The following is a 72,089-nucleotide window of genomic DNA, read 5'->3' on the forward strand; positions in this document are numbered from 1 at the left end:
TAATTGAATGCCCCCAAAAATTTTAAACATGCTTGTATAACGACAAATAATACAGATATAATAGTAGTTTGTTCATCCATCCCATCGCAGCACATAAATTTGCAGAACCTACTTCACTATGGTTGAATATTGAAGATATTCAAACTCCACTAATCATTAATAATTAATTTATAAGAGAAGTTACCTCAGATGTTACAATTAAGTGTTTAGGCCAAGGAAGGAACATGTTTGCTACGTCCCTAACATATCTGCACCCTTCAATTGAAATTGGGATTTCAACATCCTCTTGCAGCATTTCTGAAATCAGAATCCGGGCATGTGAATCATCGTAGTCCGTGCAGTGAACAGTGATTTTACCAACATTCTCGTACAAATACGCTCGGGTAACAATGTTGTCGATGTTGTCAGAGCAGAGATATACTTTCTGATCAAGAGCCGCATGGTCATCAAAATTGTACAGGAGAGCTGGCTCATTGAGGGAAACAAACTCCTCAACATAAGTTTGTGGTTCAACCTCATCCTCACGAGTGTATGGTTGTGGAACATACGCCTCACCAGCCACCGCTCCTTCTTCCTCTTGTTTGGCAGTGTTTCTCTTCTATTTAAGGGATTGGACTTTGGCTTTTAATTTTTCAATATCCTATTGCCGAGCCATAACATTAGACACTTCTCTTTTCTTCCTGCCGAACAGTTTAGATTCCATGGTCAGGAACCTACAAATCATAAAATGCAAATTAGCTACGATTTTATTTGTGTAACTAAATATATAACATTTCAAGCAATAGCATACCCAGTAGCCCTAACACGTCCAGGATGCTCTAGTGTCCTGAGCGCCTGCATCAAGATATCGTTTTGGCCCTGGACTTGAATTTGTCCCTGAGTAAGCTTCTCCTCTAATTGAGCCTAATGCACGCATATATTTAAGTAATTAGTATGTGAATTATATATACTAACTCATTAGTAGAACTCAATTAAGGATTAATATATACCTACTATCTTCTCGGCAATTTCCTTGTCGTAATCAGTGACAAGTTTTCGACTCTTAGTGCGAGATTTGATCTAAACACGGTGGCGGGGGGGGGGGGGATCTGCAACGTCGAGATCCTTTTGCTACATTATTTTATAACAATTAAATGAGTACAAATTAAATTTTATTGCACATTATTAGAATTTAAGCATTACTTACCACAGCTTCCCGTACGTTCACCATTCCACTCCGACCACTTCGATGTCTGGATTGGATTTTTGAGGAACATTCACGTTGCACCTTACTCAATTCGTACAATGCCAAAAAAATATATTAGATACATGTACTTGTATTTAAGAGTTTATCTTAGTACAAATATAATTAGCGTACCTAAAATTTAGGAGTTAGTCGACTTGCAACAAAAGTGCACCAATCAACATCGTCGATTTCGGGATGCTTTTCGGGGACTTGTGCTTGTCGTCCCACAGCCTTCTCTTCCACAACGAGCATTATGATGTCTTTTGTCATCCTATTCTTGAAGTCTTTCATTAACTTCCCAGCAAGGATGAGACAATCATGTTTGAAGGAATCCGGCACAATGAACCCCGTCTAGTTTGAAGGAAAACAAACACGGTTAGAGTGAACATTTGAATTAATAAAAAAAAAATTCTAACAAATAACTGCTTACTTGTATATCTTTCCAAACTTTATTTTTCAGAGTAGGGTTGACTTCTTTCTAATTTTTATAGGACAACCCTATCGTGTGACGACATCTGACTCCTAAAGTTGATACGAGCTTGGCATAGCTTTTGCCGCAGTATTTTCCTTTATCATTAACCTCAAGGGCCAATCTTTTGCCTTGATCCATTAGCTCGGATATTTCATTCATTTGCATACGCCCTCGTGTAGGTATTACTGTTGGACACTCTGCCTCTGGGTCTAAATAAGATCCTGAACCCGAGTTGGCCATATCTACACCATTAACAAACAAAATTTAAAGTTAGCTATATATATATATAACAAGTAATCTATACGAAATATTAAATGCATAAACAAATTGTTAAGTATTCAGCATAAACAAACACAATATAAAGTATGCTATATATCAAGTTACCAATTAGACACGTTTTCTTTTCTTTTTTTTTGTTTATGTTTGCCTGAATCACTATTGACCCATATTCCCTCATTGATATCGTTTCTAATGTATTCAGCGTCGTCTTCCTCAAGGTTACGATCAATTCTCATAACTTGCTCATGAATTGATTGTCCAACAATGAATTCATCATAACATAAGTCAGCATTCTCCTCATCCTCTTCAGTCTCTACGAACCTCCTCCCTAGTGTTGATAAAACAATAGACCATTTATCATTAGCCGGATCAAAAATGTAAAAAACTTGAACTGCTTGGCTAGCCATGATGAATGGATCATTCTTGCTTCCTCTCTTACTTAAATCAACCAAAGTAAAACCGAGCTCGTCAGTTTTTCCTCCAACATTGTTGTCAACCCAAGAACATTTAAAAAGTGGCATTCGAAACGCAAAATAATTGAGCTCCCATATTTCTTCAATGACCCCATAATACGTCATAGTACCTAAAACAGGGTTTCTATCTTTTGCACTTGCAAAGTGCGTAGTTTCTGTGACGATACGTATTCCACTATTTTGAACCTCTCGAGCATCATCTCTTGACTTTGTATGGAAACGTTTACCCCTTACAATGTATGCTTTATGCTTTGCTACCGCAAAAGTTGGTCCAAGGGCAATACGACTAAACACATCAGATACTCCATGATTCAGTTCGTTCAACTTTGCTATAACGTTAATCAAAGAAAAGCTACTTATGTTATATATGGTTGAACCTCTGCATTATTGTCCATCACGACTAATTGAGCTTGATCTAGTTCAAGCTTGGACACTGTCACCATTGTCCCTTTCCCCCTTAATCCTCTATCAACCTCATCTGGGTCAGTTCTTGGTTTGCGAATTCCTATTGCCTCAACTCCAGCTATGTACTCTGAACAAAATTCCACAGCCTCTTTAGATATGTAGCACTCAACCATACATGCTTCTGGGCAATAGTGGTTACGCACATAACTTTTAAGTACCTTCATATTTCTTTCAAATGGATACATCCATCTCGCCCATACCGGCCCACACAACCTTGCTTCTTTCACTAGATGAACCGTTAAATGTATCATGATGTCGAAAAAAGATGGCGAAAAAAACTTTTCCAGGTTGCACAATGTTTTGAGTACATGTTCATGTAATACATCTAACTTATCCAATTCTAATTCCTTCCCGCACAACTTATTAAAGAAATTGCAAACATGTGCCAAAGACTCTCGAACATTTTTTGGCATGACTGATCTAATGGATATTAGAAGCAGATGTTGCATTAACGCATGACAATCATGTGATTTCAGACCCATTAGTTTCAATTCAGTCTCATTTACCAAGTTTTTGATGTTAGACGAGTAACCATAGGGTACTTTCATATTTGCATGTGATTTGCAAACTATTTGTTTTTCTTTTTTGGACAAAGTGAAACAAGCAGGAGGCAAATATAATCGTTCACCTTTCTTCTCAGGTGCCAGAGATTGTCGTATACCCATTTCAACGAGATCTAAACGACTATTTAGACCGTCCTTAGTTTTTCCGGGAATATCAAGTAAGGTACCAATAATACTCTCACACACATTATTTTCAATATCCATGACATCCAAACTGTAACGCCCTAATGCTAAGGCACGCTACAGTGCTTTTTCAATTATTGTGCAATCTTTGCTAATCAAAGAAATTTCTCGAAAAACGTGTCAAATTAAAACTTTTGCATTAAATACTAAACTTTGTAATATAATAACATATTTACAAATTCCGGGATCCCGTTTTCTAACTTTGTAAAATTTACTTTTCAAAAATATACAATCCAAAATACACAATTTACTAGTCGCACAGCGACTTTCAAAATATAACTCCCAGATGTCCCAAGACCGAACACTCCAGGTCGCGCTGCTTGACATGTACAATCTCACCCGAGCTCAGGTTCACTCCTGTTCAGCCTTAGCCTTTCCTTTACCTACACATGGAAGCAGAAACTGTGAGTCAACAGACTCAGTAAGAAATGCATGTAATATATCATATAATTTCCGACCTGTAAATAGGCGCCCATACACCTATTTACAGAGCTTAGCAGATAAGTATGAACGTTCTAACTAGGATACGACCATGTACCATGTACCACATGCACTCAGTATACCTTCGTACTAGTGTAAGTAGGGTATGACCGCACCTTGAGTACTATCAAGTGTAGTACCACAAACACCTTGTACCTTCCCGTACAAGTGCTGGTAACACCATGACGTACTTCTAAACATCATACACCTTACCAATGCACTTCGTACCGCAACCGTACAAGTGTTGGTAGTGTATGAATCACAACAAATAAGCATGTATACATATTAACACATACATACATTCAGATAATCACATCATACATTATACAAAGTTCTTACCTGTTTTCCGAATTCAAGTGTGCTGGCCGACCTGAACAGAAATCTCGTGCTAGATGGATGCCATAATCACATTTTGAAACCGGGTAAGTCACACGATTAAAACCCTAATCCCGGGAAACCCAAAACCAAAACCCTAGGTTCTGCTATGCTCTTAAAGGGTTATTCTAACTTTTGAAATGGGGAAACACCCACCCGAGGCACTGAAATGGACAAAAATTAAGAAAACGAAGTGTTTGGGAATCCTGCCAAAACTGGCTAGCCGGTTTTTGTGGCACTGCAAACCGGCTAGCCGGTTTGCACCAGTAATCCCAAATCACTTCATCTCTTGCTCAATTTTCCACCAAATGTTACCAAACTTTCCAGAGCTCCTAAACAATGCATACCCAACATAAACCAACCAGTATTCCACAGAAAAACACACCAAATCAATTTATGCCATTAAAGCTCAAAGCTTTGAGCTCAAAGCTTAATATTGCATAAAACTAACAATCAATCTCTAAACCAGCTACCATGAACTAAAATTAAGCCAAACAAACCCTAAAATTCGAACTAAGCAAACCTCAAACCCTAACAGCCCCTATAACCCAAAATCACTTCTTAAAACCAAAATACAACTTCATAAAGTTAAAAAGGAAAGGAGCTAGGGTTACCTTAGTTATTTTTCCTTGAATCGATGGTTGAAAACACAGAAAATTATGAAGAAAAACTGAGTTTTCCTTCTTGTTTGTGAGGGCCGAACACCAAGAGAGAGAAAGGAGAAATGATTTTCTCTAATTTTAATTTCTTTTCAAAGTAAAACCCCTTTTCATTCAATTATGTTAAAATAGAATAGGTGTCATCACCCAAGGCTGCCACCTAACCCTCATTAACCAATTTACTAATTGACTAAAATGCCCTGAAGATTATAACTTAGGTATTTTTAAAGCTAGGGGTAAAATGGTCAAATTCCATAACCCCGCTCAATCCCGATAATTTATTTTCTCTAAAATATTTCCCACTATGAAATAAGGTTCTAAACTTACCCATGTGATCAATCTAGCCATCCATCGCATTTTCCGTTGTCGCCGAACAAAAATTACAAAAATAACATATTTCACATATAAGCTAAGTAATACCCCTAGAGTTTAATAAAATCTCCGGAATTGAGAAATTATAACTCTAATATTTATTTCTAAATATTGGGGGCCACAATTAAATTAATTCACATATAATAATAAAATAATAAAAATTAGTGCTAATTGCCCTTATTAATCCAAATTACTAGAGCGGTCATTACAATTATCCCCCCGTTAATAGGAATTGTCCACGAAATCTAACCTGAATAGCTCTGGATGTTGAGTCCTCATATCTAATTCCAGTTCCCAGGTGGCTTCTTCCACCCTACTGTTCCTCCAGAGCACCTTAACCAAAGCAATAGTTTTGCTCCGAAGAACCTTTTCCTTTCTATCCAAAATCTGAACAAGTTGTTCTTCATAGGTTAAGTCTGGCTGCAGTTCAAGGGCTTCATAACTCAAGACATGAGTCGGGTCTGACACGTATTTCCTTAACATGGAAATGTGAAATACGTCATGAACAGCCGATAATGCTGGTGGTAAGGCTAGCCGATATGCTACCTGCCCGACCTTTTCGAGTATCTGAAATGGCCCAATGAACCTAAGGCTTAACTTACCCTTCTTCCCGAAGCGTCTAATACCCTTCATTGGTGAAACCCGCAGGAAAACATGTTCCCCTGCCTGAAATGTAACATCTCTGCGCTTCAGATCAGCATAACTTTTCTGCCTGCTTTGAGCTGCAAGCATCCGAGCCTTGATCTTATCAATAGCGTCATTGGTCCTCTGCACTAATTCTGGACCCAAGTACTTCCTTTCTCCCGTCTCGTCCCAATGAATAGGAGAACGACATTTTCTACCATATAACATCTCATAGGGAGCCATCCCTATTGTACTCTGGTAGCTATTGTTGTAGGAGAATTCAATTAAAGGCAAGTACTTACTCCATGAACCCTCAAAGTCCATGACACAGGCTCCCAGTAAGTCTTCTAAAATCTGAATAGTTCTTTCTGACTGACCATTGGTCTGAGGGTGATAGGTTGTGCTAAACTTTAACTTGGTACCCATAGCCTTCTGAAGACTCATCCAAAACTTCGATGTAAACTTTGGATCCCTATCTGACACAATAGATTTAGGGGCTCCATGGAAAGGAACTATCTCCTTCACATACAATTCAGCATACTGATCCACTGAATATGTAACTTTCACTGGTAGAAAGTGAGCCGACTTTGTGAATCTGTCCACGATGACCCATATTGAATCATACATCCCCGTAGTTCTAGGCAAACCAGTTACAAAGTCCATTGCAATATCCTCCCACTTCCATTCTGGAAGGACTAAAGGTTGCAATAACCCTGCCGGCCTCTGATGTTCAACTTTAATTTGCTGGCAGGTTAAACACTTGGACACGTAGTCCACCACATCTCTTTTCATCCCATACCACCAGAAGTAGGGTTTCAAATCCTGATACATTTTGGTGGTTCCCGGATGCAATGAATAAGGCGTGGTATGAGCTTCATCCAGTATTTCTTTCTTAAGCTCATCAACACTAGGAACACACACTCGAGCTTTATATAACAAAATTCCACTGTTCGAGACTGAAAAGCCTCTAGGCGGACCAGCCAATACTTCGTCTCGAACCTTAACTAGCTCGGGATCTTCCAGCTGTGCCTTTCTGATTCTCTCCAACAGATCAGTTGGAGTGTTAAATTATGTAATTTCCCGACCACGAACTCAATCCCTGCACTAACCATTTCCGAGGCTAGTTGAGGGGCTATTATAACTGTAGTACAAACTTGCCCGGGACCTTTTTGTTGGAATTATATTTATCCAGGATCTTAGATCTACTCACAAGTATGTTGATTTAACAACCTAATATTGAACTTCTAAAACGATGAACTAAACACATAAAAGTTAAGAATAACTTACAGTGATTGCAGCGGAATTAATGTCTCCTTCCACTCAGATCTTTAACCCTTGAATCCTGTCTGTAGCAGAGTATAATCAAGATCTGAGCCCGAAAGTTCTTCAGTTGGATGTGATCCTTCACAATCTTCAAAACTATAATGAGGTACTGAGTGATGTGTGTGGGCACTTCTCTCTCACTAGGAATTTCGAAATTTCTCTCTTGATTTCGTGCGACACAATGCAAAGCAAAGCTTTTTCAAGCCTTTTAAGAGTAGAGAGAGGGGCTGCTATAAATAGGAAAAGGGAAGAGCACAACTTTCCAAATAAACAGTTTCCTCTTTTACTGTGTAATTGAATAACTGCCTTACTTAGTGTGATCCACCACTTTCCTATTTAGGCTAGGCTTTGGTTAGCAATTATATGGCAATTTAAATTGAAAATAATAATTGGGAAACATGCAAGCATGTGGCCGGCCATGGTGTGTATGGGCCTCACATGGATTTTGCAGTTTCCTCAATTTTATTTCTATTTCTCCAAAAATGCCATTTTTCCAATTCTAATCATTTAAATGCCAAAACTAATTATTTAATAACTAAAATAGATTATTAAATAATATTGCCATTTAAAATAATTATTAATTTAGACATGCAAAGTCTCATAATTAATAATTAAACCTAGAAACCCTTTTATTTACAATTTCATCCTTAAACTGTGAGAATTCACAAATTAGACATAGTCTAACTTTTAGAATTATAATTGATTAATCATAAATCAATTATAGAGTCTTACAAACAGTATAGTCTCAACTAGAATGGGGACGATGGATCTATATGCTGAGCTTCCAATAAGTTGAACCGATTTACCAAGTAAATCCCTAACTTATTAATTCCTCGTTGAATCCACTCTTAGAACTTGGAATTGCACTCTCACACTTATATAGAACATATCATATGTTTCACGATATCAATATGCTATCTCATTTAACCATTGTTATAATCTTAATGTGATTTAGAGATCCTCTATAGATGATTTACATCGAGATGGGACCAATTTACCGTTTACACCCCTCAATGTATTTTGCCAATTTGAACACTTAGTTACCTGTAAATGATGTTTTAGTGATCTGATATACAGTCACTGAAACAAGAGCTCATCAATTTACTTCTATTTAACTAAGCTCAAAAGGAATCATCACTTTACTTCTATACACCAGTAGAAGCTATAGATTTCCCTATTTATGTTCAGCACTCCCATTCAGTTATGCTATCATGTTCCCAAAATATATGTATTATCCTGACCCAAAGGTAGGCTTAACTAATAAATCAAAGAACAAGAATAGCACTCCTGAGATTGAGCCTAAGCATATCAGGATTTAGATTCTCTTAATCTAAGATCAACTTCTGATATTGACTTGGAAAGATATAACGGTAAGTTTACAATATCTTTGACCAAGTTCAATATCAGTCCAGTCCAATGCATACTCCATACATTCGAAACCAGTATACTTTGCCAATGTTCTGGAAAGAACATAACACTTACTCCAAGTGTACGTATACTTCATCGCTGATTATCACATCAGTGTAAATCCAAAACACTGATGAACAGGGACCAAATATTTTGAATCATATAATCACAATCACATTCCACTGTATTGACAATACTCTAATTGTGAATAACTATATGTTCTGGATTTAACTGATTTTGTGCCTATATCGAGTATATATATTAAACCATAAACATGTAACATACATGTAATCATAATTCACTTCAAAATTCTAAATTGATAACGAATCAGATTGTAATGGGTTTTATTTAGGGCATGAAACCCAACAAACTCCCACTTGCACTAACATAAAACAAGTTGTGCATTACAATCAATCTTTTGCCTTGATCCTCTGATCAAGTGTAGTATATTTGAATCTACCCATATATCTGGAAGCAGGTTCATAAGACTCATGAAACCTCCTTAACTTATGCTTTACTCATCAAGGGATACTGAAATCCTTACTGCCCATTAAGTACATCTGAACAACCAGAAGACATATCTCTCAAATTTTAAAATTTGGAATTGAGATAATGCAGTGTAGAATTTTCTTCAGTAAAATAACTTTCTGGTAATTTCGAATTTACAAAGTTATATCTTCTCTGATGAAGCTTGAATTATTATAGATGGGTTTTAACACTCTTCTATAATGATTCCTCCACCCCAAGAGTAACCACCATCTCACAATTCTTAATGAGTCGGTGTGGATGCATAGTTCATTAATAACATATAGGTCACTTTTATAAATCTTTCTTGATTGTCCCTTAATGTTCCCCATTTGATTACATCTCAGATGGCTCCCACTCAATAGCAGATGTCTGGTTAGAAACTTTTAACCTTTTACTATTGTTTCTGGGAACATCTCATTGTGACTTATTATCTTAAGCTGAAACTGTAAGTTTCTTTAAGACTAGGTCAACAACATAGCAGTCTAGTATTTGAAGTGTAAAATACTTGCTAGAGATTTAAGCAATCAAATCAAGATACCATAAAATGTTATGAGAAATAGACATCTTGAATCAAGTCTTTCGAATAGACTATGCAAGAATTCTTCTATCTTACTCTCATAATTCTGATAAGTTATTTCTATCCATGTGAATGGTTAGACTTATTTTTATCAGAGGTGTTCTTAAGTTCCTATCACAATTATCAACCAAACAAAGATGGGTAAAGAATTTTAATATTCTCCCACTCAACCAAGGTAATGTGATACATTATCAAAGAACTTTAATGGTATCAATAACTATTACAACAGTGAATCTAAACTGGAACATATAATCAAGATCAAGGATTTATTCTGATAATAGCTAATTTATTATATTATTTCCATGTTTAAAAATATGTGTCACAAAGGGTACTGTAGAATAAAGTCCACCCCTAAGTTTATAGAGATTATGGTCCACCCCTAAAGGTTGTCAATCTCTAAGTGTGATAGAGAATCTGTGGAGTTGAATATAATGTAGAGTTCATTAGATATAAATGATCGTTTGAACTGCATATTATTCTTAACTTTTCTCCACCCCTATCAGATCAAAAGATCCTTTTATTAAACAAATTCTCAAATAATTGTTTTGGAACTAACAATTATTGATAAACATAGAAATAATTTCTAGTGTTTATGTAGTAATAACTCTGTAAGGAGTTTAAATACCTTTAGAATTTGCATCAATAATAAAAACGCATACACATGCAAACATAATAAATATAACAATTGGTAATAGATAAGATAAAGTACTAAAGCTCAACTCATAAATTGCAATTTATTTGAAAAAGATACTTTATTATAAACCAAAAGATTGTTTGCAATATTATGAGAACCAAACAGGGAATGAAGATCCCAAAACTTGAAATCCAAATTGTTTGAAAAACTAAACAATTAATTCAAATGAAAGAGCTTCTTCTTTATTGTAGACGATCTCCATCCACCATCCAGCTTTCTAATCCAACTTGCTAAGACAGCACCCGAGTTTAAGAAGCTTTAGTTATAAGAAGAATAATAAACAAGGTTAGTAGTCCAGAATTAATAATCCAAAAGGATAATAATTCACTAAAAACACATCAGTTTATAAAGAAAATACCTTGTTTCTTTGCGAGATACTTAGGACATTGGGATTTCCAATGGCCTTTCTCATTGCAGTAGAAACACTTTCCTTTTGGTGTATTACCAGAAGCTCCAGCATTTTTGTTCTTAGCTGCATTCGCGTTTCGAGCTCGCTTCTTGGCATTTTTCCACTTCTTCTTATGATTGGATTTGGAAGTAGAAGCAACATGTGCCTCAGGATTACTCGTCTTATTACCATTTCCAGAATTCTGAGGTTTATTCCCTCTTTTCTTGGGACCTCCAATCAAATTTTCATATGTCTGAAGGTCATTGACTAAAGTATGAAAGTCTTGTTCCTTCTTATTCATGACATAATTTGATGTGTAGGGCAGAAAATCTGGAGTCAGACTATTCAAGATGAGACTCACTTGAGTAGTCTGATCCATTTCAGCACCATGATTCTGGGCTTCCTGGAAATAACTAGCCATCTGGAGAAGGTGATCACGCACATTCTGATGGGGTTCCATCCGTGCGTTGATGAATTTCTTAGTCGCGTCAAAACGAGACTGGATAGATGCCATACCGAATAGCTCAGTTAACTGCGTCATGATTTCTGCAACCGTGACAGTGTTTGCAAACCTTGTTTTCAAGGTGTCAACCATGCTTGAAAGCATGAAGTAATGAGCTTTATTGTTAGCATTCTGCCAACGCTCGAACTTCTCTTTCACAGTTTTGGTTGCATTGTCACCTGGTTGCTCAGGGGACGGCTCAGTCAACACAAACGAGGCACTTTCACCTATGAGAGCAATATGAATGTTCTCTCTCCACTTTGGGAAGTTAGACCCATTTAGCTTATTTTCAGTTAAGAGTGATAACATGGGATTTGACATTGCAATTCAGGATACTACAAGATAACACATAGATATCAATTATAGTTTATCACAAAATCTTATTTAGAAATTATTAGCACACAGCAAGTAGGAATGACTATAGAAAATACAAAAAAAAAATATTCAATCCTAAATAATTTCCAAGGTTTTCAACAAACTGATATCAGTGTCCCGTTTAGGCGAGAGTCAAAGCTATCATCCATTGAATAGAGTTGTCAGCTCATCTAAAATGGCAAACATTCTAGCAACCTTTTATTCGATCGAAAAGAGAATCCGACGTTGTCCCGTTTAGGCGAGAGTCAAGGTCATTCCTATTTCATGAGCTTCTACCATTGTTTCATGTGTTTGTAAGTCTTATACAGTACCCACCATTAGGGTGATCAATGCCAATATAAAACACTTACAAACACACTTATCTTTCGAGATTAAACGGCGCTAACTTGCTAATGAACGTTCCTCCATTAGGGAGGATTACTCACTAAAACAATAGCTATGTAAAACAAACAATGGAGATCGAATATCTTAAAATAATAAAGCTCATTATTTAAAATTGTATTTTCTTCTATTATTTATTTATTTTAAATCCATATATATATTTGTTAAATTTTAAATTAGAATAGAATCTAAATAAAATTTAATTTAATATCTGTAAAATTAAACTTAGATGGTTAAGAAAATAAAATGAATTATTTCCATCTTAGTATTAATTTTCCAACAAATATTAAGAAAATTACTTAATTTAAGTTGTATTAATTTAAATTAATTTGCAACTCAAATTAAAATTTTCTATAAATATATATATTGTATTTCCAAAAATATACAATTTTTCGAAATACATTAAAATAAATCAAACTTTACTTAGAAAAAATACTTCAAGCAAAAATATTATCTATTTAGATTTTCTTGACTAATTAATCCAATTTCTAATAATATATTTCAGTTCCTTTATTTTAAATTAATCATTAAATGAAAAGATCATTGATTTAAGTTGATTCAAAATTAATTAAAATAATTAATTTACAACTTCAATCTATCTTTCAAGATAAATTCAAAATCATCTTGCATAATTAAATGCAATTTTGAAAAAATGATTAATAAAATAAATAAAATATATTTTGAAAATTATTCAAATTTAAGTTGTTAAGGAAATACCCAACTTAAAATCATTTTCTTATTTAATTAAATATCATGAAAATAATAATATCTAAGTATCATTATGAAAATTAACTTAGATATTTAATTTTCAATTTAATTAAATGTATTAAATTCAGGAAATAAATAATTAAGTATAGAGAAGGCTCAATCATTGATTTCCAATTTAATACAAGGAAAAATATCCTTAATTGAATTGTACCAAAATTAATTATTAAACAATTAATTTCACAATCAATGATATTTTCTTATATTAGAAATAATAATTAGTATAGAAATAACTATCTAGAAAATATCTCAATTCTACTAAGTATCTTTTCAAGATCTGGAAAATGTCTGATTTAAGTTATTATAGAAAGAATCTATAATTTACAAACTTAAAATTTTCCAAACATAATTTAATTAAATATCAAAATTAGGTGGTAACTACCTAATTTAAAGATATTTCCCTTTTAAGTTTAAAACCAACTTAAAATAATATCTTTTAAGAATCTTCAATAACTAATTCCTAGAATTCCTCACCTTAATATTATAATCAAAATATATTCAAATTTAAGTTAAAAGGAAAAATTAGTAATAACTAATTCATAACTTAAATAAGAATATTTAATGAAATAATAAAAGTAAGTTTCAGAAAGAATCTAGTTAGTTAAAATTCTTTATTTAATTAAATACAGGAAAAATACAAATAGTTTATCTAGAAATGAAATTCATTAAACTATGTTTTTCTTAAATTAATTTCGAAGAAATTAATTATGTTGCTATTCAATTTTATTAGGTCAAACTAGTATAATTAACCTAGCACAGTTATCCAAATCAGGCAAATGGGCCTTCACAATTGGGGTTGTTCATGTGAGGGGGGGCTGGGTCCAGTATGTCGCACCCACTTCTAAGGCTCCCAACTCTCACATAAGGCCCAAAAGAGAGGAATTTAACCTTAAAATGAACAACTGTTATTAATTGAATAGGCCCATTAACTAAATGAGCCTAAATAAAATCTATCAGGTTATGACATTTTATTTAGCAACAACAACCTATATGTATCTATAATAGAAATTAAACATATAGGCTCACACACGCACACAGATTTGGATGGATCCTATCATGTTACTAGGTCATACACAGATGAAAGAAGTTTGTAAAAATTACCTGCTACAAATTATCTACTTGATCTATCATCAATTGAACCATGGGTTAAAATCAGATCAATTGATCTGTCAACAAGTTAACCCTGGCAATTTAGATCAAGTAATAATAGGTTTTAGAAAACTTACAAACAATCTAAAACACATACTCCTGCAACAAGGTTAGATTTGGATAGTTGGATGTAGGATTTATTTAATTTTCAACATGTATTTCGAAAAATAAAATTAAAATTAAACCTACCATTTTGAAAAATTAGGTTTTGGGTAACCTAAATGTCATTTCAAAATTAAATTGCTAACTTTCCTTTTAAATTTCATGTTATTTAATAAATCAAATAATAAAATAGAAAATGGTAAATACATACCCTTTTCTTATTTTACAATTTAATTTGATTAAAAAAAAATAACAAAATTTAAAAAGTTAACAAAAATACCTTATTTCTTCTTTTAAAATTATCATGATTATTTTGATCTTATTTTAATTAAGGTCAAGTTACCAAAAAAAAAATAATATCTAACCTTAAAAAAAATAAAATAATCAAATTTTAAAGGAAATAAGAAAAGAGGTAAGCAAAACTTGATTTTTCCTATTTTCAAAATCAAATTACACTAATATCTAAAATTAATTTTAAAAATTAAAATTAATTTATTTCTGATAATTAGATTTGAAATTTGAAAAACAAAAATCAACATACAAAACTACACAAAAAATCGGAATTTAATTCCATGAAATAGCATGAAAAATCGAACAAAACGAAGAAAAATAGCACACTGTACGGATGGTATGCATTGCATACCATCCGCGCGCGCAGGGAAGGTGATCTGCCGAGTTTCCTCGGCGCTGGGAGGCTGCCAGCAGCCCTTCCCGATTTTTCCCGATTTTCAAAAATTCATAACTAATTCAAATTAAATCAAAATCGAGTTCTGTAAAAAAGTAAATTGCTTAGAATTTTCCAAACTATCCAATAAAAATAATTCCAGATACAGACAATCAATTATTTTTCCCAGAATTCACAAACATCAATCAAACATCAATATGACACATCATGAAACCATCCAAATCACAAGCAAATCGTTTTAAGTCCACATTTCTTGCAAGCAAATCAATTACCATGGCTCTGGTGCCAGTTGTTGGAATTATATTTATCCAGGATCTTAGATCTACTCACAAGTATGTTGATTTAACAACCTAATATTGAATTTCTAAAACGATGAACTAAACACATAAAAGTTAAGAATAACTTACAGTGATTGCAGCGGAATTAATGTCTCCTTCCACTCAGATCTCTAACCCTTGATTCCTGTCTGTAGCAGAGTATAATCAAGATCTGAGCCCGAAAGTTCTTCAGTTGGATGTGATCCTTCACAATCTTCCAAACTATAATGAGGTACTGAGTGATGTGTGTGGGCACTTCTCTCTCACTAGGAATTTCGAAATTTCTCTCTTGTTTTCTCTCTTGATTTCGTGTGACACAATGCAAAGCAAAGCTTTTTCAAGCCTTTTAAGAGTAGAGAGAGGGGCTGCTATAAATAGGAAAAGGGAAGAGCACAACTTTCCAAATAAACAGTTTCCTCTTTTACTGTGTAATTGAATAGCTGCCTTATTTAGTGTGATCCACCACTTTCCTATTTAGACTAGGCTTTGATTAGCAATTATATGGCAATTTAAATTGAAAATAATAATTGGGAAACATGCAAGCATGTGGCCGGCCATGGTGTGTATGGGCCTCACATGGATTTTGAAGTTTTCTCAATTTTATTTCTATTTCTCCAAAAATACCATTTTTCCAATTCTAATCATTTAAATTCCAAAACTAATTATTTAATAACTAAAATAGATTATTAAATAATATTGCCATTTAAAATAATTATTAATTTAGACATGAAAAGTCTCATAATTAATAATTAAACCTAGAAACCCTTTTATTTACAATTTCATCCTTAAACTGTGAGAATTCACAAATTAGAAATAGTCTAACTTTTAGAATTATAATTGATTAATCATAAATCAATTATAGAGTCTTACAAACAGTATAGTCTCAACTAGAATGGGGACGATGGATCTATATGCTGAGCTTCCAATAAGTTGAACCAATTTACCAAGTAAATCCCTAACTTATTAATTCCTCGTTGAATCCACTCTTAGAACTTGGAATTGCACTCTCAGACTTATATAGAGCATATCATATGTTTTACGATATCAATATGCTATCTCATTTAACCATTGTTATAATCTTAATGTGATTTAGAGATCCTCTATATAGATGATTTACATCGAGATGGGACCAATTTACCGTTTACACCCCTCAATGTATTTTGCCCCTTTGAACACTTAGTTACATGTAAATGATGTTTTAGTGATCTGATATACAGTCACTGAAACAAGAGCTCATCCATTTAATTCTATTTAACTAAGCTCAAAAGGAATCATCACTTTACTTCTATACACCAGTAGAAGCTATAGATTTCCATATTTATGTTCAGCACTCCAATTCAGTTATGCTATCATGTTTCCAAAATATATGTATTATCCTGACCCAAAGGTAGGCTTAACTAATAAATCAAAGAACAAGAATAGCACTCCTGAGATTGAGCCTAAGCATATCAGGATTTAGATTCTCTTAATCTAAGATCAACTTCTGATATTGACTTGGAAAGATACAACGGTAAGTTTACAATATCTTTGACCAAGTTCAATATCGGTCCAGTCCAATGCATACTCCATACATTCGAAACTAGTATACTTTGCCAATGTTCTGGAAAGAACATAACACTTACTCCAAGTGTAAGTATACTTCATCGTTGATTATCACATCAGTGTAAATCCAAAACACTGATGAACATGGACCAAATCTTTTGAATCAAATAATCACAATCACATTCCACTGTATTGACAATACTGTAATTGTGAATAACTATATGTTCTGGATTTAACTGATTTTGTGCATATATCAAGTATATATATTAAACCACAAACATGTAACATACATGTAATCATAATTCACTTCAAAATTTTGATAACTAATCAAATTGTAATGGGTTTTATTTAGGGCATAAAACCCAACACTTTTCTGCTTAAAGCATCGGCCACAACATTGGCTTTCCCGGGGTGATACAAAATTTCACAGTCGTAGTCTTTAACCAATTCCAACCACCTTCTCTGCCTCATATTCAAATCTTTTTGGGTGGAAAAGTATTTGAGACTTATATGATCAGTATAAATCTCACATTTTTCACCGTAAAGATAATGTTGCCATATCTTTAAAGCAAAAACCAAAGCAGCGAGTTCTAAATCATGAGTTGGATAACGCTGCTCATAATCTTTCAGTTGACGAGAGGCATAGGCTATGACTCTATCAGCTTGCATCAGAACACATCCCAGACCCTGTCTGGAAGCATCACAATAAACCACAAATTTCTCTTGATCTGATGGAAAAGCTAACACCGGGGCTGTTATCAGACATTGCTTCAACTCCTGAAAGCTTGTTTCACACTTATCTGACCACACAAATCTCTGATTTTTCTTTGTTAATTCGGTTAGGGGCATAGAAAGTTTAGAAAATCCTTCGACGAAACGTCGATAATACCCTGCTAACCCAAGAAAACTTTGAACTTCCGTCACAAAATTGGGCCTTGGCCAGTTCTTTACTGATTCTACCTTGTTTGGATAAACCATAATTCCATTCTCCCCAACAATATGACCCAGAAAGGACACCTCAGACAACAAGAATTCACACTTTTTGAACTTGGCATACAACTTGTGATCCCTAAGTTGCTGTAATACCATTCGAAGATGATGCTCGTGCTCCTCTTCTGACTGAGAGTATACAAGGATGTCATCGATAAACACTATAACGCAGTTATCGAGGAAATCCTTGAATACCATATTCATAAGATCCATAAAGGCCGCAGGAGCATTAGTCAATCCGAATGACATTACCAGAAACTCATAGTGCCCATATTTGGTTCTAAAAGCAGTCTTCAGTATGTCCTCCTCCCGAATTCTGAGTTGATAATAACCAGACCGTAAATCAATCTTCGAAAACACTGTCTTTCCCTGAAGCTGATCGAACAAATCGTTGATTTTGGGCAACGGGTACTTATTCTTAATCGTCAGCTTATTAAGTTCCCGATAATCGATACACATTCTGAGGGAACCATCCTTCTTTTTCACAAATAGAACCGGAGCTCCCCAGGGCGATACACTGGGTCGGATAAACCCAATGTCAAGCATCCCCTGAAGTTGCAACTTAAGTTCCTTGAGTTCTGCTGGAGCCATCCTATATGGAGCTTTAGAAACAGGTTCGACTCCAGGTGTCAGATCAATTACAAAGTCAATCTCTCGCTGTGGCGGTAATCCCGACAACTCCTCGGGAAATACGTCAAGAAAATCTTTTACCACCCTGACTTCCCCAGGCCCAAATGTTTCATGTCTGGTGGAGTCAAAAACCACCGCTAGAAATCCTACACAACCACTTCATAGTAAATCCCTAGCCCTTAATACAGAAATAACCGGGATCTGAGACCCCTGGACTGATCCAACATAAACAAATGGATCTTCACCTTCTGGCTGAAAAGTTACCATTTTCCGCTTACAATCTATACTGGCCGAATACTTGGATAAAAAATCCATCCCCAGTATAATATCAAACTCAGTTAATTTCAATTCTATGAGGTCAGTACTCAATTCTCTATCTTCGATCCTAATTGGCATAGACCTAATACGCCTATTAGAGATAACCAATTCCCCGCTATGCATTAGGGTTCCAAACCCTTTTCCTAAAATATCACAAGGCCTACCCAAAAGATCAATTACTCTTGTAGCCACATATGAGCGTGTAGCTCCCGAGTCAAATAATACTGTAAACAATAAGTTGTTGACGGGAAGCTGACCTGTCACAACAGAAGGACTGGCTGCAGCATCAGCTTGGGTGATGGCAAACACTCGAGCAGGAACCGATTTCACTTCTACTTTCGGCTCCTCTTTCTTTGCCTGGGGGCAATCTTTCTTGAAATGCCCCACCATGCCACACAGGAAGCATGTCTTCCGGTTCCACTCTCCCGGATGATGTTTCTTACACCGTGGACACTCAGGGTAAGAGTAACCCTGGCGTCCTCCTCTGCCTTGGTTCCCACGGAACCGCTTACTTTGCCCCGAGCCACCAGAATCTGGAACAACTTTTCTTTTCTGCTCGGTTGTGGAGTCACCACCATCCCTTCCATAAACAGGAGTAGGAACAGTGGGGGTTCCACCAACACTCGGAGTCACCCGGGGCTCCTGAAGGAATTTCACTGCACCCTCGGCTCTCAAAGCCTTTTCAACCATCTCTGCATATGTGGTTGCTTTAGTGGTAGTAATCACTAGATCATGCTGAATCTTTGCACTCAAACCCGCCAAATATTTTTCTTTCTTGTTGAAATCAGTTGGCACAATTCCCACTGCCAGCTTGGCCAAACGGTCAAACTTTGTCGTATATTCAGTAACCGACATTCCCTCAGTTTGAACCAATTCGGTGAACTCTTTCCGCTTTGCACTGCGGACCGCTTCATTATAATACTTGGAGTTAAACAACTCCTTGAATTCTTCCCAGGTCATCAGCGTGACGTCTCGAGTGAGGGTTATCAACTCCCACCACACGAGAGCGTCTTCCTGAAACTGAAAAGTGGCGTAGGTCACCCGGTCATTTCCAACCACTCCCATAAAATTGAGGATGCGTTCAATAACTGAAAGCCACTGCTCGGCCTTCATCACATCAGGACCTCCCAGAAACACTGGAGGTGCCTGTTTCCGGAATCTTTCATACAACGACTCCATACGGTTGCCAACAACAGGTTGTTCTGTTGGCACCGCAGGAACTGCAACGGCCTGAACCACTTGAGGAGGCACGGCAGGAGGACCCTGCTGCCTCAATCTTTGAACCACTTCATCTTGTTGGCGGATTCTATCTTGCATTTCTGCAAATCTTTGCTCCCAGTCAGGAGGAGCTTGAGGTGGATTTACAGGGCGACCACCCTGAGCTCTGCCACGGCCACGCCCGCGACCACGAGGATTTTGGGGATTCCTCTGACCGCCTCCGGTCTCAACCATATTACCCTGACTTCTTGTATTTCGCGGGGCGTCCATTTAATAGGACTTAGCCTGCGAATCCATAAGCCAGGCTAGCCGGTTTGCACCAGTAATCCCAAATCACTTCATCTCTTGCTCAATTTTCCACCAAATGTTACCAAACTTTCCATATCTCTTAAACAATGCATACCCCACATATACCCACCAGTATTCCACAGAAAAACACACCAAATCAATTTATGCCATTAAAGCTCAAAGCTTTGAACTCAAAGCTTAAAATTGCATAAAACTAACAATCAATCTCTAAACCAGCTACCATGAACTAAAATTAAGCCAAACAAACCCTAAAATTCGAACTAAGTAAACCTCAAACCCTAACAGCCCCTATAACCCAAAATCACTTCTTAAAACCAAAATACAACTTCATAAACTTAAAAAGGAAAGGAGCTAGGGTTACCTTAGTTATTTTTCCTTGAATCCTTTGTTGAAAACACAGAAAATTATGAAGAAAAATAGAGTTTTCCTTCTGGTTTGTGAGGGCCGAACACCAAGAGAGAGAAAGGAGAAATGATTTTCTCTAATTTTAATTTCTTTTCAAAGTAAAACCCCTTTTCGTTCAATTATGTTAAAATAGAATAGGTGTCATCACCCAAGGCTGCCACCTAACCCTCATTAACCAATTTACTAATTGACTAAAATGCCCTTAAGATTATAACTTAGGTATTTTCAAAGCTAGGGGTAAAATGGTCAAATTCAATAACCCCGCTCAATCCTGATAATTTATTTTCTCTAAAATATTTCCCACTATGAAATAAGGTTCTAAACCTACCCATGTGATCAATCTAGCCATCCATCGCATTTTCCGTTGTCGCCGAACAAAAATTACAAAAATAACATATTTCACATATAAGCTAAGTAATACCCCTAAAGTTTAATAAAATCTCCGGAATTGAGAAATTATAACTCTAATATTTATTTCTAAATATTGGGGGCCACAATTAAATTATTTCACATATAATAATAAAATAATAAAAATAAGTGCTAATTGCCCTTATTAATCCAAATTACTAGAGCTGTAAAGACCGCTTAGTTTAATTTAGAAATTAGCAGTTAATCATGTTTAATTATGGAAATTATTTATAGCTATTTAAATAATTATTTATACTGTTATTGTTGAATTCTAAGATGCATTTTATGTCATTTAGTAGTTTTCATAATTCTGCATTTCCGGTGCCCGGCAACATCGAACTCGGTGTTTGGCTCAGTAAAATCACAACTTAGTATGTTTGTAGTGTGGGACGGATTGTTAGATATTGGGAATGTCGGGAATGGCTGGGAATTTAGAATTTCCCCAAAAATACCCCTTTAGTGTTATTTATGTGATTTTAGTGTGATGGGCAAAAGGGTCATTTTGCCCCATTATTAGTTTTTCCTTATGTGGACTTAATATTTAAGAAATATGTGCTTTATTATGCTATGTGTTGGCTGAATAAAGAGTGTTAATTTTTACATGTTTTATTTTTCATTCAAAAAATTACAAAGTTAGAAAAAACTAGAAAATCAAAGCTCTCTTTTCCTCTCTCTCTCTCTCGGCTGGTAGGGTGTTTCTAGGGCTGGGATTTCTTGATTTTCAAGCCCTTTCTCCTTCAATCTAGTGTTCATCAAGCTTTGGTAAGGTTTCTAAACCTTTCCCTTTTGTAATTTATGGAAAATGTTTAAAAAAGATGATTGTTGCATGTTGAATTGTTGTGATGTTTGCTGCTGTGATTTGTTGTTATTTTCAGAGGATTAGTTTTGTTATTTTAAGTAGGTTAGAGCTAGTTAATGCATGATTTTTGCTTTGATTCAAGATTTGAAGTTTTTAGCTCAAAAATATGTTTTTTCAAAGAAATGTCTTGAATCTATTTCTTACTTGCTGTAGATGTTTGCTACTATTTTCAGAGGTTATTTTATGCAAGTTTATGTAGATTTGGGCTGAATTGAATGCATGTTAGTAGGGTTTGATCAAGTTTGAGTTTAGAACTCAAAGCTTGATGCTTTAATGGTGGCTTTGGTTTGGCTGCATGAAGCTTGGTTTTTATGCTTTAGAATTGTTCTTTAGGGTCTAAACAGGAGGTCTGGAAGTTTTGGTATTATTTGGATTGGATTTGTGCAATGTGTGAATTTTTGAGTGATTTCTGCGAGGAACCGGAATTCCAGTTGTGCATCCGGAATTCCGGATGGGGTTCTGAAAATTCCCAGAACCGGAATTCCGGTTGGACAACCGGTCTACCAGAGGGTGATTTTCAAAAACCCTACTTGTCATTGTTTTTATGTTTTTTGGGGTATTGCCATGCTTTTTATTGATAGGGAAACTTTTAGTTCCTAGTTTAAGTCCCCGGGAAGTGATTTAGCGTATCACTTATAGTGTTGTGATTTTTATGGTTTAGGAGCCTGTAATCCACCGCGCAGATAGTTCCAGTCAGGTTGACCGGCACACCTGAATTCGGAATTGAGGTAAGATTAGTATAACAGTATGCATATATAGATTACATGTTTAGCGTGCATGTCGGAAGCCTGTTAGATTACATTAGATATGTATGTTGGCTTCAAACCATCCGACTGTGTCACATCGGTATAGGCTGGAGTATGACCACCAGCTGGAGTATGACCAGTATGACCGAGTATAGGCTGACACTGTATCACATCGGTATAGGCTGGAGTATGACCAGCAGCTGGACTATGACCAGTATGAGCGAGTATAGGCTGATACTTAGGTTGGTGGTTCCGTACAATTTGACGTATCACATCGGTACAGGCTAGAGTGTGACTAGCAGCTGGAGTATGACCAGTTCGACCGAGTATAGGCTGATACTGTAACACGTCGGTACAGGCTGGAGTATGACCAGCAGCTGGAGTATGACCAGCTCGACCGATTAGGCTGTTACTTGTCAATAGTACCGTCCCTATAAACGTTCAGGACTCAGTATCATGTTCGACACGGCAGTTAGGGTTATGGTCAGGGGTATGGGCGTCTGATCATGACCGGGATTTATGTATGAGTATTATTATGCTTTTCTTACTGAGTCTGTCGACTCACAATGCTATGTTTATGTGTAGGTAAAGGGAAGGCTAGGGCTGATGGACCGTGAGCGAGTTGGTGAAGATTTTACATGTCGGGGCGGTTAGGCCTAGAGCGTACGATCATCGGGACAGCGAGGCTATTTTTGTAATTAGTCGCTAGGCGACAAGTATTTTGTATAAACAGTAAACTTTTGTAAATGGTTTTGTAATCGGGATCCCGAGTATTTTGTATAAATATTTTACAAGTTTAATTAAAAAGAAAATTTTTTAATTAATCACGTTTTCCATAAACCTCATTGATTAGCAACGAGCTGCACAATATGCTTATAAATCACGTAATACGCCTATGCTAGTTAGGGTGTTACAATTTGGTATTAGAGCCCCCAGGTTGTCTTCCGAAGATCGTCACGACATATACAATCATCATCAGCAGTTAGCTCGTTCTACGGTTCAGTAAGCTTTTATTGCTTTAGTAGCTTATTATTTATTTTAAAATAAGAAAAGCCTGATAGGAAGCATGTTAGTAGCCTGATAGTAGAATAGGCACATGTTTCGTTTTTAATTTCCAAATTAAGCGGCATTAGTAAGCTCTCCTTGAACATGACCTGATATGCCAACTCTTAGTTTCGCAGGCCGTTCCGACTAGATGGACGCCAGGCGGACTACCAGGAGCCAGGGCAATTCGGTAGTGTCGAATCAAGGTCAGGGAGCTCAGTTTCCCCCGCCAGCTAGGGGCCGAGGTAGAGGTCCCATGGGCTGGGCTCGTGGTCGGGGTGATGAGAACCTGCCACAGGTTGCCCAGGCTCCCCAAGCCGATCAGGGAGCCCATAATTGGGAAGTTAGGTTTGCTGAAATGCAAGCCAGAATTGAAGAACAAGACCTCAAGATTCAGAGGTTGAGGCAGCAGGGGGCTCCTACAGTGCCTGTGCCAGTAGTTCCAATGGCACCCGCCCCTGCTGCTCAGGCCGAAATAGTTGTGGCGGCTAACAGAATGGAACCTTTGTATGAAAGGTTTCGGAAGCAAGCACCTCCGGTCATTCTGGGAGGTCCAGATGTGATGAAGGCCGAACAGTGGCTAACGGTGATCACCGAAATTCTGAATTTTATGGGTGTCACCGGGAATGACAGAGTGGTGTGTGCCACCTTCCAGTTCCAGGAAGACGCTCTTGTCTGGTGGGACATGGTGTCTTAGATCCACGACGTCACTACCATGACCTGAGAAAGGTTCCAGGAACTCTTCAACGCCAAGTATTATAACGAGGCGGTCAGAAGCGCCAAGAGGAAAGAGTTCACCCACCTGACCCAGCGAGAGAATATGAGCGTGACAGAGTATACTACTCAGTTCGACCGGTTGGCGAGGTTAGCCTCGGGTATAGTGCCAACTGACTTCAGCAAGAAAGAGAAGTATATGGACGGGTTAAATGCGAAGATTAAACATGACTTGATGATCACCACTGACGACAAGACCACCTATGCTGAGATGGTGGAGAAGGCACTGCGAGCTGAGGGCGCAGTTGGATGTATGTCGGAGTCAGCTAGTACTCCGGCGAGTGGCGGGGCTCCTACCCCTCCTGCATTAGGCTTTAGCAGGGGGAGTAGTGGTTCGGCTATGGACCAGAAGAGGAGAGCATCCACTGCATCCGGTGGCTCGAGTCAGAACAAGAGGTTCCGGGGGAACCAGAGTAGAGGTAGTCGTCCTAATGGTGCAGAGACCCAGTTTTCCTATCCTGAGTGCCCGAGCTGCAAAAGGCACCATCGGGGTGAATGCAAAGGTCAGGGATGCTTTCACTGTGGCATGCCCGGACACTTCAAGAGGGATTGTCCCCAGCTCCGATCAGAGGCACCGAGGGCTCTGGCGATACCCACTCCAGCTAGGGTGTTCGCCATCACTCAGGCTGATGCAGATGCCAGCCCATCAGTTGTAACAGGTCAGCTTTCAGTTAATAACTCGTTTTACTCAGTACTGTTTGATTCTGGGGCTACACATTCTTATGTGGCAACCAGAGTCTTTAGTAAATTGGATAGACCGTATGATAGATATGAATCAGGGTTTGGAACCCTATTACCGGGCGGAGAGTTGGTTATCTCCAAAAGGTGGATTAGGTCTATGCCTATCAGAATAGATGGTAGAGGGTTAAGTGCTGACTTGATAGAGATGAGCTTAGTAGAGTTCGATATTATTTTAGGAATGGATTTCCTATCGAAATATTCGGCTAGTATTGATTGCAAAAGGAAGATGGTGATCTTTCAACCGGAAAGTGAAGAACCTTTTGTGTTTGTTGGTTTGGTTCGGGGATCTCGGATCCCAGTGATTTCGGCCATGTCAGCTAGGGAATTATTGCATGGTGGATGCTTAGGGTTTCTGGCCGTGGTGATGGACACCACTCGGCCAGATACCATTCGGCCAGAAGACATCAAGGTGGTTCGGGAATTTTTAGATGTTTTTCCCGAAGAACTCCAGGGTTACCACCTCAGCGGGAGATTGACTTTGTAATAGATTTGGCGGCATGGGTGGAACCAGTTTCCATGGCTCCAGCTGAACTTAAGGAATTAAAGATTCAGCTCCAGGGGTTGCTTGACATTGGGTTTATTCGGCCTAGTATGTCACCCTGGGGAGCTCCGGTTTTGTTCGTCAAGAAGAAAGACGGAACTATGAGGATGTGCATCGATTACAGAGAATTGAACAAGCTGGCAGTGAAGAATAAATATCCATTACCTAGGATCGATGATTTGTTCGATCAGCTTCAGGGGAAGAGAGTCTTTTCTAAGATTGATCTCCGCTCGGGTTATCATCAGTTGAAAATCCGAGAGGACGACATTCTGAAGACGGCTTTTCGCACTAGGTATGGACATTATGAATTCCTGGTTATGTCGTTCGGACTAACCAATGCTCCTGCAGCGTTTATGGATTTGATGAATAGAGTATTCAAGGATTTCCTCAATATCTGTGTGATTGTGTTTATCGACGACATCCTTGTGTACTCTCAGTCAGAAGAGGAGCATGAGTTTCATCTTCAGATGGTACTGCAACGGCATCGGGAACACAAGCTTTATGCCAAGTTCAAGAAATGTGAATTCTGGCTATCTCAGGTGTCCTTCTTAGGGCATATTGTTAGCAAAGATTGGATCAAAGTGGATCCCGGGAAGATAGAGTCCGTTAGAGATTGGCCAAGACCGAAGACAGTGACAGAGATTAGAAGCTTCTTGGGCTTAGCTGGGTATTATCGTAGGTTCGTGGAAGGGTTTTTTAAAATTTCAACACCCTTAACCGAACTTACAAAGAAGAATCAACGGTTTGTCTGGTCAGACAAGTGCGAAGCTAGTTTTCAAGAGCTGAAGCAGAGGTTGATTACCGCTCCAGTGCTAGCTTTGCCTTCAGACAACGAGAAATTTGTAGTTTATTGCGATGCATCCAGACAGGGTCTGCGGTGTGTGTTGATGCAAGCCGATCGGGTTATCGCATATGCCTCCCGTCAGTTAAAGGATTACGAAAAGCGATACCCGACTCATGATCTAGAGTTGGCCGCAGTGGTTTTTGCATTGAAGATCTGGCGACATTACCTTTATGGAGAAAGGTGTGAAATCTTTACCGACCATAAAAGTCTCAAGTATTTCTTTACTCAGAAAGATTTGAACATGAGAAAGAGGTGTTGGTTGGAATTAGTGAAAGATTACGACTGTGAGATTCTCTATCACCCTGGGAAGGCCAATGTAGTGGCCGATGCCCTGAGCAGGAAGGGTCCCGGGCAGGTAGCTAGCATGGTTCAGATCTCACCTCAGTTAGCCGAGGACATGGTTAGATCTAGCATTGAGTTTGTGGTAGGTCAGCTTCACAACTTAAGGCTACAATCTGATCTGTTAGAAAGAATCAAAGCCGCTCAGATGACCGATCTAGAGTTAGTGAAAATCAGAGATGAGGTTTTGGCTGGTCAAGCCAGGGACTTTTCAGTGTCAAACAACGGAATGCTTCTGTATAAAGCTAGGGTTTGTGTTCCGAATAGTGTGGAACTCAAGAATGAGATCATTGAGGAGGCTCATTCTACCCCATATTCTCTGCATCTCGGCACCACTAAGATGTACCAAGATCTTAAACCGTACCTCTGGTGGAGCGGTATGAAGAAGAATTTGGTAGAATTCGTATCGAGATGCCTCACTTGTCAACAGATTAAGGCTGAACATCAGAGACCAGCAGGGTTGTTGTAGCCTCTAACCCTACCTGAATGGAAGTGGAAAGATATCACGATCGATTTCGTGGTCGGGTTACCTAGAACCACGGGTTTGTTTGATTCCATCTGGGTAGTGGTGGATCGATTCACGAAATCTGCTCATTTTCTGCCTGTTAGAACAACATTTACAGTGGATCAGTTGGCAGAATTGTATGTCAGAGAGATTGTAAGACTTCACGGGGTACCGAAGTCTATAGTTTCAGATAGGGATCCGAAGTTCACCTCCAAGTTTTGGCAGAGTTTGCAACGAGCAATGGGTAGAAAAATGAAATTTAGTACAACATTCCATCCTCAGACAGATGGTCAGTCCGAAAGAACAATTCAGATATTGGAGGACCTGTTACGAGCCTGTGTTATGGATTTTGAAGGCTCTTGGAATAAATATCTACCATTGATAGAATTTTCTTACAACAACAGTTATCAGAGTACGATAGGGATGGCTCCCTATGAACTGTTATACGGTAGGAAGTGTAGATCTCCCATCCACTGGGATGAGATAGGGGAGAGGAAGTACTTAGGTCCGGAGTCAGTGCAACGGACCAATGAGGCAATAGAAAAGATAAAAGCTAGAATGCTTGCCTCACAGAGTAGACAGAAAAGTTACGCAGATCCGAAACGCAGAAATGTTGAGTTCCAAGTAGGGGACCATGTGTTTTTACGAGTGTCTCCAATGAAGGGGATCAAACGTTTCGGGAAAAGAGGCAAGTTATGCCCTAGATTTACAGGACCTTTCGAGATTCTCGAGAAGATAGGTCAAGTGGCATACCGGTTAGCGTTGCCTCCAGCTTTATTAGCAGTTCACAACGTATTCCATGTCTCGATGTTGAGGAAATACGTCTCAGATCCCTCTCATATACTCAGTTATGAGAGCCTAGAACTGCAGCCAAATATGTCTTACGAAGAACAGCCAGTGCAGATCCTGGATAGAAATGATAAAGTCCTTCGGAATAAGAGCATAGCATTGGTCAAAGTTCTCTGGAGAAACAGTAAGGTGGAGGAAGCCACCTGGGAGCTAGAGTCTGATATGAGAGCTCAATATCCAGAGTTATTCAGGTTAGATTTCAGGGACGAATCCTTTTAAGGGGGGAATAGTTGTAAAGACCGCTTAGTTTAATTTAGAAATTAGCAGTTAATCATGTTTAATTATGAAAATTATTTATAGCTATTTAAATAATTATTTATACTGTTATTGTTGAATTCTGAGATACATTTTATGTCATTTAGTATTTTTCATAATTTTGCATTTTCGGTGCCCGGTAACATCGAACTCGGTGTTTGGCTCAGTAAAATCACAACTTAGTATGTTAGTAGTGTGGGACAGATTGTTAGACATTGGGAATGTCGGGAATGGCCGGGAATTTAGAATTTCCCCAAAAATACCCCTTTAGTGTTATTTATGTGATTTTAGTGTGAAGGGCAAAAGGGTCATTTTGCCCCATTATTAGTTTTTCCTTTTGTGGACTTAATATTTAAGAAATATGTGTTTTATTATGCTATGTGTTGGCTGAATAAAGAGTGTTAATTTTTACATGTTTTCTCTTTTATTCAAAAAATTACAAAGTTAGAAAAAACTAGAAAATCAAAGCTCTCTTTTCCTCTCTCTCTCTCTCGGTTGGTAGGGTGTTTCTAGGGCTGGGATTTCTTGATTTTCAAGCCCTTTCTCCTTCAATCTAGTGTTCATCAAGCTTTGGTAAGGTTTCTAAACCTTTCCCTTTTGTAATTTATGGAAAATGTTTAAAAAAGATGATTGTTGCATGTTGAATTGTTGTGATGTTTGCTGCTGTGATTTGTTGTTATTTTCAGAGGATTAGTTTTGTTATTTTAAGTAGGTTAGAGCTAGTTAATGCATGATTTTTGCTTTGATTCAAGATTTGAAGTTTTTAGCTCAAAAATATGTTTTTTCAAAGAAATGTCTTGAATCTATTTCTTACTTGCTGTAGATGTTTGCTGCTATTTTCAGAGGTTATTTTATGCATGTTTATGTAGATTTGGGCTGAATTGAATGCATGTTAGTAGGGTTTGATCAAGTTTTAGTTTAGAACTCAAAGCTTGATGCTTTAATGGTGGTTTTGGTTTGGTTGCATGAAGCTTGGTTTTTATGCTTTAGAATTGTTCTTTAGGGTCTAAACACCAGGTCTGGAAGTTTTGGTATTATTTGGATTGGATTTGTGCAATGTGTGAATTTTTGAGTGATTTCTGCGAGGAACCGGAATTCCGGTTGTGCATCCGGAATTCCGGATGGGGTTCTGAAAATTCCCAGAACTGGAATTCCGGTTGGACAACCGGTCTACCAGAGGGTGATTTTCAAAAACCCTACTTGTCATCGTTTTTATGTTTTTTGGGGTATTGCCATGCTTTTTATCGATAAGGAAACTTTTATTTCCTAGTTTAAGTCCCCAGGAAGTGATTTAGCGTATCACTTATAGTGTTGTGATTTTTATGGTTTAGGAGCCTGTAATCCACCGCGCAGATAGTTCCAGTCAGGTTGACTGGCACACCTGAATTCGGAATTGAGGTAAGATTAGTATAACAGTATGCATATATGGATTACATGTTTAGCGTGCATGTCGGAAGCCTGTTAGATTACATTAGATATGTATGTTGGCTTCGAACCATCCGACTGTGTCACATCGGTATAGGCTGGAGTATGACCACCAGCTGGAGTATGACCAGTATGACCGAGTATAGGCTGACACTGTATCACATCGGTATAGGCTGGAGTATGACCAGCATGAGCGAGTATAGGCTGATACTTAGGTTGGTGGTTCCGTACAATTTGACGTATCACATCGGTACAGGCTAGAGTGTGACTAGCAGCTGGAGTATGACCAGTTCGACCGAGTATAGGCTGATACTGTAACACGTCGGTACAGGCTGGAGTATGACCAGCAGCTGGAGTATGACCAGTTCGACCGATTAGGCTGTTACTTGTCAATAGTACCGTCCCTATAAACGTTCAGGACTCAGTATCGTGTTCGACACGGCAGTTAGGGTTATGGTCAGGGGTATGGGCGTCTGATCATGACCGGGATTTATGTATGAGTATTATTATGCTTTTCTTACTGAGTCTGTCGACTCACAGTGCTATGTTTATGTGTAGGTAAAGGCAAGGCTAGGGCTGATGGACCGTGAGCGAGTTGGTGAAGACTTTACATGTCGGGGCGGTTAGGCCTGGAGCGTACGATCATCGGGACAGCGAGGCTATTTTTGTAATTAGTCGCTAGGCGACAAGAATTTTGTATAAACAGTAAACTTTTGTAAATGGTTTTGTAATCGGGATCCCGAGTATTTTGTATAAATATTTTACAAGTTTAATTAAAAAGAAAAAATTTTAATTAATCACGTTTTCCATAAACCTCATTGATTAGCAACGAGCTGCACAATATGCTTATAAATCACGTAATACGCCTATGCTAGTTAGGGTGTTACAAGAGCGGTCATTACACAAACAATGTCGAACAAGTAAACTTTTCCAATATGGAAGACGAAAGAAGATTGACTTTCTTTGAAAACAACCATTTGTTTTTTTTTTTATTTTTTTGAAACTTTCCATACTTAAAATCTACAAGTTCAACCTGTTGAAGAATTTGTTCTCCAGATAGTGGCAAAGGAGCCATATCTCCCTCTTCGGTACCATCGAATGCTTTCTTCTTTCGTCTATGAGGATGATTTGTAGGCAAGTACCGTCTGTGACCCATGTAACACATCTTGTGTCCATTTTCCAAGCGACGAGCCGATGTGTTAGTATGACCAGTTCGACCGAGTATAGGCTGATACTGTAACACGTCGGTACAGGCTGGAGTATGACCAGCAGCTGGAGTATGACCAGTTCGACCGATTAGGCTGTTACTTGTCAATAGTACCGTCCCTATGAACGTTCAGGACTCAGTATCGTGTTGGACACGGCAGTTAGGGTTATGGTCAGGGGTATGGGCGTCTGATCATGACCGGGATTTATGTATGAATATTATTATGCTTTTCTTACTGAGTCTGTCGACTCACAGTGCTATGTTTATGTGTAGGTAAAGGCAAGGCTAGGGCTGATGGACCGTGAGCGAGTTGGTGAAGATTTTACATGTCGGGGCGGTTAGGCCTGGAGCGTACGATCATCGGGACAGCGAGGCTATTTTTGTAATTAGTCGCTAGGCGACAAGTATTTTGTATAAACAGTAAACTTTTGTAAATAGTTTTGTAATCGGGATCCCGAGTATTTTGTATAAATATTTTACAAGTTTAATTAAAAAGCAAAAGGTTTAATTAATCACGTTTTCCATAAACCTCGTCGATTAGCAACGAGCTGCACAGTATGTTTAAAAATCACGTAATACGCCTATGCTAGTTAGGGTGTTACAAGAGCGGTCATTACACAAACAATGTCGAACAAGTAAACTTTTCCAATATGGAAGACGAAAGAAGATTGACTTTCTTTGAAAACAACCATTTGTTTTTTTTTTTATTTTTTTGCATCTTTCCATAATTAAAATCTACAAGTTCAACTTGTTGAAGAATTTGTTCTCCAGATAGTGGCAAAGGAGCCATATCTCCCTCTTCGGTACCATCGAATGCTTTCTTCTTTCGTCTATCAGGATGATTTGTAGGCAAGTACCGTCTGTGACCCATGTAACATATCTTGTGTCCATTTTCCAAGCGACGAGCCGATGTGTTAGTGCAACAAATTAGACAACCTTCATAACCTTTTGTACTTAAGCCTGATAAATTACTATAAGCAGGGAAACCACTGACAGTCCACAATAACACAACTTTCAGATTAAAGAATTCTTTTTTAAAATCACCATTGGCATGAACACCATTCTCATACAATTTTATTAAATCCTCAATCAATGGTTCCAAATATACATCGATATTATGTCCGGGTTGTTGCGGGCCTGATATCATTAAAGAAAGCATGTTAAATTTCCTCTTCATCACTAACCAGGGAGGAAGATTGTACATAACTAGGAAGACAGGCCATGAACTATGAAGACTACTTAGAGATCTATGTGGATTTACTCCATCCGCAGACAGACCGAGACGAATGTGTCTTGGTTCATATATGAATTTAGGATTTATGTAGTTTACTTTTTTCCAAGCTTGGAAATCTGCAGGATGTCTAAAAGAAATATTGTATTAATAGGAATGAAAGAAGTATGGTGGCGCCTTTTATTACTATTCCAAATTTTGGTACTAAAAACACTTTTTCGTATCCTCATGAGTCAGACAATACTATGCTATTTCCTATGCTTGTATTGGGTATATTTACTTTGTTCATTGGAGTTATAGGAATTCCTTTGTTCACTCAACTCAATCAAGAAGGAATGCAATTGGAGTTTTCCATCTTTCACTCTCTTAGTCTCATGCCAAATCAAATTTTTTGAATGTTCTTCACTACGATATAATCATTTCAGTCGCGGAATCAAAGACATGTACCACATCACTTTTTGGGGGATAAGTTTCCTATTCTCCTTACTCTTGTTTACTTTATGGCGGGATAAACCGCAAGTCGGGCAATAATTCATATCTGCATATTCCTTACGATATAAAATGCAATCGTTCGGACATGCATGATTTTTTTTCATACTTCAATCCTATAGAATTTAACGTTTTTTTCACTTCATAAGTAGATTCCGGGAAGCAGTTGGCAAATGGTAAGATGTCTTTAAAAGCAGCTAAAAATTGAGTAAAACATTTATCACTCACTCTATTTTCTGCTTTTATGCTGTAAAACTTTACCATTGTTGGTAATCTTAGCTTTTTTACAACCATCGAATAGGGATTTATCAGCATCACTTAGAAAATTATCAAATTTCTCAGGATCATTAAGAAATTCCTCCTCTGCTTCGTTAAGCAAGTCCAATGGATGATCATCGAAATCATTACCCTCGATAACATCTACCCCCCACTTTCCTAATGGATATGGATCATCAGGTAAATGTTTGCCATGCCAGTACCAATTAGTATAACTTCTATTGAAACCTCATAAATACACATGATCCTTAATCATTGTAATATTCCCTTTAGATACATTACAACAATCTACACACGGACAATGAATACGATCGTGATTTTTAGAATTCTTTAAGGCGAACTCTAAAAATGCATCGAACCCTACTTGAAATCGCAGTGTGTCTCTCTCCTCACGCATCCATGATTTATCCATAACAAAAATTCTATCCAAAAAAATTTCAGTATTTAGAAACTAATTATAGCTAGTTACTAATTACACAATGTAACTAACTAGGTTTCTCACAATTAATTCATATTAATTTATAAATTACTCAAATTCTTGTTTTAGTTTAGTTCATGTTATTAAATTGTTTAGTTGATTAGAATGTTGGTAAAATTGAAAAGTTTATATAAATGTGTATATAATTATTTTTTATGTCACCTAACTTCTTATTACTATGTTGTAATTAACTAGTTATTTGTGTTATGTAAATATTAATATTTTTTAGTAAGATTTATCCTAATTCAACCGAAATTTCAGCAGCATAACGGCTGTAATTGGACATTCCCAAAAATTTTAAACATGCCTAAAATAACAAACAAAATAGATATAACAATACAGAACAAAAAAAATAACATAAACAATTCCAAATTTATCTACCCATCCGACCGCAGTACATGTATTCGCAGAACCTACTTCACTAGGGATGAATATTTAAGATATTCAAACTCAACTAACATGCATTGATAATTAATTATATAATAAGAAAAAGTTAGTTAAAGTATATACCTATATATGCAAGCTCAAATACGATCAACAAAAAATTATGCCGAACCTACAATATAAAGAAATACAACGAAATTGTAAAATTAATGATTTCATTACTTATAACTAGTTATAAAAAACAGTAACAAGTTACTTAGTTACTAAATTATACATACATATATATATATAATCAATTATATCTCACACTATTATCTCAAAAAAAAAATTATATCCCACACTAATTCAATTTTAAAATTTTTATTTCTAAACTAATTAAATCCCTCCAATGTCATTCTCATTCATAATATATATATATATTACATAGAAATATACAATACGATTACAAATTTTATTTACATAAAAAATATACCCACAATATATACACACAATATATACACACATTATATACACACATATTCAATAAAATATAAAAATACATATCAATACTATATATTGAGATTTAAATTTTTACCTAATAATCGCAATCCGACGAGCGATTTCGCAAAAAATCTAGGCACTATGCACATACAACATAACAATATTACTAAAATAAAAAAAACCCAAAAAATAATTTACAAAAACCAAATATAAAATAATGTACATTATAAAAATGAATAAAAACTATATTTATACCTTAAAGGAGGTTGAGATTCAATATTTTCTCAACAAAAAATGGTGGCCGGATTTTAAACCCACAATTTTCTAGTTGGGTTCAGATGACACTTAAAGAGGGTAAAAAATGAAAACTTTTTTGGTGTATGTGTTTAAGTATCGAAAATGGAAGATTTTTTTTTAAAAAAAAAGGGCTGAAATGGATGAGAAATGGAGGAGAAAGGGGTGGCAGAGGTGGTGGTCGGCGAGGGTTTGGTGTTCTGGTTTTTGGGTTTGGCTGGGCTGTGTGTTTGAGTGAGGAAGAAGATGATGAATATATGAGAAGTGATAGGGTTTTTATATAACCCTATGCCGTCGGTTCTTATGTAAGAACCGACGGCATAGGGTACACGTGTCAAATAATCGTGTACCCTATGCCGTCGGTTCTTATATAGGAATCGATGCCATAGGGTTACTTCTTAAAATCCAACGTATTTTATTTTCCAACCGACTCTAAATGCTATATTGCAATTCTATACCTACGGTTTTTATAAAAAAAATCGTCTCTAAAGGTCAATTTTCAATAAGTGGGTATTTTTACACCCTTTAGCTTCCCCTTTTATAAAATGGGTTGAAAAAAGGGAAGCTAAAAACCCATTTTTTAGTAGTGTTATGTTGTTCTCTTGTTAATTTTTTGTTGTTATTTTAATGTTATTTAGATGCTATTTTCATGTTACTTTTATGTAGTTTTTTTATTATTTTCATGGAAAACTATAAAAATGTAAAAAAAAAAAAAAATTCTTCAAACATAAAATGTATTTTTTTTTACAAAAAATTGTGACTTATGTAATTAATAGTATACCCTCAAATGCAAATAATAATTACCATTAATAAATGACTCAAAATAATACTCCTCATAACATAACATCACACTTAATAAACTCTAAGGTAATTCCATCATTAATATATAACTTGTTTAACCCAATAATTTCTAAACATCATATAAAAAACTCTCCTGGTACAACTGAAACAAATATTAATACCGCTGTGATATTTTTGGCTAAATTATCGAGTTTCCACTGTTATCAAACCTAAAAATATTTTATTTTTCATACAGTATATATATTACCCAAATAATCAATTAAAATCTCCACAATTAATAAATTACGTCTAATTTTCCCATTTCCTAAGATAATTCTAATTTCTCATACTTAACCTAGTAAGATTATAATCTTACTCATTAGTTATTCTTATACATATTATATTCCATATTTCATTAAATATGCTTAATTAACCATAATAAAATTTTTGAGATATTACATCCTTGGACTTCAAAGCTATGGACCAACCTTTGAATTCAGTTATCGAGCCAAGTAACGGGCTTGATTAACCCTTACAACCGGAGAATTTTTCACCAAATTTTTTCCCAAACCTCTCACAATAGTTTTCATCTAAGGACTGTCAACCTCACAGGATTGTAGAAGCACCAATCTCACTCTCAGATTGTTGTAGTAACAATCTCATTCTTCTCGAGTTTTTTTACAAAACTAGTGTTAACCTCACCTTCAACTAAGTTATTTTTCTACCAATATTAACATCACCTCTAAATACAATGGATATGTGACTTTAAAATACTAAGAAAATTCTATCTAATAAGATGGAATACAATGTGAAATCTTAGAGAGAATTACAAGTACACTAAAGAAGATATGAACAAGTTTAGCTCAAGTGTGTGTGGTTGGTGTGCATATGAAAAGATATTAAACCTTAGATTAAAACACATAGAATGATGTTATATCATGAAATAATGTTCAACCTGTTTATCGAGTTTTTCAGAAATCAATATTAAATGTAAGAGACAAGGAATAATAATTCAAAAGTGTAAGAAATAAGAACACTCAGAATTTTTACGTGGTTGGGGGCGTTAACTAGCCTTAGTCCACGAGTCAATATTATTAAGTTAGGCTAGAAAAGCCTTAGAGAATACAAGAAGGTATGAGCACTATCTCTTTTTATTAGGCATATATGTGAGTAAAGAAATTTGAACCCTTTTCATGTAGGATTTGTTGAGTATTTATATTGCTTAGAGGTCATACTAGTTACCTTTTTCCCTCTAATGGGGAGTTTATAAATAAAATATTAACTTTAGGCTATTTGGTGAAGCCCAGCCCATGGGGTGCCTTCTGTATGCTGATGCGGATGCTACATCAAGATATTGGTTGTTAAAATCATGTCTTATCTTCGTCCAAACTAATGCACATTAATTACTTGATTGCCAATTACCATATTTCCTTATTTAGAAAGATATGATCTTATGTCTGAGATTATTAGAAGGCAATCCCTAATCATACATGATCTGGTAATAATTAAGGAAACTGTACTGGGCTTCCAAATATGTGCTAGAGGCTTCTTCTGGGTATGCGATTTTATCTCTTCTGCATCAACCATGCAGAAAAGGATCTCACCTAGATGAGTTATTTATTCTTCATTCGGAAGGATTGATGATCTATGGATTCGGCCCAGTTATCTCAACTGGGCATGTTTTGGGCCTTAAGTATTTAAGCTATATTTATTATAAGTACTCCACGTGTCCCTAACTAGAAACACAAATAACATTTACCCCCAAGCTTCTGAAATTCTAGGAGTTGCGGAGGCTTGCTCCATGCTACACAAATGGACACGTGGAGGCTATAGGTGAAAATTTTAGGAATTTCAATTTCACTTTAAAGGTTTTTGAAAGCTTTCCATTTTTTGAATTAAGGCAATATGTGGCATCATTTCATTGGTTTATGGGATTAACGATCTTCGAGGAGGCACTTGAAGTAGAGCTTATTAAACTGGCAGCTGGTTATTTCGGTGCAAGTCTAGAAAATAATATTATCACTAAGATTTCCTTGGTTCAATATATTATATTAAATGTATGAATGATGGCATTCTCGAACCGTTGGACATGTTTAGTGTTTTCTAAAAATTGATATTGGTCTTTGATCTAAAAATTGTGTGAATCTCTCTTTTTGAGTATAAATATTGTGAAATACCATCATTTATCACTTTTACCCAAATTTAAAACAAGACTTGAGTTTTCAGAGAAGAATTGACGACTACTTAAACAATTTTGGAGTAGTACATTGATTTTTACATCAATCTTCTTCTTCAGATCAATGATCGTGAGTATCCATATGCACCACCCCCAGTGACTGTTCTTGAGTCTCAGACGTTACTAATGAAACTAAATTTCAACGACATGATTGATGAACTAATTAGTCATGCTCATGCGATCCAAGATAGATTTGCACATCTTGATCAAAAATCTCTACCGGAGTTCTCTTTAATGCCCTCGTTTAATGTCAACATTTTTTCTCCAAGGCCTTATTTCCTTTCGAGTTTGAGACCACCACCAGCTCCTCACCAAGAGACTTTTTCTCTTTTTGAACTTTTTGAGTCTTGATAAATGCTTGCAACTGATATTTTATTTAAGAACTACATGTGCATTATCTGTCATTTGAAGAGTAGAGCTTAGGCATGTGACTGAATTCTGAATGTTTATTAGAAATATGATATTCTATGTATTGTCTTGAATAGATTTTGTATCTAATGAGAACTAGAGCTCTTGTAAAATTTCTTTTGGGAAAATATCCACATTGCAGCAGAAACGCTAGAAATTTTTTTCTTCCTCTATCCAAAACCCTTCTGGTTCTGGATGATATCTTCCCTTCGATTGGCCTTCATTATTCCCAATTTGATCATCTAGAATGGATACTTTGTTAGAGTTTTGATTCTAAATGTAAGATCCGTTGGGGACCTCTCCAAGTAGTTATAAGGGAGGACTCTGCTATATCCCTGTTATCTTCTTTAGGGTGGATATTTAGGTTCTTGGTGTTTTTCTTACTTATTCTTTGCAGAATCTACCATGATTAAAGGCAATCACCATATGGAAGTTGAGGTAAAAGAGGAAGAAGTTATTGTTGAGATAGTTTCAGTTCCAAGGATAGTGCTAAATTCATCTCGCTGGGAGATGGATTACTACAAAAACAAATTCTAGAATCACAATAATCTTTAGAAGTAAGAGACCAAAATAGGCTTCAAAGTGTTCCAGTCCTATTTTGGAACAGACTCTTCATTCGGGGAGATGTGCCAAGCAAGTGTGCTGAAAGGGGCTTTGGCATCTGGTGCTAGGCACATCTGGAAATGAGAGCCCATCTTCCGCTAAGAAGCTACTTTGTAGAATTATATGCGGTGGCAGGAGTGCCGCCTTTTCAATTCATCCCACAAGTCTACAAGTTGCTTACAGGATGGTATGTTTTGTGCAAGCTACAAAAGGTGGAAGTCCCCAGTCTAGAAGAAATATTGTACTTCTACAAGATTGAGCCTCAGAATATGCGGAAACACAAACAAAGGATTGGCTTCTATACACTTGATAGGAACTCCAAATCTTTGGTTTTCCCTGTTAGCTTCGTGAAGCACACCCACGACTTCTAAGCCTACTGGTTTTATACTTCCAGTTTCTCGTTGAAGATGGTTCCAACTCTCACCCTTGACTTTAACACTGTGAGCAAGTGTTGTCGTTCACTCTTTGTTTCTTGTTTTTATTCTTTTCCTTTTTGTATTGGGAATTTGATCAAGTTTATCATTTTTTTATATTTTACTCCATACCTCGTCTCGCTGCTACTCCTTTCTTGGAGATGAGGCAGGTCCTGTACCAAAGCCTCACTTCTAAGGACTTAAAAGTGGGACACCTTGTAGCGTCAGTCAACCTTAAGGACGATGCTTTGTTGGCTCCCCATCAAAGCATCAATGCCCTTCAAGTGAAGGATCAAAGTAAAGATTTTCACCACAGAGGACCTCTGAGCTAAAGGAAATGATTGTTGAAATCATTGTTGATGAGGCACTGAAAGCCATAAGGTAGAGCGAGAGAAGCTAGCTGACTGGAACTAGAGTCATTCAACAACTTTGAGTGAAGATGAAGAGCTCCAGATTTGGTTCGATGCTGTAGTCTGGATTGAGAGTACTCTGGGATCGAGTACATATGGAAGAGGTAAGACACCCTTCCATTTATTTCGTGTTCTGCACTAGGGGAATTTAGATCATTTTGACCGAGGCAGATTCGACCCTTAAATTTTTGAACTTAGATCGCAGTAGATACCCAGTTGTTCGATATATCGATAAGGTAGATGAAATTGTTAGGAATCTGAACCATTTCATTTTCCCTACCCAAACTTTTACAATAGATTCTTTTCTCAAGATGAAGTACCAAGATTCTTTCAATATGGGAGCCTCTTAGACAGGGAAGACATTTTCCTATTTGCTAATGGGGACCCCTAATATACTAGAATTATGGTCTGAACCATACTTGAGCATTCTTTTAATTTTATGCATGCTTTTTAGTTGCTTCCATGATACTAAATTTGTGTTTCCTTTTGTAGAAAACCCACACACTCTTCAAATGGGGCTCGTCGACAATTTCATGGGCAATGTACTTAACAATCCTTTAAGATGAGGGAGGCTGCTAAAGGTGCCAAGGGCAAAAGGAAAGTTGGGAAGTCTTCCAAAGCTGATGCAAAACGGCCATTACCTTTGCTAAGGGCCAAGAGGTCATTTTTTAGGCTTCAGCTTTGCAAACTATCTCTAACTCTCAAGCTCCTCAATTTTAACCTCCAACAGTTGAGGTGGATGTCCCATCCCATGGGGAACTTATGGAAGTTGCACTTGCCGTGGCACCCTTCCAACAATTGCAAATTGTCATCGATGAGGAGGAAGAGGAAGATGAAGACGAGGGACTTACCTTTAAAAATCATAAGAGATCTAATTATGGTGGAAATAGTAAAAGAAGCAAGATAAAATCTAAACAGAAGCTTCAACAATTGGCAACAGGCTGGAGGCAAAGCTCGAACACGTTTGGGCAAGAAAGAAGGGGGTCTTAGGAGACTAAGAAAATAACAAGAAGAAACTTCTCTTCTGGGAATGAGGCTCAGGACCCCCAATCTCAACAATAAAAATCTTCTTCCACATAGGTTCCTCCAATCGTGAAGGCTAAATTAAGCCTTCCACCTCTCCCAGCTTTAAAATTAAATTTTCCTATCTGGCCCATGGAGGTTTTAGAACAAGATCAAATCCAGCTAGAGTCTTATAACAAATTCTTTCAAAGGAAGTTTTAGCTTGATGCATCTAGGATTCAAAATTAAACCGCCATGATCTCCACAAGGCGGGGTGTTGAACTCGCTAATTTGGCAAAGAGGTTGGACACTTCACTTCTAGTATTTGGTTATTCGTCCATTACGAAGTGGCTTTGTTTGAAGATTGGATCATATCTGGCTCGATTTATGGCAGATCTTTTGGATCAATATGCTAATACATATAGTAAGTTGGGTTCAGAGAGATTTTTTACTGTAGCTAGTGAGTATTCGTCCTTCATGGCTGACTACCTTAAGCATCAAACTGTTGGGGTAAGTAATTTAATCTTGCTTGATAATGACTTTAATAGTTTTTGCTTGTATTTAACCATTATTCTTTGTTTCTTTTAGGCGAGTCTGCTAGCTGAGAGATGTTCCAGTTTGATGAAAAAAAAAATGACACTCGAAGTGGACAATTTGAAGCTAAGCATACTAGGGCTGAGTGAAGGAGAGAAGAAGCAATCAAGGCCCTATAAGATACCAAGGCTCATGTTGATGAGTTGGTAAAACTCAGTATTAAGACTTCTCTCAATGATGTTATGGCCAGTCTCAAGGAGGAAGCCTAGAAAGAGAGAAAATGTGGGGTTGATTATAAGAAGATGTACACCACTTCTCAATCTCGGGTTACTCACCTAGAAGAGTAGGTAAAGGAGGCCCATGACAAAATTAATACCCTTGAGCAGCAGGCTACTAAGACTTATCAAGACTATGACCTTCAGACCAGGCTGATTGACGAGAAGATTACCGAAATTTCCAATTTGGAAAAGAAGATTCAACATCATCTCAATCTTTAATAGAAGGCTAAGAATTCTGAGGCTGAAGAATATGGGGGTGGATCTTTCCTCGAAGCTTGCTAGGGCAGAACTGGTTCTCAAAAGTCTAAGGAAAAAGCCAAGGAACCCTTGAGAAGCTTGAGGAGGAAAAATCTCTAGTGGAAGAAGAGTTATTTGAGACTAAGGTAGAAAGAGAGGAGGCCCTAAACCAGGCATTGGTAGTCATTCTTTATCAACTTTGGAAGATTGATGTCAAGGTATGAGATATTCTAGGAGTGGGAATGAGATGTTCTTAAAGGATATCTTAGAGATCGATGCAACTGAAAAACCTTCCAAAAATCAAGCTAAGGGAACTGATCCTAAAGCCACCCTTCCGACAGATACTTCTCTTTAAACCTCCATTGTGGATCCAGCTTCTGAGGCTTCAAGGCCTGTTTAGCAAAGTTCAAGTACTCAAATAGATTACCTTACCAAGTCTTGAACTTAATTTATGTTTTTATTTTGAACTTGTTTTATTGGGGACAAGGGTCCCCCTTCTTACCTTTGCGGAGACAATTTAATATGCCCTTGTTGTGGGGCCTTTAGTATGTAAATATTTGACCTTTTCATGGTACTAAACTGTTTTTTATTTACCATACTATTGTTTGGATTCATTTAGTATTTGTTATACTTGAAAAAATTTGTATGTGCCAAGTTAGTTTACTTCCAGGTTCCTTGAGGTTTCGGTTCCAATGGCTTGAACCTTAGGATCTCAACCTATATGCTTAGACTTTAATATTTCTGGGACAAATTGTTTACTTTTTTTAGATTCTTGAAGATCCTAGTTCCAATGGCCTAGAACTTTAAAAATTCAATAATTTATTCCTTGAAGCATTTAATAAATGCTACTTACTTCTGGATCCCTAGGGTTCTGGTTCCAAAGGCTTGGGTCTTTGGATTTTAATTTTTTTAAAGCCTGACCTTTTGTGTTTTGAAGCCTAAACTTTTATATTTTTAAGCCTGAACTTTCATATCGAAGCCTGACCTTCTTTATAATTTAGCCAACCTAAATTGACTTAACAATTTATTAACTTTTAAATATTGTAAGAATGTTGCTTACTTTCGGTTTCCTGAAGCTTCAACTTCAGGCAATACTTCCTGCTCCCATACTTAATGTTAACTTGCTTTTGTAATTAAGAGATACTTAATACATGTTACCCCCAAGTGATTTAAGAGTTTGGACTCTTGGTCACTTATTATAGTACAACTAAAAAAATTATAAGACTAAAAACTTAATTGAAAAATTCTTATGTTTTTATTTAATTTAATTCCTGCCCTGAGGTGTACATGAAAATGAGATGAAAAATAAAATGCAGAAAGATTAAGGACCTGGACACCCTTAGTTTACTGATAGTATTGACATAGGTGGTCTGCATTCCATGCTTGTACAATTTCTAATACGTCCAGTCTTTTAAGATGGTACGCTTTGTCATGAACCTTATGCTGTATCTCGTATGGCCCTTCCCAATTAGGTCCAAGGACTCCCACTCCTGGCTCTTGAGAGGCGGGAAACACTCTTCTCAAGACAAGGTCACCAACTTCAATTTTTTGGCTCTTTACTTTAGAGTTGAAGTGTATGGAAATCTTTCTTTGGTACATTTAAGGTTGGTTTTGTTATTTCTCCCAAAGTTCTTCAAATAAATCTTGAGATTCTTAAAGTAACACATGGTTCCAGAAAGGATCATAAGTTTCCCTTATGTGAGAAGGTACAATCTTGTAAAGACCGCTTAGTTTAATTTCAAAATTACCAGTTAATTAAGTTTTAATTATGAAAATTATTTACAGATATTTAAATAATTATTTATGATGTTATATTTGAGTTCTGAATGCATTTTTATGTCATATAGTGAAATTTTATAATTTGCATTTCCGGTGCCCAGCAACATGGAACGCGGTGTATGGCTCAGTAGAATCACAATTTAGTATTTTAGTATATTGGGGCAGTTTATTTAGACATTGGGAATGTCGGGATAAGTCAGGAATTTAGAGTTTTCCCAAAATACCCTTAAGTCCCCTTTTACCCCTCTTAGTGTTGGAAGGGCAAAATAGTCATTTGCCTTTATGAGATTTGTCTTTTATGGATTTTTATAATATGTTAAGTAATTTAATTTTTTATTTTACTTTGGCTGAATCAAATAAGGAAAATGAATGTTATGACTCATTTTATTCAAAATTGGAAAAAATCAAGAAAAAGCCAAAATCCTTTTTCTCTCAAACTCTTTCTATTTTCGGCCCCTTCTTGAGTAGCAAGACTTGGCATTTTTCCTTGGTAATTCAAGCTAATTTTAACAAGATTTAATGATCTCTAATTGTTGGTAAGGTTCCTATAACTTTCTTCTATGTTTCTTGGAATTTTTGAAGAAAATGATAGGTTGCATGCTTAGTTTTGGTTTGTTGTTGCTGTTGTAATTAGGTGTTATTTTCAGAAGTTTAAGCATGCTTGATTGAGTGAAATAGAACTGATTTTAATGCATGATTAGTTGATTTTAAGCAAGTTTGGAATTTTAGCTCAAAATCTTGATTTTTATGGTAAATTGTGGAAAGTTGCTGTGATTGTTAATTGTGCTTGGGTTTGTTTTCTGGGGTTATATTATGTTTATATATGTTGAATTGAGCAGGTTTAGTTAGCTAATTGGTTGGTTGAGCAAGCTTTGAGTTTGGAACTCAAGCTTGACTCATTAATGGTGGTTTTTGATTCTGAGAGTGTAGGGTTGTTTTGATGCTTTGAGATTGTTATTTGGGGTATTTAGAACATGTCTGGAAGGTTGCATGGAGTTTGGAGTTGATTTGAGTGAGAAATGAATTTTTGAAGTTTCCTACACTGAACCGGAATTTCCAGTTCAGTATAGCTTGTAGGAACCGGAATTTCGGTTGGTGCTTTGGGTTCCTCCCAGAACCGGAATTCCGATTGTAGAACCGGTCTACCAGTTGGGACATTTTTGGGAATCCTAGTTCTACCCATTTTTGTGTTGTTTAGGGTATTGCCATGCTTTTTATTGATAGAGAAACTTTTAGTTTCTAGTTTAAGGCTGCGGGAAGTGATTTAGCGTATCACTTATCTAGTGTTGTTATTGTTATTGTTTAGGAGCCTGTAAATCGCCGTGCAGTTTGTTCCACTCAGGTTGACCGGCACACCGGAATTCGGAATTGAGGTAAGATTAGTATAACAGTATGCATATGTATTTACATGTTTAGCGTGCATGTTAGGAAGCCTGTTAGATTACATTAGATATGTATGTTGGCTTCGTACCATCCGACAGTATCACATCGGTAAGGCTAGAGTATGACTAGCAGCTGTGGTATGACCAGTGTACCGAGTATAGGCTGATATTATGGTCGATGGTACTGTACTGTTTGACTGTATCACATCGGTAAGGCTAGAGTATTACTAGCAGCTTGTGTATGTCCAGTGTATCGAGTATAGGCTGATACTGTATCACATCGGTAAGGCTAGAGTATGACTAGTAGCTGGAGTATGACCAGTGTACCGAGTATAGGCTGATACTGTAACAGATCGGTAAGGCTAGAGTATGACTAGCAGCTGGAGTATGACCAGTGCACCGAGTATATGCTGTTACTCTTTCAAAAGTACCGTCGTACGAACGTTCGAGACTCAGTACCGTGTGGGACACGGGGTTTAGGGTTATGGTCAGGGGTATGGGCGTCTGATCATAACCTGGATTATGTATGTTTTATGATTTATGCTTTTCTTACTGAGTCTGTTCACTCACGGTGCTATGTTTATGTGTAAGTAAGGGCAAGGCCAAAGCTAAGTAACCGTGAGGACGAGCCGATGAATATTGTACATGTCGGGGCGGTTAGTCCTGGAGCATACGATCCTCGGGACAGCAACGCTTTTGTAGTTAGTCGCTAGGCGACAAATATTTTGTAAAGAATTAATTAACTTTTGTAAAGTATTTTGTAATCGGGATCCCGAGTATTTTGTATAAAATATTATAAGTTTAATTAAAAAGAAAAATTTTAATTAATCACAATTTCCATAAACCTCATCGATCAGCAACGAGCTGCACAATACGTTTCAAAATCACGTGACACGCCTATGCTACTTAGGGTGTTACAATTTGGTATCAGAGCCGCCAGGTTGTCTTCTGATGATCGTCACGACATGTACAATCATCAATAGCAGTTAGCTCGTTCTACGGTTCAGTAAGCTTTTATTACTTTAGTAGTTTATTTTAATTATTATGAATTAAGAAAAGCCTATTAGGAAGCATGTTAGTAGCCTGATAGTAGAATAGGCGCATGTTTTTAATTTCCAAATTAAGCGGCATTAGTAAGCTCTCGTTGATCATGACCTGATGTTCCAACTCCTAGTTTCGCAAGCTGTTCAGACTAGATGGACGTCAGGCGAACTACCAGGAGTCAGGGCAACTCGGTCGGGTCAAATCAAGGTCAGGGAGATCAGTTTCCCCTAAATGATCGGGGCCGACGTAGAGGTCCCAGGGGCAGGACTCATGGTCGGGGTGATGTTAACCCGCCACAGGCTGCCCAAGATAATCAGGAAGCTCAGAATTGGGAAAATAGGTTTGCCGAAATGCAAGCCAGAATAGAGGAGCAAGATAATAAGATCCAGAGATTGAGACGCCAGGTGCTCTGCGGTGTTCCGAAGTTCCGGTGGCACCCGCCCTCGTTGTCTGTGCCGAACCAGTAGTAGCGGTGAATAGAATGGAACCCCTGTATGAAAGGTTTCGCAAGCAGGCACCTCTAGTTCTTCTAGGAGGTCCGAACGTCATGAAAGCCGAGCAGTGGCTAACTGTGATTACAAAAATATTGAACTTCATGGGCGTCACTGGGAACGACAGAGTGGTGTGTGCCACATTTCAGTTTCAAGAGGACGCTCTGGTTTGGTGGGACATGGTGTCTATGATACACGATGTCACAACTATGACCTGGGAAAAGTTCCAGGAACTCTTCAATGCGAAGTACTACAATGAGGCCGTTAGAAGTGCCAAGAGAAAAGAGTTTACCCACCTGACCCAGAAGGAAAATATGAGTGTGACAGGGTACACAACGCAGTTTGATCGGTTGGCGAGGTTGGCCTCGGGAATCGTGCCAACCGATTTCAGTAAAAAGGAAAAGTATTTGTATGGACTTAATGTGAAGATTAAACATGACCTGATGATCACTACAGACGACAAGACCATTTAAGTTGAGATGGTGGAAAAAGCACTGCGAGCTGAGGACTCCGGTGAGTGGTAGAGCTCATACCCCTACTGCATCAGGCTTTAGCAGGGGAGGTAGTGGTTCGGCCATGGACCAGAAAAGGAAAACATCCACTGCAACCAGTGGCTCGGAGCAGAACAAGAGGTTCCGGGGGAACCAGAGTCGAGGCGGTCGTCAGGGTAGTGCAGAGACCCGTTATTCCTACCCGGAGTGCCCCATTTGTAAAAGGCACCATCTGGGTGAGTGCAGAGGACAGGGGTGCTTTCAGTGTGGCATGCCCGGACACTACAAGAGGGATTGCCCTCAACTCAGAACAGAAGCACCAAAGGTTCCGGCGAGACCCACGCCAGCTAGGGTGTTCACCATTACTCAGGCTGATGCAGAAGCCAGCCCTTCAGTGGTGACAGGTCAGCTCTCAGTTAACAACTCTTTTTACTCAATATTGTTTGATTCTGGGGCCACACATTCTTATGTGGCAGCCAGAATCTTTAGTATATTGGATAGACCACATGATAGATATGAATCAGGGTTTGGAACCCTATTACCTGGCGGAGAGTTAGTCATCTCCAAAAGGTGGATTAGGTTTATGCCGATCAGAATAGACGGTAGAGAGTTAAGTGCTGACCTAATAGAGTTGAGCTTAGCAGATTTTGATATTATTCTAGGAATGGACTTCCTATCTAAGTACTCAGCCAGTATTGACTGTAAGAGGAAAATGGTAATTTTCCAACCAGAAAGAGAAGAACCATTTGTTTTTGTCGGTTCGGTTCAGGGACCTCGGATCCCGGGGATTTTGGCCCTATCAGCTAGGGAATTATTGGGTGGTGGTTGTCTAGGGTTTCTGGCCGTGGTGGTGGACACCACTCGGCCAGATACCATTCGGCCAAAAGATATCAAAGTGGTTCGGGAATTTTTAGATGTTTTTCCCGAAGAACTTCTGGGTTTACCACCTCAGCGGGAGATTGATTTTGTTATTGATTTGGCACCTGGAGTGGAACTGGTTTCCAAGGCTCCTTATAGAATGGCTCCAGCTGAGCTTAAAGAATTAAAAATTCAGGTTCGAGGGTTATTGGACATAGGGTTTATTCGGCCTAGTGTGTCACCCTGGGGAGCTCCAGTGTTATTCGTCAAGAAGAAGGATAGATCTATGAGAATGTGCATCGACTATCGAGAGTTAAATAAGCTAACAGTGAAGAATAAATATCCACTACCTAGGATCGATGATCTTTTCGATCCACTTCAGGGGAAGACGGTCTTCTCCAAGAGTGATCTCCGATCGGGTTATCATCAGTTGAAAATCCGAGAGGAGGACATTCTGAAGACGGCTTTCCATACAAGGTATGGACATTAGGAATTCTAGGTTATGTCATTTGGACTACCCAATGCTCCTGCAGCATTTATGGACTTAATGAATAGAGTATTCAAGGATTTCCTCGATATCTATGTAATTGTGTTTATTGATTCTGAGAGTGTAGGGTTGTTTTGATGCTTTGAGATTGTTATTTGGGGTATTTAGAACATGTCTGGAAGGTTGCATGGAGTTTGGAGTTGATTTGAGTGAGAAATGAATTTTTGAAGTTTCCTGCACTGAACCGGAATTTCCAGTTCAGTATAGCTTGTAGGAACCGGAATTTCGGTTGGTGCTTTGGGTTCCTCCCAGAACCGGAATTCCGATTGTAGAACCGGTCTACCAGTTGGGACATTTTTGGGAATCCTAGTTCTACCCATTTTTGTGTTGTTTAGGGTATTGCAATGCTTTTTATTGATAGAGAAACTTTTAGTTTCTAGTTTAAGGTCGCGGGAAGTGATTTAGCGTATCACTTATCTAGTGTTGTTATTGTTATGGTTTAGGAGCCTGTAAATCGCCGTGCAGTTTGTTCCACTCAGGTTGACCGGCACACCGGAATTCGGAATTGAGGTAAGATTAGTATAACAGTATGCATATGTATTTACATGTTTAGCGTGCATGTTAGGAAGCCTGTTAGATTACATTAGATATGTATGTTGGCTTCGTACCATCCGACAGTATCACATCGGTAAGGCTAGAGTATGACTAGCAGCTGTGGTATGACCAGTGTACCGAGTATAGGCTGATATTATGGTCGATGGTACTGTACTGTTTGACTGTATCACATCGGTAAGGCTAGAGTATTACTAGCAGCTTGTGTATGTCCAGTGTACCGAGTATAGGCTGATACTGTATCACATCGGTAAGGCTAGAGTATGACTAGTAGCTGGAGTATGACCAGTGTACCGAGTATAGGCTGATACTATAACAGATCGGTAAGGCTAGAGTATGACTAGCAGCTGGAGTATGACCAGTGCACCGAGTATATGCTGTTACTCTTTCAAAAGTACCGTCGTATGAACGTTCGAGACTCAGTACCGTGTGGGACACGGGGTTTAGGGTTATGGTCAGGGGTATGGGCGTCTGATCATAACCTGGATTATGTATGTTTTATGATTTATGCTTTTCTTACTGAGTCTGTTCACTCACGGTGCTATGTTTATGTGTAGGTAAGGGCAAGGCCAAAGCTAAGTAACCGTGAGGACGAGCCGATGAATATTGTACATGTCGGGGCGGTTAGTCCTGGAGCATAGGATCCTCGGGACAGCAACGCTTTTGTAGTTAGTCGCTAGGCGACAAATATTTTGTAAAGAATTAATTAACTTTTGTAAAGTATTTTGTAATCGGGATCCCGAGTATTTTGTATAAAATATTATAAGTTTAATTAAAAAGAAAAATTTTAATTAATCACAATTTCCATAAACCTCATCGATCAGCAACGAGCTGCACAATACGTTTCAAAATCACGTGACACGCCTATGCTACTTAGGGTGTTACAATTTGGTATCAGAGCTTCCAGGTTGTCTTCTGATGATCGTCACGACATGTACAATCATCAATAGCAGTTAGCTCGTTCTACGGTTCAGTAAGCTTTTATTACTTTAGTAGTTTATTTTAATTATTATGAATTAAGAAAAGCCTATTAGGAAGCATGTTAGTAGCCTGATAGTAGAATAGGCGCATGTTTTTAATTTCCAAATTAAGCGGCATTAGTAAGCTCTCGTTGATCATGACCTGATGTGCCAACTCCTAGTTTCGCAAGCTGTTCAGACTAGATGGACGCCAGGCGAACTACCAGGAGTCAGGGCAACTCGGTCGGGTCAAATCAAGGTCAGGGAGATCAGTTTCCCCTAAATGATCGGGGCCGACGTAGAGGTCCCAGGGGCAGGACTCATGGTCGGGGTGATGTTAACCCGCCACAGGCTGCCCAAGATAATCAGGAAGCTCAGAATTGGGAAAATAGGTTTGCCGAAATGCAAGCCAGAATAGAGGAGCAAGATAATAAGATCCAGAGATTGAGACAGCAGGGTGCTCCTGCAGTGCCTGTTCCAGAAGTTCCAGTGGCACCTGCCCCGGTTGTCCAGGCCGAACCAGTAGTAGCGGTGAATAGAATGGAACCCCTGTATGAAAGATTTCGCAAGCAGGCACTTCTAGTTCTTCTAGGAGGTCCGAACGTCATGAAAGCCGAGCAGTGGCTAACTGTGATTACAAAAATATTGAACTTCATGGGCGTCACTGGGAACGACAGAGTGGTGTGTGCCACATTTCAGTTTCAAGAGGACGCTCTGGTTTGGTGGGACATGGTGTCTATGATACACGATGTCACAACTATGACCTGGGAAAAGCTCCAGGAACTCTTCAATGCGAAGTACTACAATGAGGCCGTTAGAAGTGCCAAGAGAAAAGAGTTTACCCACCTGACCCAGAAGGAAAATATGAGTGTGACAGGGTACACAACGCAGTTTGATCGGTTGGCGAGGTTGGCCTCGGGAATCGTGCCAACCGATTTCAGTAAAAAGGAAAAGTATTTGTATGGACTTAATGTGAAGATTAAACATGACCTGATGATCACTACAGACGACAAGACCATTTAAGTTGAGATGGTGGAAAAAGCACTGCGAGCTGAGGACTCCGGTGAGTGGTAGAGCTCATACCCCTACTGCATCAGGCTTTAGCAGGGGAGGTAGTGGTTCGGCCATGGAGCAGAACAAGAGGTTCCGGGGGAACCAGAGTCGAGGCGGTCGTCAGGGTAGTGCTGAGATCCGTTATTCCTACCCGGAGTGCCCCATTTGTAAAAGGCACCATCTGGGTGAGTGCAGAGGACAGGGGTGCTTTCAGTGTGGCATGCCCGGACACTACAAGAGGGATTGCCCTCAACTCAGAACAGAAGCACCTAAGGCTCCGGCGAGACCCACGCCAGCTAGGGTGTTCACCATTACTCAGGTTGATGCAGAAGCCAGCCCTTCAGTGGTGACAGGTCAGCTCTCAGTTAACAACTCTTTTTACTCAATATTGTTTGATTCTGGGGCCACACATTCTTATGTGGCAGCCAGAATCTTTAGTATATTGGATAGACCACATGATAGATATGAATCAGGGTTTGGAACCCTATTACCTGGCGGAGAGTTAGTCATCTCCAAAAGGTGGATTAGGTTTATGCCGGTCAGAATAGACGGTAGAGAGTTAAGTGCTGACCTAATAGAGTTGAGCTTAGCAGATTTTGATATTATTCTAGGAATGGACTTCCTATCTAAGTACTCAGCCAGTATTGACTGTAAGAGGAAAATGGTAATTTTCCAACCAGAAAGAGAAGAACCATTTGTTTTTGTCGGTTCGGTTCAGGGATCTCGGATCCCGGGGATTTTGGCCCTATCAGCTAGGGAATTATTGGGTGGTGGTTGTCTAGGGTTTCTGGCCGTGGTGGTGGACACCACTCGGCCAGATACCATTCGGCCAAAAGATATCAAAGTGGTTCGGGAATTTTTAGATGTTTTTCCCGAAGAACTTCTGGGTTTACCACCTCAGCGGGAGATTGATTTTGTTATTGATTTGGCACCCCGAGTGGAACTGGTTTCCAAGGCTCCTTATAGAATGGCTCCAAATTTGAGCTTAAAGAATTAAAAATTCAGGTTCGAGGGTTATTGGACATAGGGTTTATTCGGCCTAGTGTGTCACCCTGGGGAGCTCCAGTGTTATTCGTCAAGAAGAAGGATAGATCTATGAGAATGTGCATCGACTATCGAGAGTTAAATAAGCTAACAGTGAAGAATAAATATCCACTACCTAGGATCGATGATCTTTTCGATCCACTTCAGGGGAAGACGGTCTTCTCCAAGAGTGATCTCCGATCGGGTTATCATCAGTTGAAAATCCGAGAGGAGGACAATCCAAAGACGGCTTTCCATACAAGGTATGGACATTAGGAATTCTAGGTTATGTCATTTGGACTAACCAATGCTCCTGCAGCATTTATGGACTTAATGAATAGAGTATTCAAGGATTTCCTCGATATCTATGTAATTGTGTTTATTGATTCTGAGAGTGTAGGGTTGTTTTGATGCTTTGAGATTGTTATTTGGGGTATTTAGAACATGTCTGGAAGGTTGCATGGAGTTTGGAGTTGATTTGAGTGAGAAATGAATTTTTGAAGTTTCCTGCACTGAACCGGAATTTCCAGTTCAGTATAGCTTGTAGGAACCGGAATTTCGGTTGGTGCTTTGGGTTCCTCCCAGAACCGGAATTCCGATTGTAGAACCGGTCTACCAGTTGGGACATTTTTGGGAATCCTAGTTCTACCCATTTTTGTGTTGTTTAGGGTATTGCAATGCTTTTTATTGATAGAGAAACTTTTAGTTTCTAGTTTAAGGTCGCGGGAAGTGATTTAGCGTATCACTTATCTAGTGTTGTTATTGTTATGGTTTAGGAGCCTGTAAATCGCCGTGCAGTTTGTTCCACTCAGGTTGACCGGCACACCGGAATTCGGAATTGAGGTAAGATTAGTATAACAGTATGCATATGTATTTACATGTTTAGCGTGCATGTTAGGAAGCCTGTTAGATTACATTAGATATGTATGTTGGCTTCGTACCATCCGACAGTATCACATCGGTAAGGCTAGAGTATGACTAGCAGCTGTGGTATGACCAGTGTACCGAGTATAGGCTGATATTATGGTCGATGGTACTGTACTGTTTGACTGTATCACATCGGTAAGGCTAGAGTATTACTAGCAGCTTGTGTATGTCCAGTGTACCGAGTATAGGCTGATACTGTATCACATCGGTAAGGCTAGAGTATGACTAGTAGCTGGAGTATGACCAGTGTACCGAGTATAGGCTGATACTATAACAGATCGGTAAGGCTAGAGTATGACTAGCAGCTGGAGTATGACCAGTGCACCGAGTATATGCTGTTACTCTTTCAAAAGTACCGTCGTATGAACGTTCGAGACTCAGTACCGTGTGGGACACGGGGTTTAGGGTTATGGTCAGGGGTATGGGCGTCTGATCATAACCTGGATTATGTATGTTTTATGATTTATGCTTTTCTTACTGAGTCTGTTCACTCACGGTGCTATGTTTATGTGTAGGTAAGGGCAAGGCCAAAGCTAAGTAACCGTGAGGACGAGCCGATGAATATTGTACATGTCGGGGCGGTTAGTCCTGGAGCATAGGATCCTCGGGACAGCAACGCTTTTGTAGTTAGTCGCTAGGCGACAAATATTTTGTAAAGAATTAATTAACTTTTGTAAAGTATTTTGTAATCGGGATCCCGAGTATTTTGTATAAAATATTATAAGTTTAATTAAAAAGAAAAATTTTAATTAATCACAATTTCCATAAACCTCATCGATCAGCAACGAGCTGCACAATACGTTTCAAAATCACGTGACACGCCTATGCTACTTAGGGTGTTACAATTTGGTATCAGAGCTTCCAGGTTGTCTTCTGATGATCGTCACGACATGTACAATCATCAATAGCAGTTAGCTCGTTCTACGGTTCAGTAAGCTTTTATTACTTTAGTAGTTTATTTTAATTATTATGAATTAAGAAAAGCCTATTAGGAAGCATGTTAGTAGCCTGATAGTAGAATAGGCGCATGTTTTTAATTTCCAAATTAAGCGGCATTAGTAAGCTCTCGTTGATCATGACCTGATGTGCCAACTCCTAGTTTCGCAAGCTGTTCAGACTAGATGGACGCCAGGCGAAATACCAGGAGTCAGGGCAACTCGGTCGGGTCAAATCAAGGTCAGGGAGATCAGTTTCCCCTAAATGATCGGAGCCGACGTAGAGGTCCCAGGGGCAGGACTCATGGTCGGGGTGATGTTAACCCGCCACTGGCTGCCCAAGATAATCAGGAAGCTCAGAATTGGGAAAATAGGTTTGCCGAAATGCAAGCCAGAATAGAGGAGCAAGATAATAAGATCCAGAGATTGAGACAGCAGGGTGCTCCTGCAGTGCCTGTTCCAGAAGTTCCAGTGGCACCTGCCCCTGTTGTCCAGGCCGAACCAGTAGTAGCGGTGAATAGAATGGAACCCCTGTATGAAAGGTTTCGCAAGCAGGCACCTCTAGTTCTTCTAGGAGGTCCGAACGTCATGAAAGCCGAGCAGTGGCTAATTGTGATTACAAAAATATTGAACTTCATGGGCGTCACTGGGAACGACAGAGTGGTGTGTGCCACATTTCAGTTTCAAGAGGACGCTCTGGTTTGGTGGGACATGGTGTCTATGATACACGATGTCACAACTATGACCTGGGAAAAGCTCCAGGAACTCTTCAATGCGAAGTACTACAATGAGGCCGTTAGAAGTGCCAAGAGAAAAGAGTTTACCCACCTGACCCAGAAGGAAAATATGAGTGTGACAGGGTACACAACGCAGTTTGATCGGTTGGCGAGGTTGGCCTCGGGAATCGTGCCAACCGATTTCAGTAAAAAGGAAAAGTATTTGTATGGACTTAATGTGAAGATTAAACATGACCTGATGATCACTACAGACGACAAGACCATTTAAGTTGAGATGGTGGAAAAAGCACTGCGAGCTGAGGACTCCGGTGAGTGGTAGAGCTCATACCCCTACTGCATCAGGCTTTAGCAGGGGAGGTAGTGGTTCGGCCATGGACCAGAAAAGGAAAACATCCACTGCAACCAGTGGCTCGGAGCAGAACAAGAGGTTCCGGGGAACCGCAGTCGAGGCGGTCGTCAGGGTAGTGCTGAGATCCGTTATTCCTACCCGGAGTGCCCCATTTGTAAAAGGCACCATCTGGGTGAGTGCAGAGGACAGGGGTGCTTTCAGTGTGGCATGCCCGGACACTACAAGAGGGATTGCCCTCAACTCAGAACAGAAGCACCTAAGGCTCCGGCGAGACCCACGCCAGCTAGGGTGTTCACCATTACTCAGGTTGATGCAGAAGCCAGCCCTTCAGTGGTGACAGGTCAGCTCTCAGTTAACAACTCTTTTTACTCAATATTGTTTGATTCTGGGGCCACACATTCTTATGTGGCAGCCAGAATCTTTAGTATATTGGATAGACCACATGATAGATATGAATCAGGGTTTGGAACCCTATTACCTGGCGGAGAGTTAGTCATCTCCAAAAGGTGGATTAGGTTTATGCCGGTCAGAATAGACGGTAGAGAGTTAAGTGCTGACCTAATAGAGTTGAGCTTAGCAGATTTTGATATTATTCTAGGAATGGACTTCCTATCTAAGTACTCAGCCAGTATTGACTGTAAGAGGAAAATGGTAATTTTCCAACCAGAAAGAGAAGAACCATTTGTTTTTGTCGGTTCGGTTCAGGGATCTCGGATCCCGGGGATTTTGGCCCTATCAGCTAGGGAATTATTGGGTGGTGGTTGTCTAGGGTTTCTGGCCGTGGTGGTGGACACCACTCGGCCAGATACCATTCGGCCAAAAGATATCAAAGTGGTTCGGGAATTTTTAGATGTTTTTCCCGAAGAACTTCTGGGTTTACCACCTCAGCGGGAGATTGATTTTGTTATTGATTTGGCACCCCGAGTGGAACTGGTTTCCAAGGCTCCTTATAGAATGGCTCCAGCTGAGCTTAAAGAATTAAAAATTCAGGTTCGAGGGTTATTGGACATAGGGTTTATTCGGCCTAGTGTGTCACCCTGGGGAGCTCCAGTGTTATTCGTCAAGAAGAAGGATAGATCTATGAGAATGTGCATCGACTATCGAGAGTTAAATAAGCTAACAGTGAAGAATAAATATCCACTACCTAGGATCGATGATCTTTTCGATCCACTTCAGGGGAAGACGGTCTTCTCCAAGAGTGATCTCCGATCGGGTTATCATCAGTTGAAAATCCGAGAGGAGGACAATCCAAAGACGGCTTTCCATACAAGGTATGGACATTAGGAATTCTAGGTTATGTCATTTGGACTAACCAATGCTCCTGCAGCATTTATGGACTTAATGAATAGAGTATTCAAGGATTTCCTCGATATCTGTGTAATTGTGTTTATTGACGACATCCTTGTGTACTCTCAATCAGAAGAGGAGCACGAGTTAAGTCTTCAGATTGTTCTGCAACGGCTTCGGGAACATAAGCTTTATGCCAAATTCAAGAAATGTGAATTTTGGCTATCTCAGGTGTCTTTCTTAGGACACATTGTTAGCAAGGATGGGATCAAGGTGGATCCAGGGAAAATAGAATCCGTCAGGGATTGGCCTAGACCGAAAACAGTGACAGAAATTAGAAGCTTCTTAGGTTTAGCCGATTATTATCGTCGGTTTGTGGAAGGGTTTTCTAAGATCTCAACACCCTTAACCGAGCTTACGAAGAAAAATCAGCGGTTTGTGTGGTCAGATAAATGCGAAGCTAGTTTTCAGGAGCTGAAACAGAGATTGATTACAGCTCCAATGTTAGCTTTGCCTTCTGACAAAGAAAAGTTTGTGGTTTATTGCGATGCATCTAGACAGGGTCTGGGTATGTACTGATGCAAGCTGATTGGGTTATCGTTTATGCCTCCTGTCAATTAAAGGATTATGAACAGTGATACCCGACTCATGACCTAGAGTTGGCCGCAGTAGTTTTTGCATTGAAGATCTGGCGGCATTACCTTTATGGAGAGAGGTATGAAATCTATACCGACCATAAAAGTCTCAAATATTTCTTTACTCAGAAAGATTTGAATATGAGACAGAGGCGTTGGTTAGAGTTAGTGAAGGATTACGATTGTGAGATTCTCTATCACCCCGGGAAGGCCAATGTAGTGGCCGATGCCCTGAGCAGGAAGTGTCCCGGGTAGGTAGCTAGCATGATTCAGATCTCACCTCAGTTAGCAGAGGACATGGTCAGATCCAGCATTGAGTTTGTGGTAGGCCAGCTTCACAACTTGATGCTGCAATCTGATCTGTTAGAAAGAATTAAAGTCGCTCAGATGACTGATCTAGAGTTAGTAAAAATCAGAAACGAGGTTTCAGCGGGTCAAGCCAGGGATTTTTCAGTATCAGACAACGGGATGCTATTGTATAAAGCTAGGGTTTGTGTTTCGGGTAATGTGGAACTCAGAAATGAAATCTTCGAAGAGGCTCATTCTACCCCTTACTCCCTACATCCCGGCACCACCAAGATGTACAAGGATCTTAAATCGCACTTTTGGTGGAGCGGTATGAAGAAGAATTTGGTAGAATTCGTATCGAAATGCCTAACCTATCAGCAAATTAAGGCTAAACATCAGAGACCAGTAGGGTTGTTGCAGCCTTTAACCCTACCCAAATGGAAATGGGAGGATATCACGATGGACTTCGTAGTTGGATTACCTAGAACCACGGGTTTGTTCGATTCCATCTGGGTTGTGGTGGATCGATTCACTAAGTCTGCTCACTTTCTGCCTGTTAAAACAACCTACTCAGTGGACCAGTTGGCAGAATTGTATGTTAATGAGATAGTAAGACTGTTAAAATTTATTTTACTAGGATCTTAGATCTACTCACAAGTAATAGCTAATTCATTATATTACTTCCATGTTTAAAGAAAATATGTGTTACATAGGGTATTGTGGACAAATTCTACCCCTAAGTATATAGAGATTATGATCCACCCCTAAAGGTTATAAAGATCATGATTCTCTAAATGTTATAGAGATTATGTGGAGTTGAATACAATCCAGAGTTCATTAGATATAAAAGATCGTTGAACTGCATAGTTTTCTTAACTTTTCTCCGCCCCTATCAGATCAAAAGATCCTTTTATTAAAAAAATTCTCAATAATTGTATTAGAATTAACAATTATTAATAAACATAGAAATAATTTCTAGTGTTTATTTAATATAACTCTATGAAGAGTTGTAAATATTATAGAATTTGTATCAATAATAAAAACACTTACACATACAAACATATAAATATAATGTGGTAATTGTGGTTTAAGATAAAGTAAATGAAGCTCAATCTCATAAATTGCGATTTATTTGTAATAGAAAATAAAATATTATTAATAAGAAAAAAAAAATGTATTGCAACATTATGAGAAAAACAAGGATAAAAATTCCAGACTAAAAATTCGAAATCCAAATTGTTTTTAAACTAAAACAATTAATTCAAAAAATAGATAAATAAATGAGCTTCATCTTCATCTTGGACGATCTTCACCCTTTTGTCCAGCTTTCCGATCCAACTCACTAAGATAGCATCTGAGTTCAAGTAGCTTGGCCTATAATAAGAAGAAGAACCAATAAATATGTTAGTCCAGAATCAAAAATCCAATTGGATAATAATTCACTAAAACTTTTAAAGTTTATAAAAAGAAATACCTTGTTTCTTTGCAAGAAGTTTAGGACATTGGGGTTTCCAATGACCTTTCTCATTGCAGTAGAAACACTTTCCTTTTAGTGCATCACCAGTAGCAGCAACCTTTTTGTTTTGAACTGTTTTCACAGCTTTGGCTCGCTTCTTGGTGTTTTTCCACTTCTTCTTAGATTTGGGTCTTGAAGTAGAGGCAACATGTGCCTCAGGTTTAACCGTCCCATTACCATTGCCAGAATTTTGAGGTTTACCCCCTTTCTTCTTGGGTCCTCCAATCAAATTTTCATATGTCTGAAGGTCATTGACTAACTCATGAAAGTCTACGTCCTTTTTGTTCGTGACATAATTTGATGTATAGGGCAAAAAAGCTGGAGTCAGACTATTCAAGATAAGGCTTACTTGAGTAGTGCGATCCATTTCAGCACCATGATCCTGGGCTTCTTGGAAATAACTTGCCATTAGGAGAACATGATCACGCACATTCTGATGGGGTTCCATTCGTGCATTGATGTATTTCTTAGTCGCGTCAAAGCGAGACTGAATAGCTCAGTTAACTTCGTCATAACTTCAGCAGTCTTTTCAGTTTTTGAAAACCGAGTTTTAAGGGTGTCAACCATGCTGGAACGCATGAAGTATCGAGCTTTATTGTTAGCATTCTGCCAACGCTCGTACTTCTCTTTAACAGCTTTGGTTGCATTGTCACCCGGCTGATCAGGACACGGCTCAGTTAACACAAACAAGGCACTTTCTCCTATGAGAGCAATATTAATGTTCTCATTCCATTTTGGAAAGTTAGATCCATTTAGCTTATTTTCGGTCAAGAGTGATAACATGGTATTCGACATTGTTATACAGGATACTACAAAATAATAAAAAGAAATCAATAATGTTTTAACACAAAATCCAATTCAGAAATTATAAGCACATAGCATGTAGGAATGATAAGAGAAAATAATAAAAAATACAATCCTAAATAATTTCTAAGGTTTTCAACAAACTGATATCAGTGTCCCGTTTAGGCGAGAGTCAAAGCTACCATCCATTGAATAGAGTTGTCAGCTCCTCTAAAATGTTAAACATTCTAGCAACCTTTTATTCGATCAAGATTGGAATCCAGTGTTGTCCTGTTTAGGCGAGAGTCAAGACTATTCTATCTTATGAGCTTCTACCATTGTTTCATATTTTGTAAGTCAAATACAGTCGCCACCATTAGGGTGATCCATACCATATAAAACACTTACAAAGCTACTTATCTTTCGAGATTAAACGGTGCTAACTTGCTAATGAACGTTCCTCCATTAGGGAGGATTACTCACTAAAACAAAAGCTATGTAAAACAAACAATGGAGATCGAATATGTTAATAATAGTAATAAAGCTCATTATTTAAAATGTATTTTCTTTATTATTTTTAATAAAATATATTCATTAAATACGAATTTAGAATAAAATTCTAAATTTAGAATTTAATTTAATATTTATAAAATTATACTTAGATGGTGATTAAAATAAATTGAATTATTTCCATCTTAGTAATAATTTTCCAATAAATATTAAGAATTTTATTTGATTTAAGTTGTATTAATTTAAATTAATTTGCAACTCAAATTTAAATTTTCATGAGAATATATTTATTGTATTTTGAAAAAGAAAGTATAAAACTTTATATTTTTCGAAATACTTAAATAATAATAACTTAAAAAAAATACTTCAAGCATAAATATCACCTATCTAGATTTTTCTTTGACTAATTAATTTAATTTCTAATAATATACTTTAATTCATTTATTTTAAATTAATCATTAAATGAAAAAATCATTGATTTAAGTTGGTCCAAAATTAATTAAAATAAATAATTAATTTACAACTTAATCTATTTTTCAAGATAAATTCAAAATCATCTTGCATAATTAAATGTAATTTCGAAATTGATTAATAAAATAAAGAAAATATATTTTGAAAATTATTTAAATTTAAGTTGAAAAAATAAATTTCAACAAAAAAAATAATTTTCTATTTAATTAAGTGTCATGAAAAAGAAATATTTAAGTATCATGATGAAAATCAACTTAGATATTTAATTTTCAATTTAATTAAATGTATTAAATTCAAGAAATAAATAATTAAGTGTAGAGAAGGCTTAATTATTAATCTCTAGTTTAATACTAGGAAAAAAATATACTTTAAATTGTACCAAAATTAATTATTTAAATAATTAATTTCACAATGTATAATATTTCCCTATTTAATATTAGAAATAATAAGAAGTCTAGAAATAACTATCTAGAAAATATCTTATTGCAACTAAGTATCTTTTCAACAAAAATTTGAAAACATATCTAATTTAAGTTGTTATAAAAAAAATCTAGAACTTAAATATTTTCAAATTTAAATTTAATTAAATATAAAAAATTAAGTTGTAACCACTTAATTTGAAAAATATTCCATTTTAAGTTTAAAACTAACTTAAAAAAAATATCTCAAGAATCTTTAATAACTAATTCCTAGAATTCCTCAACTTAATTTTAAATTTAAAAAAATATTCAAATTTAAGTTAGATAAGAAAAATCAGTTAAAATAACAAATTTATAACTTAAATTGGATTTTTTAATTAAATAAGCTTCAGAAAGAATCTAGTTAGTTAAAATTATTTATTTAATTAAATACAATAAAAATACAAATAGTTTGTCTAGAAATAATATCTAAAACTAAGAGTGTTTTTCTTAAAATTAACTTTAAAATATTAAAATGAAAATAAATTTCATATATTTTAAAAGTTAATTATGTTGCTAATCAATTTTATTAGGTTAAACTAATTTAATTAACCTAGCACAGTTATTCAAATTAGGCAAATGGGCCATCAATATTGGGGTAGTTCATGTGAGGGGGAGCTGCGTTCCGTATGTCGTACCCACTTCTATTGGCCCCCAACTCTCACACAAGGCCCAAAAGAGAGGAATTTAACCTTAAAATAAATAACTGTTATTAATTAAACAGGTCCAAAAACTAAATGGACCTAAATAAAATTTATCATGGTGTGATATTTTATTTAGCAACAACCTATATGCATCTATATAATAAAATAAACATATAGGCTCACATAGGCACACATTTCGATGGATCCTATCATGTTGCTAGGTCAGACACAGATGAAAGAAGATTGTAAAATTTACCTGTTACAAATTATTTACTTGACCTATTGACAATTGAACCATGGGTTAAAATCAGATCATTGGATCTTTCAACAAGTTAACCATGGCAATTTAGATCAAGCAATAATAGGTTTTATAAAACTTACACATAAGCTAAAACACATACTCCTGGAACAAGATGAACTGGATAGTTGGATGTAGGATTTATTTAATTTTAAATAATTAAATTTCGAAAAAATAATTAAATAATGAAAATATATATATTTGAGTTTAAGAAAATATTTAAAATTAAACCTACAATTTTGAAAAATTAGGTTTCAACTAACCTAAATATCATTTCAAAAATTTGCTAACTACTTTTAAAAAATTATTGTTATTTTATAAATTAAATATTCAATAAAATTAAAAAATAAATAAATAAATATTTTATAATTTAATTTCAATAAATAAAATAACAAAATTTAAAAGTTAGCAAAATATATTATTTCTATTCAAAATATCATGATTATAGTTATCTTATTTTAAATTTAAATAAGGTCAAATTATTTTAAAAAAATATTTAATATCTGACCTTAGATTTAAAAATAAGATAAAATATAATCAAATTTAAAAATAAGATAAAAAATTAAGCAAAAAGATAGATTTTTACTTGTTTTCAAATTCAAATTACACTAATATCTAAGATTAATTTTAAAAAAAATCAAATTAATTTATTTCTGATATTAGATTTGAAAATTGAAAAATAAAAATCTAAATACAAAACTACACAAAAAATCGGAAGTTAATTCTATGAAATAGCATGAAAAAACGAAGAAAAACGAAAAAGTTGCATGCAGTACGGATAGTATGCATTGCATACTGTCTATGGGCGTGCATCAGGGGACCTGACCGAGAAACACCAGCGCAGGAGGCTGCATGCAGCCTATTCTGCACGTGTAGGGATGTTTCTCAGACAAAAAATGTTGTTCGCACGCGTGTTGTCTAAGGGAAACCCCTTATGCGCGCGCGTAGGTGAGTGACACCTGCCAGATATTTTTTGAAACTTCAAAAAATCCTAACTAATTCAAATTAAATCGAAATTGAGTTCTGTAAAAAAGTAAATTGCTTAATTTTTTCCATACTATCCATTAAGAATAATTCCAGAAACAGAATTTCAATTATTTATCACGAAAATTCACAAACATCAATCAATCATCATATAACACACAAAACAACATGAAACTATCCAAATCACAAACAAATCTTTTTAAAGTCCAAATTTCTTGCAAGCAAATCAATTACCACGGCTCTGAGGCCAGTTGTTGGAATTTATTTTACCAGGATCTTAGATCTACTCACAAGTATGTTGTTTAACACCCTAAATATGAACCTTCTAAAACGATAATTAAACACATATAAAGTTAAGAAAACCTTACATTGATGCAGCAGAATAATGTCTCCTTCCACTCAGATCTCTAACCCTTGTATCCTTTCTGTCGCAGAGTATTATCAAGATCTGAGCCCGAATGTCCTTCTCTTTGTGTGTGATCCTTCACAGTCTTCCAATCTATGATTGAGGTACCACTTGCTGTGTGTTGGCACTACTCTATCACTAAGGTTTCGAAATTGAGAAGAGAAAAAGAGAGAGGGATAGGGTCGGCTATAGAGAGAGAAGTGGAAGGCTCAGTTTTTCTGAAAAAGTAATCTTTGATTTTCTGAGGAAAAGGTTAAAAAAACTTGTTATTTGACTGAGCCACCACTTTCTATTTATAGGCAAATACTAGGTTTAGGTTAGAAATTATTTGGCATTAAAATAATGAAAAGATTAACTGGAAATATCTGCTTAAGTGGCTGGCCACAAGTGTTATTGGGCCTCACTTGGATTTTGAAGTTTTCACTATTTTTATTTCTATTTTCTCAAAAACGCCAATTTTCCAATTCTAACCTTTTAAATGCCAAAACTAATTATTTAATAACTAAAATAGATTATTAAATAATATTGTCATTTAATTTAATTATTAATTAGACATATAGAGTCTCTTAATTAATAAGTAAACCTAGAATCTCTTTTCTTTACAATTTCACCCTTGCTTAGTGAAAATTCACAAATTAGGCATAGTCTAACTTTAGACTTATAATTGATTAATTACAAATCAATTATTGAGTCTTACAAGCAGTATAGTCTCAACTAGAATGGGGACCATGGATCTATATGCTGAGCTTCCAATAAGTGAACCGAATTTACTAAGTAAATCCCTACTTATTAATTCCTCGTTGAATCCACTCTTAGAACTTAGAATTGTACTCTCGGACTTATATAGAGCATATTATATGTTTCACGATATAGATATGCTATCTCATTTAACCATTGTTATAATCTTATTGTGATCAAAGATCCTCTATATAGATGATTTACATCGAGATGGGATAATTTTAACGTTTACACCCCTCAACGTATTTTGCCCCTTAAAACACTTAGCTACCTGTAAATGATGTTTAGTGATCTAAGAATTAGTCCCTTACACAAGAATTAGTCACTCAATCATACTATCATGTTCCCAAAATATACGTATTACCCTGACCCAAAAGTAGGCTCAACTAATAAATCAAAGAACATGAATAGCACTCCTGAGTTGAGCCTAAGCATATCAGGATTTAGATTCTTTTAATCTTAAGATCAACTACTGATATTGACTTGGAAAGATACAACGGTAAGTTTATAATATCTTAACTAAGTTCAATATCGGTCCAGTCCAATGTATACTCCATACATTCGAAACTGGTATACTTTACCAATGTCCTGGAAAGAACATAACACTTACTCCAAGTGTAAGTACACATCATCGCTGATTATCACATCAGTGTAAATCCAAAACACTGATGAAACAGGGACTTAGTCTTTTGAATCATATAATCACAATCACATTCCACTGTGTTGAAAATACTGTAATTATGAATAAACATATGATCTGGACTTAACAGATTTTGTATATAAACATAATAAACATATTAAACCATAAGCACGTAAAATTCATGCAAACATAAATCACTTCAAATTTCTTATATTGATAACTAATCAGATTGTAAAGGGTTTTATTTAGGGCACAAAACCCAACAAAGACTTCACGAGGTACCAAAGTCTATAGTTTCGGATATAGATCTGAAGTTCACCTCCATGTTTTGGCAGAGTTTGCAACGGGCAATGGGTACAAAACTAAAATTCAGTACAGCATTCCATCCTTAGACCGATGGACAGTCCGAGAGGACGATTCAGATATTGGAGGACATGTTACGAGCCTGTGTTATGGATTTTGAAGGCTCTTGGAGTAAATATCTACCGTTAATAGAATTTTCATACAACAACAGTTACCAGAGTACGATAGGGATGGCTCCCTATGAACTGTTATACGGTAGAAAGTGTGGATCTCCCATCCACTGGGATGAGACAGGGGAGAGAAAGTACCTAGGTCCAGAGTCAGTGCAGCGGACCAATGAGGCAATTGAGAAAATTAAAGCTAGAATGCTTGCCTCTCAGAGTAGACAGAAAAGTTATGCATATCCGAAACACAGAGATGTTGAGTTCCAAGTAGGGGACCATGTGTTTTTACGGGTATCTCCAATGAAGGGGATCAAACGTTTCAGGAAAAGAGGCAAATTATGCCCTAGGTTTATAGGACCTTTCAAGATTCTCGAGAAGGTTGGTCAAGTGGCATATCGGTTAGCGTTGCCTCCAGTTCTTTAAGCAGTTCAGAACGTATTCCATGTCTCTATGATGAGAAAATGCATTTCAGATCCTACTCATGTACTTAGTTATGAGAGCCTTGAGCTGCAGCCAGACATGACATATGAAGAACAGCCAGTGCAGATCCTGGATAAAAAGGATAAAGTCCTTCGGAATAAGACCATAGCATTGGTCAAGGTAATCTGGAGAAACAACGAGGTGGAGGAAGCCACCTGGGAGCTAGAGTCAGACATGAGAGCTCAATATCCGGAGTTGTTCAGGTTAGATTTCAGGGACGAAATCCTTTTAAGGGGGGGATAGTTGTAAAGACCGCTTAGTTTAATTTGGAAATTAGTAGTTAATTAAGTTTTAATTATGAAAATTATTTACAGATATTTAAAATAATTATTTATCATGTTATATTTGAATTCTGAATGCATTTTTATGTCATATAGTGAAATTTCATAATTTGCATTTCCGGTGCCCAGCAACATGGAACGCGGTGTATGGCTCAGTAGAATCACAATTTAGTATTTTAGTATATTGGGGAAGTTTATTTAGACATTGGAAATGTCGGGATTAGTCGGGAGTTTAGAGTTTTCCCAAAATACCCTTAAGTCCCCTTTTACACCTCTTAGTGTTGGAAGGGCAAAATAGCCATTTGCCTTTATGAGATTTGTCTTTTATGGATTTTTATAATATGTTAAGTAATCGAATTTTTTATTTTACTTTGGCTGAATCAAATAAGGAAAATGAATGTTATAACTCATTTTATTCAAAATGGGAAAAAATCAAGAAAAAGCCAAAATCCTTTTTCTCTCAAACTCTCTCTATTTTCGGCCCCTTCTTGAGCAGCAAGACTTGGCATTTTTTCCTTGGTAATTCAAGCTAATTTTAACAAGATTTAGTGATCTCTAATTGTTGGTAAGGTTCCTATAACTTTCTTCTATGTTTCTTGGAATTTTTGAAGAAAATGATAGGTTGCATGCTTAGTTTTGGTTTGTTGTTGCTGTTGTAATTAGATGTTATTTTCAGAAGTTTAAGCATAACTGATTGAGTGAAATAGAACTGATTTTAATGCATGATTAGTTGATTTTAAGCAATTTTGGAATTTTAGCTCAAAATCTTGATTTTTATGGTAAATTGTGGAATTAATTGTTGTGATTGTTAATTGTGCTTGGATTTGTTTTCTGGGGTTATATTATGTTTATATATGTTGAATTGAGCATGTTTAGCTAGCTAATTGGTTGGTTGAGCAAGCTTTGAGTTTGGAACTCAAGCTTGACTCATTAATGGTAGTTTTTGATTCTGAGAGTGTTGGGTTGTTTTGATGCTTTGAGATTGTTATTTGGGGTATTTAGAACAGGTCTGGATGGTTGCATGGAGTTTGGGGTTGATTTGAGTGAGAAATGAATTTTTGAAGTTTCCTGCACTGAACCGGAATTCTGGTTCAGTATAGCTTCTAGGAACCGGAATCCCGGTTGGTGTTCTTGGTTCCTCCCAAAACCAGAATTCCGGTTGTAGAACCGGTCTACCAGTTGAGACATTTTTGGGAACCCTAGTTCTTCCCATTTTTGTGTTGTTTAGGGTATTGCCATGCTTTTTATCGATAGGGAAACTTTTAGTTTCTAGTTTAAGTCCCCAGGAAGTGATTTAGCGTATCACTTATCTAGTGTTGTGATTGTTATGGTTTAGGAGCCTGTAAATCGCCGTGCAGTTTGTACCACTCAAGTTGACCGACACACCGAAATTCGGAATTGAGGTAAGATTAGTATAACAGTATGCATATGTATTTACATGTTTAGCGTGCATGTTAGGAAGCCTGTTAGATTACATTAGATATGTATGTTGTCTTCGTACCATCCGACAGTATCACATCGGTAAGGCTAGAGTATGACTAGCAGCTGGAGTATGACCAGTGTACCGAGTATAGGCTCATATTATGGTCGATGGTATTGTATTGTTTGACTGTATCACATCGGTAAGGCTAGAGTATGACTAGCAGCTGGAGTATGACCAGTGTACCGAGTATAGGTTGATACTATATCACATTGGTAAGGCTAGAGTATGACTAGCAGCTGGAGTATGACCAGTGTACCGAGTATAGGTTGATACTGTAACACATCGGTAAGGCTAGAGTATGACTAGCAGCTGGAGTATGACCATTGTACCGAGTATAGGCTGTTACTCTGTCAAAAGTATCGTCATACGAATGTTCGAGACTCAGTACCGTGTGGGACACGGGGTTTAGGGTTATGGTCAGGGGTATGGGCGTCTGATCATAACATGGGATTATGTATGTTTTATGATTTATGCTTTTCTTACCGAGTCTGTTGACTCACAGTGCTATGTTTATGTGTAGGTAAGGGCAAGGCCAAAGCTGAGTAACCGTGAGGACAAGCCGATGAAAATTGTACATGTCGGGGCGGTTAGGCCTGGAGCGTATGATCCTCGGGACAGCAACGCTTTTGTAGTTAGTCCCTGGGCAACAAATATTTTGTAAAGAATTAATTAACTTTTGTAAAGTATTTTGTAATCGGGATCCCGAGTATTTTGTATAAAATATTATAAGTTTAATTAAAAAGCAAAATTTTAATTAATCACGATTTCCATAAACCTCGTTGATTAGCAACGAGCTGCACAGTACGTTTCAAAATCACGTGACACGCCTATGCTAGTTAGGGTGTTACAAATCTTCTCTACTAGGATCATTGTTTCACACCTGTAGGCCATTGAATATGAAGTGTGTCCTGTTGAAGTTCTTTTTATTGTTTGGTATGCCTAATGAACTCTTGGAAGTTTTTCGGGCCAGTGAGCTTTATATGCTTGAAGCTTTTTCTTCAACATTATTTTTGAGATTTTTTTTTACAACTTCCACTTCTCCATTTGCTTGTGGTCTGGCCACAACTGAAACATTTTTGATAATTTTGTGCTTGACACAAAAACAATTGAACTGGTCATTGTCAAATTATTTTCCATTATCAAACACGATCTTGTGGAAGACCATGATGACATACTATTTTCTTTATAATGAAGTCCAAGGCCTTCTTGGATGTTACTGTGTTCATAGCTTCAACTTCAACTCACTTAGAGAAGTAAATTGGACTCCTCCCTTTCTAGTTGGCAACGATCCTACTAAATATATTCCCCAAATAGGAAAAGGCTATGGACTACTCATCAGGGTTATCACTGTTGGTGGAGCTCTAAGAACTTTGGAATAGTGTTGGCAGTATTCTTATTTTCGGACATAATCAATGCAATATCTCTTCATAGTTGGCAAAAAGTATCCGTAGTGAATGATCTTCTAGGAGAGACTTGGTCTGGATGTATGATCTACAGAGAATCTGTAATGCATTTCATGGATGAAAACATTTTTGTCAATTCCAGGTATGCACTTCAGGTGTGGCATTGACAACCCTCTTCTACATAACTTTCCATCTAACAACATGTATCTTGGAGCTTTATACTGAATCCTCCGGGCAGCTACTCTATCATTCGAAAGCTCTCCAGCTTCTAGGAACTTATGTATTGGAGCCATCCAGAAAGTTGAATGATTAATTATCGTTACCCCCAGTGTTTTTGTGCTTAGAATAAATAGATGGGTGATGGGGACTAGTTTGTATTTTTCAATTTCCGGATCCATTGCTAACTTTGCTAACATATCGACAAAAGGCATTTTGATCCTTGGGGATTTTCTTAACAAAATATCTTTTGAAGTTTTGTAGCAACTCTCAAGATTTTGTCACATAACTAGCCATCTTTTTGTTGAGTTTTGTGCCTTAAATAAAACTAATTTGAATATAATCAGATTTACTAATTCATAAAAGATTAGAAATCATTTTATGTTTCATGGATCACATAATTTATTTAATGATTATACATTTAATGTATAAATTCTATTAAGTCCAGAACATATATATATAATTTTTCATGATTATAATGTCGTCAGCACAGTGAAATATAATCATGATTATATGTTTAAAAGTTTAAGTCCCATGATTTGTTAGTACACTGGATTTAGACTGACATGATAATCGGCAATAAGGTATACTTACACCTTAGATAAGTGTTATGTCATTTCTAGGGCATTGGCAAAGTTTACCAGTATTGGATGTATGGAGTATACATTGGATTGGATCGATATTGAACATGGATAAGATATCATAAACATACCGTTATATCTTTTTAAGTCAATATCACTAGTTGATTTTAGGTCTATAGATCTTAATCCTGATATGGTTAGGTTCAACTTAGTTATATTATTTATGTTCTTCAAGTTGTTCGTGGAAGCTAATCAATCGTTCTGGCATATATTTATATCTTGGGAACATGGTAGTTCAATTAAGTGGGAGCGTTAATCATAAATATGGAATTTGTAACTTTTATAAGTATTTAGAAGAGAAATGATGATTTCCTTCGATCTTTGCTTAATAGAGATAAATGATTGAGATCTCATTTCACTAATTATATTAGTTTACTGAAATATTATTTATAGGTAGCTAAGTATTTTAAGGATAAAATACATTGAAGGGTAGAATAGTAAATTTATCCCCATTAAGTGTGGATCATCTATAGAGGATCTTTGACTATTAGGATTGTAACAATGGAAAATCATAATGTATCTATATCTTGGTACTTATAGAGCACTCTTTATAATTGAGAATACAATTCAATTCTGAATCTATAGTGGTGAAAGGAGGAATTAATAAGTTAGGGAATTTACTTGGTAAATTCTAGATCTACTTATTTGAAGCTCAGTTATATAGGCCCATGGTCCCCTCACTAGTTGAGATAATACTACTTGTAGACTCAGTCAATTGGTTTTAACTAATCAATTATAATTTTGTAATTAGACTATGTCTTATTTATGAATTTTCACTAAGCAAGGGCTTAATTGTGAAGAAAAAGAGGTTTTGGGGTTAATTTATTAATTAAGAGACTTTGTATGGTTTGATTAATAGATAATATAAATGGCAATTTTATTATTAAATAAATAGTTTTGGCATTTATAAGATTGAAATTAGAAAATATGGTATTATTGAAAGAAGAATACATGGTTGAAATAAAGTGCCAAAATTGTAACTAGTAAAAGGCCCTTTAGTGGCCAGCCACTATGTATGATTTTTTTCCATTATTTTATTCCTTTTTAATCCATATAATTCAAATTTAAGCCCTAGTTGAAACACTATATAAGGAACTTGTTGCTCTCATCTCATCCAACTGAACTCAACACTTTTTAACCTTCCAAATCTAGTTTCTAACTCTGTTAGATAGCTAGTAGATGAGAGACACCTTCTATACAGTTTTCAAACCCTCCTTCATTGTTCTTCATGAATTCGCCCTTAGTGATAGAGTGTCATGCCCACACATAGCAAGTCAAGTACTCAATCATAGTGCGGAAGACAGTGGTAACCAAACTCGAAGGAGAGAAAGAGATCCAGACTTACATCATGATAATACTTTACGATAGAAAGGAACAAGGGTTAGAGATCTGAACGGAAGGAGTCATATTATTACACTGTAAATGTAAGGTTTTCTAGATCCTTGTGTGTTTAATTTCATTGTATTAAAGATATTCATATTTAGGATGTTAATTCAACATACTTGTTAGTAAATCTAGATCCTGATAAAATATTCCCAACACTTTTAACCCTTTATTTGGTATTCCCCAGAGATTTGGTTAACTTTAAGTTGTGAATCACTATAAAGCTTGATGTTTTGGGGTCCAAATTCTTTAGCCGATTGCAAACTCTCCATCATTACTTCATGTTCAGCTTTGTTGTTGGAGGTGGTAAACTCAAATTGGAGGGCACTTTGAAGTTGATGTGTTTGTTGAGAGATTAATGATTCTTGCTCTGGAACCTTTCTCATTCGATGCTCCATCTACGTAAATCTTCTAGACTTCCTATTCCAAGATGGGTTCTTTAGGATTGTCAATTATTACTTTACATTCTACAATGAAGTCTTCCAAGGCTTGACCTTTGATTGAGACTGTTGGTTGATAGTGAATGTCAAACTGACTGAGCTCCATCACCCATTCAAGAGTCTTTTGGATGACTCTAGCTTTAGCAAGACTTGGCAAAGAGGATGATTTGTTAGTACCCTGATGGCATGGGCCTGAAAGTACGGTCTTATTTTTCGTGAAGCAATTAGTAAGTAATAGGATAGCTTTTCGATCATTGGATATCTAGACTCTACGCCCAGTAATCTCTTGCTCACATAATATACTAGAAGTTGCATCATTCCTTCTTCTTGCACTAGGGTGACACTTATAGAATGATTGGACACTTCCAAGTACAAATACAATGGTGCTCCCTCAAGGACTCAACCGGTTTGGACAAAATTGGAGCTTTAGTTAAGTGTTCCTTCAATTTTTGGAAGGCATCTTTGCACTCGAGTGTCCATTCATTTTTTTTCCACTCAAGACATTAAAGAATACGATGCACTTATTAGTCGACTTAGAAACAAACTTGCTGAGTGCTACAATTCTTCTAGTTAAGCTTTGGACATATTTATGCTTTTAGAGAGAAGATATATCTAGAAGGGCTTGAATCTTCTCTGGATTTTCTTCCATTCCTCTGGAGCTGATA

This window comes from Cannabis sativa, chromosome 9 (assembly GCF_029168945.1).
Source record: "Cannabis sativa cultivar Pink pepper isolate KNU-18-1 chromosome 9, ASM2916894v1, whole genome shotgun sequence".
NCBI lineage: Eukaryota > Viridiplantae > Streptophyta > Magnoliopsida > Rosales > Cannabaceae > Cannabis > Cannabis sativa.